The sequence below is a fragment of the Epinephelus moara genome, chromosome 8 (assembly GCF_006386435.1).
Source record: "Epinephelus moara isolate mb chromosome 8, YSFRI_EMoa_1.0, whole genome shotgun sequence".
NCBI lineage: Eukaryota > Metazoa > Chordata > Actinopteri > Perciformes > Serranidae > Epinephelus > Epinephelus moara.
The window spans coordinates 12,382,078-12,444,424 of NC_065513.1; the positions used below are offsets into that span (position 1 = coordinate 12,382,078).

Genomic DNA, 62,347 nt, shown 5'->3' on the forward strand with positions numbered 1-62,347 from the left:
CAGATGACAATGGGTAAGGGACTCTACAAAAATGATTGGCAGGGTATTATAATTTTCATTTTAGTTGGAGGTCGGGCAGTCTGACTTTTTTGTGAGAGCGGGGGTGACTTGTTATTTTTTTTTTTTTTTACCAGTTTTTTATTATGACTTTTCATGCTTTATTTCAATGTTCTTTGAAATATAGTTAATAGTTACATACATTTTTACATCAAAAAACAGCTTTCATTTCTGCAATGGTTTGTAAAGGTCTGCTAAATCCAGCCTGGTCATCAGAAGAAAATTTTGGCATTGTACATTTATGCAAACCATGAGTATGTTACATTTGTGTATGCGTATCATATCAACGTTTCTAAAGCAATGTAGCAAATGAGCTTACTTTATTATCAGGAGATGGAGGGAGTGGTGGATAGTGTATCACCCAGGCAGGACAACTGCCAAGCTGCAGACCTTCGCAAATCATTGTTCAAGACCAACAGACAACAAAACTGGTTGTCTGAGGCTGAGCAGGGATAGTGCCAAGAAAAGCGTCTGTTTTTTGCTGCCACATTGCTTCTTTTCCAGTGGGGACTGAGCCCCCAAAAACTGGGTATTTTAAAGGTCCACTGTGCAGGATTTAAGGGGATATATTGGCATAACTATGTTTCCATTAGTTTATTATCACCTGACAATAAGAATTGTTGTGTTTTTATCACTTTATAATAAACCTTTTATATCTACATACAGAGTAGACCCTCTTCCATGGTTTCCAAAAGTTTCTACAGTAGCCCAGAATGGACAAACCAATCACTGGCTCTAGATAGGGCAATCTGGGTTTTCACATCAGCCATTCTCCACACTTGGCACACAGAAGTTTTAGTTGGTTGCAATGTTGCAACCTTACTGCCAGATGCCACTAAATCCTATAGACCATCCAAAACATGATCTTCTCTAATCATAACCAATTGTTTTTGTGCCTAAACCTAACCACGTTAGCCACAGCATTGTTTAAATGTTACATTTCAATGAATCATAATGATGTGCAAGTACAAAGTATCCATGGTTTGCAGAAACGCCAATATTTTTTTCTGGCAATTGGGTTGCTTTGCCACAAAGGATAACAATTTTGTCTCTGTATCAGGGTTTTATTAATGTGTACGATGGTACTCCAAAATAAAAGTCTCATTAAGACCTTCAGGTTTAAATTGGGGTAGACGTTTACAAACTGCACTAATTTAAGTTCATTTTATTATTTTGTTATGTTGTGAGAGTGTGTTGCAGTTTTTTTCTGAATCAAGATTTATGGTTCAAAGAAAACATTAATCGCTTTTTTACAAAGTGAAACATAAAGTTCATCCCCCCTCATCACCCCAATCATATTGTACAGTCTGGAAACAATGAGACTGCTGGGTAGATTACTGTGTTATACAAGCATATGGTGTCTCTTCCCATGACTCTGCAAAATAATGGCCTTGTCGATTTTCTTATCTTGTAAAATGGAGGAGTAGGTAGTTGATGTGAATGTGGGAGTCCAAGAACTTTTCACTTCAAAAGCATCCCTGATTAAAGCGACTTTAAAACCAGACAAACAGAGTTATGAGTCATAGGGAGCGTTAAAAAGTGGTCACACCTTTGACTCTGAAATGCATCAGGAAAGCAGTCGATTGCCTTGTGATTCAAGAGACAGTTTAAAAATAAACTAGCAGCACCAGTGTCATAGTGAGCTTGTGAGATGGTAAAGGTAATCTCAAAGTGTGGGCATAGCAGCAGTGTAACTCCCCGGGGAAATCAAGAGCTTTCACAGCTGCCCTGCCCGCCAGCAGTTGCAACACAACTCTAAAATGACACGGCGAGCGGACGAAGACAGACAGAAACTTGAGCTCGACCTTAAATCGAAATACTTCAAATACACCCCAAACTCGTGGGTGAGACAAAGCTGCGTGTTTCCAGATAAATACACCTCTGCCTGAAGTGCAGCTGAACATGAAAGCGTGTATAGCTTTCGCCCTGCAAGTTTGATATGAACTGTGCATCTGTTAAGAGTTTTGAAAAGTAAATATTCCCACTTGTTTTGTGTTATGCCAACTGCTCTGCATTCATGAGAGGAATATAGGTTAGACTATGCTAAGAGCAAAAACATCTGGCCCAATTTTATTGGATTTTAGATAATTTAAGCAAACAAGAGTATACAGAGTTACTGTATTTGAATCACACGGTGAAAGAAGTGCAGAAAGTACATAAAATGAAGGAGCTATCGTGACTTTTTACACGTCTTCTACCCTTTGCTTTATTGTGCTTTTATGAGTCTTGTAAATGTAGAGAGCTCTCTCGATGACGTCCCGAATCCCAGAGAAATAACATCACTGGATGAAATCAATGGAACAGAATGAGGGATGAGAGGATTTTAAGCCCACATAATATAAAGTGTTACATTGTCTGGCTTACTTTGACAGCTCCGGAGAGGGAGAAAATAGCTTGTGTCTGCTTTCCAAAAAAGTGCCAACAGATTGTCAGAGAGTCCAATATGTTGTCCAAATAGATAAAATGTCAAGTGAATAACAAACCAAAAAAACATCTCTTGCCTTTACCTTGACACTTTTCATTTCTGGAAATTAAGCTTGCGATAGAGCTGGATATGAATAACAGTCAGTCAGCCTCCATAAGGAGCACAGAGCTTGTTGTTACTTCACTGCGCAGGCTCGGTCAAAAAAATTGGCTTTCCCTGGTGACCCTCTGGCATGAGTGTGCATGCACAAAAACATGATCAGTTAGGGATTGTTGTATTTCAGGCAATTTCAGTAGATTCTTTATTACAGTTTGAATCAAAAGGCTTCAGATGACAGCATGTCTTGATTAGAGCTTTTTTTTCCCACATCCCCAAATCAGCTTGCGACTGGTAAAATCATTGAGCAGCCCTCCTGGTTTAGGCAAACTCCAGAATGAAAATATCTTGTACTTCTCTTCTGCTTCTATGAGTCACACAGTTGATTTAAGACGTGCAGTGGGTGATAATTTTATTCCTAGTATGTGGGTAAAGTTGTAGAGACACAACTGCTCCAGAAGTGGTTATCGATTGAAGTATCATGAGTCATCAGCCTGTTAGTGTAAATGCATGTGAACACATAAGTCTGAATGCCACTCTGTAGCATCTGCCGCTCCTCCCTGTCCTGATTCTCTCACCCAACGCTCTTCTGAACACTTGAAGCGAGTGCAGTATATGCAATCTATCAGTGTCGTTAAACTGTTCTGTGAGTGTGACTACAGAGCAGTAAATCCTCCGGCAGCGTGACTCTGTCATGTGTCAGGACGTGTTGTCATAAGCAGATATATCTTCTGCACTGCCTGTTTTTTTTTTTGTTTTTTTTCTCTCTCTTTTTACAGAGGAACACCAGGCGGAGCATTTGCAAAATGTCTGTTATTGAGGAATCATTGAAAATCTGACATACAAGTGTGCAGTTGTACACAATCAATGCGTCATTCATTTGTGATTATGATGTTGGATGACTGATTTTATACAATCAGCTTTTAAAATATTCAGATTACAGCTTATGCATGACTGGAGATGGGCACACTTTCTATAATGATTTTGGAATATGACAGAATATTGTACATCCCTGGGCATATTATGTCCCATTGAACAAAAAACAAATCAAAACAAGGAAATACAAGGAAAATATCATTTTCTGTAAAAAATAAAAACCCATAATAAGCAAGTGTATAATAAATATGTCATTTTCTAAGAACAATTTAACTTATGTCACATGTTTAAAAGCCTTTTGTTTATCAAATCAATATTGTAAAAATCCACTCAGCGACATACAATTGACCGCTTGCTAAGCCCTGCCCCCTGTGGTTACCGTTGCTGCGCCTGTCAAGCTCTCTGTTCTCGCTCAGCACGATGAAACCAGGAACAATCTACCAGTGGAAACTCTTGGTAATTTTTGAATCAATGGGCTCTAGATTTCACACAGTGGTACACAAAAGAAGCTTCTCATTTCAAGCTGCTGACTATCAATTTTCCCAGCTGAAATGACAACTCTGGCTGGCAGATTATATCACCTGTAGCTAGCTAGCTAATTAAGCTTCAAAATAAAATGTTTGCTCCATTAATTGACTGACAATGCCATCTCCAGCTGACTTTTTGTGAAGCGAAATAACATATTAAATATTAATTTGATGGCTGCATGATATTAAAGACTGAGGCTAAAGCTGCATGTCCCAGGCAAAAATCCAGTGTCTTTACCACCTGAGAATCAATGTAAAAGAGATGGAAAAAATCAAACAGCATTGTTCTGGTATTGCAGAGTAGAGCTAGTTGGTTCAGGCCTATTCTTTGGTGCTGTTGGATTTGGGGACAACCCCTGCAAAACTACAAGAGATAGCAATATGTTCAGCTAACACACTCATCTGAAAGCAACATTCTCTTGCAACATTAAAAGTGAAACATATACAAATATACAGACAATAAAGCATAGGTCTAAATGTAGCATGACGACAGTCTGATCTTACTTTAGTCTTTTTTTATTTCTTATATAACCCTGTTTGGCTGCTTAGTTTACACACCTGGACAAATGTTAATTAATGTTGCAAGAGAATGTTGCTTTCAGATGAGTGTGTTAGCTGAACATATTGCTATCCCTTGTAGTTTTGCAGGGGTTGTCCCCAAATCCAACAGCACCAAAGAAGCAGGACAGACATGCTAACGTTACCCTACACTCCGATACTTCCGCATCCAGGACCAGCTGCCCTGCAGTGGTGATATACTATACGGTGAATGTGCTGGTCATGAAGGGAGCTTTTTTTGTCTAGAGTCCCAGACACACCAAACCGACATCAAAAGAACTAGCAGTGTTGAACGCTGACTGTCACGTTGCCTAATGTTCCCCGTGCGTGAGAGAAAATAACTCTCCATACCAGCAGGCGGCGGTAGTCTGTATTTGTCATTAAAAAGGGATCCTTTCAACAGGATGGATATGAGATGCTAGTTAGCCACTTAACACATTAATGACACAATCCGATGTGAAGAACAAAGGATATTTACCATGTGCTAGGGAACAAGAACACTTTCAGCTAAAGAGCTCATTGCCCAAAAAATAATCTTACCTCATATAACAAGTTGGTTTCAATCTTACCCCCTCTTGACCTCAACTTTACAGACTTCTTACTGAGCTGAACTACCAATCAGAGGTGATTTAATTCACCAATGAGCTCTGCCACCGATTAAGAGGTCTCTGTTTGGCATGTTGGAGAAGGGTCACTAGCCCAGCATCTGCTAATGTGTGCTCACCTATTTTTCTCTGATAACTTAAGATCCAGACATGAGCCGAATTATGAACAGATGTCTCTTCCTCTCCAAACAAACCCACCAGGTGATTTAAACTGGTAAAAACACTGCATAAAGCAGTTTCACATTAAAAAAAAACAAAACGATTTTTCCAAAGCTCTTGTTGCGGAGGGGCTGCTAACTACAGTGGCCAATGCAAAAATGGGAATGGCCCTATGTTGAGCAGGTGTTTGGTTTTTCCGTTCTGGGCTACTGTGGAAACATGGCGATGCAACATTGTGATCTTTGTGGACGAGGATCTGCTCCCTACGCAAATATAAACGGCTCTTTATAAGGTAACTTGAACAGTTCTTATTTTCAGGCTATTATGCACCAAATAACAGCCTACATTATTATATTCCATTTCTGCCAATATATCCCTCTAAATCCTACACACTGAACAGCTTGCTGTTTAAATACAAAGTACCACTGTTTTAGCACCACATACAACATTTCAACATGGAGAGATCTGAAGCTTGACAGGCCCTCTGCAACTTTTTTTTATGGTTGTTAAACTATGACTGGACAATTGCTGTTCGGGGGACTGGTTCAACTAACGGTCAATTCTTAGCTGACAAACTGTCCAATTATATTACATTTAGCTTTCACCATTTTCATGGCACATTACTTGTGTGTAAAGAACATGGAGCTGCTGTCTATACCCAGGAGGAATTTTCCTCCCTTGGAAGCAACATAAAAGTCCATGAGGCGAGTTCAGAGAGTGGAGTATACTGTATTACGTCAGATAACGGTCACACACAGTCACAGGAGGAGAGAAAAGCAAGTGAAAGTTACCATCGGGGTCTTGATCACTAAGGCAGAAACCATACACATAATTAATCAGTCTTGCCTTCAGCGCTGTGCTCTTCAGTCTTAACCACCTACGCAGCTGTTTACAGCAGACAGATGCCACTGACCTTGATGAATGACAATGTTACTGGTCATTTACCACAGTTTATTTACCATATATTATAATGTAACATCTTGTAAAGAGCACACACATGTAGATATATGAGTGCACAATTAGATAACTGTTTGAAGAACACATTTCAAAAACAAAAACCTTTAACTACAAGAGTGATTTAAATGGATGATGAAAAGTAAATATCCCAGTGCGCCAAGATCTGGTGTTTATTTTTCGCCTGTTTCAGCTCGATTAAATTAATTATAACGTGATCAACATCCCAAATCATTAAGGAAATCAAAAGTCACCATGAAAATTATACTTACTGCCAGCAAGATGTGTAGGCTGTACATTTTATATGACAATTACTGTCCGTTATTTTCTGACTTGTTTCTCTTGTCTCGGGTAATTTCATTTGGGTGGCTCATTTCTCGAGATGAAAAACGCCACAGGGACTGGAGTTAGAGAGAGACCTCTGACTGACAGCGTGATCAGAAAAAGCAGCAGAAAACCTTTTAGCTTGGCTGATCTTTCATTTGTTCTGCTACTCAATTGCTTATCATGCTGTTTCCCCCTGCTCTGTTAATAACATTTTGCATTTGATTACTTTACCTGACGCAGCAGAAAGGTGCCCAGATGAGGAGCAGTCGAGGAAATATGTTTAATAAGATTAACAAATGATTAAATTATTAGCCTTAATACTCCTCAAGAGGCAGAGCAGAACGTGGAAAGTCATGCTGCTGTTCAGCCTCCTTTGCTAATTGAGGACATTGAGGGTCAGGTAGGTCAGAAGCTCACTAATCAATACCGCTGCACCCCTTTATTTCCACTGAGAAATATTTTCATTTTCATTACCCTGGGTCCAGGATGCTCTGCAGTAGATTAATTGTCTCCTTTGCTTCTTTACCAGTCCCAGTTCCCTCCCACACAGCCTTGTGTTTCATCTGAGTGGTCCACTGATTCTGTGCAGCACTCATAGTTTAGACACAGAGCCTCACAGTGTGCACAGCTCACTGGTGGAGGGAGTGGGTCTGGGGGCAAGGCAGCACAGGCTCAGAGGGGAGGGGAACCATTAGGCCCGGGTGGTACTTGGCTGGCCTCGGACCTCCCAGTGCCTGAGTTGGGGGCTCCATACCCACGTTAAGGTGCAGCGACAGGTGGGCATGGCAGTAATCCAGAACCGACTGCTCACACCTGTACAACGTCAGAGCACTCAGCTGCCGCGGTATCTGGACAGAAGCAGAAAGCAGAAAAGGGGAAAAGAGAGAAAAAGAGAACCACACATAAGCCTTCTAAATCAGCCAAAAAAGCCCTCCGTTTCAACATTTTTATATGCTCTCAGAATATTTGGAATTGGTTTAATTTACTTCATGCAGTCGTGGCACATCGCTGTCATTAATGCAGCCTTGGCCGCTGATACAGTGCGCGCCCCAAGACCTGAAATCTGTGGTGCTCAAACACCCACTTTCAGCTGGAGTGATTTATATGCAAGATGAAAGCCTTAAGCAAGAGTGCACACATATTTTCTGCCCTCTTTTAAATGGAGTCAAGGCTCCATTTAGAAGAGAGTGCTTATTACATTACAAGCACTTTGCTGATTCAAAGACCCCTCTTAGTTTTTACTTGTTAGTGTGGTTTGAATTATGTCAATTAAATGGCATAAAGCTGCATCATGGCCTGTGCGATATTGATATTAATATCCAAATGTCTATTAATGCTTTCACACAAAGTATGAATGCACTCATGCTTCTTAAAATGCACAAAGCACAATAGAGGGTAAAGAAACATTCGAAAAAGTCAGGTAATGCAGAACACATGCAGCACTTGAATGCACCACAGTCAAGTTCAGCTCCACATGGAGATGTGCTGTATATTCTGCAAACTCAAGAGTGTTATTATAAGCAATTAATTATTCCCATTCTCAAACACTGCATACTCAACTTCACTTAAGTGCAGCATAATAAATGAACATGCTGTTACCATGGGTGCATTATGAGACAAAGGGTCCCTGAGCACAGATATGCAATGGGCCCCACCACCCGTGTACATAGGAGAAAGACACACAAACTTTGTGGTGGTTTTGTGTCTCTTATGCATTTATTTATTTATTTATTTGTGGTTTTGAGTCACTTAATTGTCATTTTGTGTCTTTTTGTAGTCAATAGGTCTCTTTGAGATCATTTTGTGTGTTATTATGGTAATGTTTTTGTCTCTTTAAAGATAATTAAATGTCTTTTTTGGTCATTTTGTGTGGCTTTGTCATCATTTTTGTCGTTGTAGGTTTTTGTAGTTATCTTGTGTCTTCCTGCAGTTCCTTTGACTCTCCTTGTGGTATTTTTGTGTTTCCTTGTGGTTGCTTTGTGTCTTTTTGAAGTCGTTTGGGTCTCTATGAGGCAATTATATGTCTTTTTTAGTCATTGCGTGTGTCCTTGTAGTTGTTTTGTGTCTTGTTGAGGTTATTATATGCCTTTTTTGGTCACTTCGTGTGGCTTTGTAGTTGTTTGTGTCTTTTTGTGGTTGTTTTGCCCATTTTTATTTTTTGTGTTTCTTCACAGCTCTTTTGCATCTCTTTGTGGTCTTTTTGTGCATCTCCGAGGTCATTTTGAGTCTCTTCCTGGTCGGTATGTGTTGATTTGAGTGACATTTTGCATGTGAAGGCCAGGGGTGCTCCTGACACTTTGGTCTCCGGGGCCTGTGCCCGGTAGGCCAGTTCAGAAATCCATCCCTCACTGTTACAACTAATGTTGTTAATTGTTTCTTAAACCATTTGTACTAATTATACTGTGAAACCCGTGACAAACAGCAGTAGTCAAAGTGCCTCCTTGAAAAATCACCATGATATGAGTTATTGGCAAAATATCTATCCTAAAACATGTTGGATTGGATTATTTATTGAACTACGGAAGGGATTACTTAAAGCTGATTTGAAGCAGAGATGGCTTATAGATTTCTGTCTTCTCTGTAACTGGTTAGGGTCAAGTTTCACAGCGCTGTCACCACTCAGACCCTTGAATTTAAAAATCACAGCTTTCAAAAGGTTATGTTTTCCTTTCTGGAAATGATCTGGCTCTGTTTGTTCTGCGCTTTAATGGGAAGATTAGTTGAAAACACTCTATTGTCTAATTCAACAGCTGAACTTTGCACACTACTTCAGAGGCCTTAATAAAAAATTCATGAAGACAACGCTCGGAATGCAAAATGAGCTAAGTAGGGGGGTGATGGGGTCTGAATCTGGGATTCTCTGTACAAATTGTCAAGGGGAAAGGCTATATTGTGGACTTGTTTTTTCCAATTATTGTAAAAGAAAGAGTCAAACATGTGAGTGCAGTTAGTATTAATCCTTATGGTTGGCTGGTTGAACCGACAGCCCTCTCTCTCTCTGTATACAGCAGTAGTTGGCATGAGCACTTGCAAACTCTGTCTTTTCGACATCTCTTGCCTCCTCTGTTTAACTTCCACATTTCCAGTTTATCCCGGCTGAAATCCAAAAGGTGCCATAAAATAAACTGAGCTGCAGTTACTGAGACAATAAAAGGCTCTTTTTTTTGCCTTCCCTCTACAGATCTGCCAATACACAAATAAATAAACCCTTTAGAAAGGTATAGTGCTATTATTATATAGGTCTCCTCACTGTAAACGGCATGAATAATCCTGACAGAATAAAAAGACTGAAAATAGAAAGCTTCTTATGACCTCTTGTGAGGAATCATATAGCCTTTGTTTGGGACTTAAATAGCATTTGGGTTTTTTGAAGGATTTGTGTCATTCATAATAGTCAAAAGAGAATGTGAAATAGTCAAAAATTGCAATGCAAAGCTTCAGGAGTGACTGCCTGTTTGTTTTGTCAGGTTATTTCTGCCGTGCTGCATATATCCTGCTTACCATCGCTGTGCAGATTGATTTAAAACCTTCTCAAAGAACCTGACACAAGTAGCTCCTCATTTTTTATCATTATGCTCAGTGCTGCGGCAAATACATCAACGTCAAGGTTTTTGTCTCTGTGTGCAATTTGCTGTTTGGAATTGGACCTTTTTAGACTCAAAGAAATAAAAAATACTTTATGTAGGTGATACACATTAACCATAACATTTACCAATGACACGGCAGAGGTTCCAAATTGTGCCAATGTCAAACTCATTTTCCTGCTCGCCTAGGAGGTATAGTGTGATGCAACACGTGTGGTAATGCCTCGGCCTGGACTTTGTGTTGTAACGTTGTGACATCTCGAAGCAAGAAGTGGATACACGGAAAACTCATTTTCAAAAAAGCATGTATGCATTTTTTGGGGGAGGTTTGTCTAACTTTGTATAGAAAACCAGCCAAAAAGCATGTTGAGATGTAGAGACACACACACATGCAAATAAACACATACTACACCCCCTCCCTCAGCAGGTTTGGTGGTTAAAAAACAACCACACTGGATCACAACCTTTTTCTGATTTCATTGCCTCCTCCTCAAACACTTTAGTTGGTTGCTGCTTTTTCCAGCACTTTGCTTGAACTGTGACCCACTGTAGCTTAGAGAAAGTGCACTCTCACTCTGCAGTTCGCCAAGTGGCAGTCACGTTTTTTATTAACATGGAGCTGCTTACCATGAAATAAACTATAATTTCTATTTCATGGGGTCTTTAATTTTTAATAAGGCCCTCCTCAGTATTTTTTCATTGACAGCCGAAGGTGGTGTATCTGAAACTTTTCTTTCTTAAATGTTGTAAAGCAGAACTGACACAGAAACATTTGAGCCCTTATGACTTGCTCCAGATCAACCCTCAAAAGCCACACTTCACAAATACTGTACAATCCATTCATTGTTCTACTGACACTGTGGAATTACAGAGAGATGGAAACATCACTGATTTTGTAACTCTTCAACACTTGTCACTGAGAAGGAGTTTCAGTGAGTGAAGTGGTGGGACGTGAAATAGCAAGAAGCAGAAACTGGGACTTCACACTTCCAGTATGAATCGTTCGAATGACATTTGTTGAATGTCCTCCGCTCTGCTGTAGGCCTATATTTTGGCAAGCTCTCCGATATTCTGTTTAACAAGACTAAGCGGATGTTCAGACCAAAAACTGCCCTGAGTTGAAACAACACAATGGGCTGCAAAGGTGGAGGTGTGTTGCTTCAGGCATCGGTGAGACAATGAAATATGATCCACGAAGTCCAGTTTGAGTAAGACTCAAGAATTTGAAGGCCAACACACTGCGGAGTGGTTTTGTAATACCCTGACACGGGATTTTACTTTTTTTTTTCATTGTGATCACTGCGACTGTGATGAAGGTCAACATCAGAAGTATGATCTTCATGTTACAAAGTAATCTGCCAAAATGCACACAGTTGGCCACTGCAGCATTTTGCCAGATAACAGCTCGCTGCATTATAGACGGATAACCCTGTAGTTTTTCTGGAGCCCTCGGCTCCCTGCTGCTTTGCCAGGCTGGCCTAGCAGAGGTGTGGACTTGAGTCACACGACTTGGAGTCAGTTTGAGTCACAAATTTGAAGTCCTTAGACTTGACTTAAACACAATCAAAAAAGACCTGTGACTCATGACTTCACTTGGACTTGAGCTTTCTGACTTGAAAATACTTGATACCTTCCCACAAGCCCAAAGATTAAAAAAGTATTTGATTTCAAAAGTGTACCACAAATCATCTCATTTCCCTTCATTTGCCGAATCAATGAATGTTAATGTTGTTCATTTCCAGCAAGTCGACACTTAATTCCCCAGAACTAATCCGACAGAATCCAAGCAAGTTGCAGAAGGACATACAAAAGAAGCATATATAGGACAGAAACATACAAGATCCATTCTGCTGTGATACTGGTTAGCAGTGCCATATACTTTATTAAAAATGGGGCATGTCAGCATTATTTTTTGATGATTAACTTTAGTGGCACTTGTTTTAACAAACTTGTTTTAACTAATAAATACACATTTTAAATAGCATTCATGATTTTTTGTTAATTTAATATATTATTATATTTGTAGTGAAAATGGTGTTGCATTTGGTGAAGAGTGCATTATGATTGCTTAGGACTCAAAACTCAAAGTTCAGGACTTGGGCCTTGAATCGGGACTTGCCTGTTTTGACTTGTGACTTGAGTGCAAAGACTTTAGACATACAGTACTTGTGGCATGCAAAACAATGTCTTGGTCCCACCTCTGCCTCAGCCATGCTAGCAGCTCTGTGAGTACGGAGCTACATTAGGGTCAAATGTTTTGTACTTGAAAAAATAAAATTTGAAACTGAAAATTCATGGGTTGATCTTGAATTTTGAAAAATACAACAATTTTGTTGTCAAAAAAACGACCCCTTAATATTTTTTATGATTTCCCAAAGCTTAATTAACATTTCTCACCTGTGTGCTGGATGTATGGGCTCCAGCAGGTTGACCCGACCGACTGGACGCCATCATCCCAAGCGGACACTACGCTGCGTTCACAGTGCTATGTGGAAATCGGACATATCAGCACTTAAAATGTGGCTGTTGAACTGCAAAATCTGGCATAATTTATCGCTCTTATACCGCAATTGGTGCTCAGTACTGTCTAAAACAGATTTCTAAATGGAAGTTTGTCACTGGCATCAATTTTTACACTGCCAGTCACATAAATATGGTGTATATAAGTGTTGAGTCAGAATTCTTTTAGTTCCTACGTTCCCTGAAGGCACTGTCACTCATGATTCCACGCCCCACTCAGTTGATGCCACGCCCCCCACGCCACATCAGGGTCAAAAGTCTGAAACTCAAAAAACAGATTTGAAACTGAAAAAAATAAGACCTCAAATGTTAAAATACATATGGAAGTGAAAAGTGAAAATAAATTATTCATTCAAAAGAGTTACTAAAGTGAATCAAAATTATATTTAACCTGAAAAAACGTTTCATACACTTATTTTTATTTTGAATACATTGTTGTATTTTTCAAAATTCAAGATCAACACATGAATTTTCAGTTTCAAATTTTATTTTTTCAAGTACAAAACATTTGACCCTAATGTAGCTCCATATGTGAGGCTGTATTTAAGCAAACTGTTGCTTTAGGTTCAGTGTTAATGCTAACATACTCACAGTGACAAAGCTAACATGCTGATGTTCAGCAGGCGTATTGTTTATTGTGTCAGCCATCTTAATGCACTGTACTGTAAGCATGCTAACATTTGCTAGTTAGCACCAAACACAAAGTACAGCTAAGGCTGATGGGAATGTCATTTGTTTTGCCGGTTTGACACATGACAGCGTCGGATTAAAGGTCAGGGATGGGCAAAGTTATTACGTTTCATCCTGGGGGGAACATGAATGTGTGTACCAAATTTCATGGTAATCCATCCAATGGTTGAGTCACTACAAATATAAACCCAGTGGTGGTGCTTGAGGAAAAGTCAAAGGACTGCTAAAGTAAAGTCAGCAGACTTCACCCATAAATATCACCAAAGTACCAAATGTCCTTTCAATCCATCCAACAGTTGTTGAGATATTTTATTTTGCACCAAACTAATGAACCAATTGACCTACTAAAATTGGCACCCATAGAGCCAGGGTACATGGCTACAAAAGCTACTCTAAGTCTAAAAATGATAAGGGCTGAAGCAGATATTTCTGATTAATGTGCCTGTTTGTGTATTTTGGAAATAAGTTGGTCTGGTTATTAGAAAAACAGATGCCTGGTAACCAAAAGGTCACATTTTTAATTTCAACAACATCCTAATGTCTTTCCATTAGCCGACCAATTATTACACACACTCCTGTGTTTTTGTGAAAGATTTCAAACAGCTTTCCTAACTCAGTGTCAGTCTCTCTGGATAAGACCATCCGCTAATTACTAAAATACAAACAGCAAAATGTCAAAACTAAGTCAATTAACTTTCAGCTCTCTTCATAAGTGTGATGCAGTCTCGTTGAAGTCAGAGTCATTAAATTGGAATTAATGTTGTTTTATATTTTGGCAGTGTATCCCATAGGTCAGCAAAACGTCATATTACAGTTTTAACATGTTGCTTTCACACAGAGCAGATGCAGCCGTTTCTCACTTCTTCATGAGCAAGATAAAGCATTTCTGAGGCAGTAAACTAAGACAGGCTCAGTTTCATGTCTTAGCATAGAAGAAAAGAATAAAAGCCTTTTTGGCCAACTGAGCTGAGTGAGCATTCAGGTTTAATCAGGAATATTGAGGAAACGTTGGCTGTTACGGTTGGAGCTCTTAGAGAGGTGAGTCATTGGCTAGCATAGCTTGGACAGCTGCCAACAGAGCTGCTTAGGGCTGAACGCTGCATACAGTCGGATTTTGCCCGAGGCATGATCACCATCTTTCCTCAACTTTAATGGCTCAGGAAGTCCTTTCCAATCTGGCTGTGCACAACACAAGCAGATAAATATAAAATGAATTCAAATCTCTTGATTACAATAGCTATCTAAGAATAGCCTTGTTTCCTCTTGACAAGTCCAAGTTGTTATTCAGTGAGTCACTGGCGACTGGCCAAGGTAATAAAGCGAGTATCTGGCATCAGCCCGATCTTGTCCTCACTTTGTGTTAACTGTTTAAACTATAGCTCCACCTGTTTACCCTGAAGTGAATTTAAAGGGAACAAAATACACTGAGTGGCTGCTACCTGTGGAAACGACATCTCTGTTTCAGCTTTTGTATGTTTACACTGTGTAATGCATTTATATCTGAGATTATTACATCTCATTTCAATTTCATGATACTCTTCCCTTTTCTTTTGCATCCTCCTCTGAGCTTGAAAGCCTCATTGTTTATCACAGGAAACTTAAGAGTTTAAAGTATTAAGAAATAATCTTCTCAATTGGTCTGGGAATTATTTTAGACTTCAAATGAAAACAGCTTTTATTATAAACAATAGGGCTCTTTTTTATTTCTTATTTTATTTTATTTCAGTTTAGCTCTTTGTCTGTTGATAACACAAACACACACACACACACACACACACACACACACACACACACAAAATGAAATAAAAAATGAGGAGGGATGTGACAGAAATGATAAAATATAAATGACAAAAACATAAAAACATCGGGGAAACTTGGGAAGTTGGGAAGAAATAAATTACAGTAGGCCTGATGCAGAGACAGAAATCACAGGAGACGTGAGCGTGTGGTTTTCATACAATTTTGAGCCTCAGCAAAACATAAGCACAGAAATCCTCACCCCAGGCAACATGACAAATTATTCACGACCAGCTCTAGTGGCCATTTCTGCCCAACACTGCTGTGTGTGATACAAACTATTCCATGTAGCACACACCAAGTCATTTTATAATGCTTACATTGTCTAGCTACTTCGATGTATTACTAAAAATGTGCAAAGGATCTGACTACACAGAGAGCAATGCAAACACATTTAGTAGAATGGCTGACATTATGGAAAAATGCTTATTTGCTTGCTTGCAGAGAGCTGGATGAGAAGATAGATACCACTCTCTCTGTATGGCAACTAAATATGAAGCGTTGCTGTCCAGCTGCTGTTGGCTAGATACATTTATGTTCAGCTTAGCAAAGAGACTGTGAATACCAACTATTTATGGTGACATCCTGGTTTGCCCAGGAATGCCCTGGTTTCAAGCTGGGTGGCCCCAGTCCCTACAAATACCTGTGACACACTAAAATGTCCCGGTTGTCATCATTCACTACCAAATTTTCCTAATATAAATAATAATAATAATAAAATTACACTTGTTTCAGCGCCTACATAGATTTTTATCATGTTCTGCCCACTCACTGTCCAAAATAACATATGTCTGAATTCAACACTGATTTTTCTGTATGTGTGTCAATCAATGTGTCGTTGTCAAGGCTGTTGCTATGACGCTTGCGGCTCTCTCTGACAAACCGTCAGTACACTAACTGTTAGTTGTCACGCCGAAAAGAAAGTTGGTCTTTTCTAAAGAGTTCCATGAGGGTTGCTTCTTTCTTCATAAAGTACCAGACCACAAAAATGTTGCATCACTGCAAGGGTTCATTTTTGGTTGGGTGCGGTGGAAATGCCAATATCAAAGATCATATTAAAGGTCTAGTGTGTAGAATTCAGGAGCATCTACTGGTGAGTTTGCAGACTATAACCAACTGAAACATCTGAGAGAAGAGAACAACAGTGGCTGAAGAGAGAATAAGAAAACACTGCAAAATCTAGGGCCAATGTTTGGTTTTTCCATTCTGGGCTACTGTACAAACATGGCGGACTCCACGGAAGAGGACCCACTCCGTATGTAGATATAAACAGCTCATTCTAAGGTAATTAAAAACACAATTATTCTTATTTTCAAGTGATTAAAAGCTAATGAAAATATAGTTATGACTATCATATTCCATTTCTGCCAATATATCCCCCTAAATCCTACACACTGGACCTTGAAGACGGCCAAATATAACTGATGGCTACATGAGGGGCAACCAACAGTGACAGCCATCTGAAACGGGCAGCTCAGGAGGGGACTGTTGCCCACCATCTGGTGAAACACAACCAGAGCTTTCCATCCATGGACTGTACAGCTGGTCTTGTGTGTTGTAGTGTTTTACACAGTTTTCAAATAAACTATGTTTTGATGGATTTGAGGAGAAAAAACATATTTTTTGTCTGATGAGCTGCTGTCGATGGTGTTGAAAGTCGTTCGCGGTGGGTGTGCAAAGCACTGAAGTAATGGTCCCCAATCCTGATGAAATTGGTGTGTGCATAACATGTGTGAATGTGCGGTACACTTAAGGGTCCCAATTTGGGGGTTTGATAATATGGCCATCTTACCCGTTTCAAATCTTCATCCCAGGCTAAGATAAGTGGCTGCTGGCTGCAGCTTCATATTTACTGTACACACTTGAAAGTGATTTCAATCTTCTAATGTAACTCTCAGCAAAACAAGTAGACAAGTGTATTTGTCAGAAATCTCAAATTGCTCCTTTAAAGTACAAAAATCAGAAGAGGAGTTCTGACTCCATGGGATGACCCAATATCAGAAACTTCCAATTTTACATCAAACTACCTCTCTGGCAAATTCAGTGTTTTATAACAAAAGGCACAGTTCTTCAACAAAGCACCACACCGACCCACTCTAAAGCACTTTACTGCACATGTAGAAGAGGACAATGATACAAACTCTTGTGACACAGCACATGGCAATTAATTCTAATTCCCAAGCTATTAGCTCTGGATTGCTAATAAAAACATTCACATAGGTGGTCCCCCTTTGCACTGCTCTGAATGTAGGTCAAGCTGCAGCTAAATGATTCCCAATTAGGTGATAGGCAGCTGCACCATGCCAGCATGCCTCAGACTGGCACGGGAGGCATGAGCTCTCATTGGCATATTAACAACATCCTCCGCTCGAGCTGTGCTGCTGCTCTCTGTCAGCTGGATAATTCACTCAGTGGTCAACGCCGCGGTGAGAGAGCACAGACAAGCCTCTATTATCATCGCTGTCTATTAGGCTACTCACACATGGATGCTGAATGGCATGCTAATGGCCACCAGACCTCCGTCCTTGATTGTTGCTTAGCATGGATAAATTAAAAAATGATTTCAGGGTGAGTGACACAGTCATGAAGCTGATCACAAATAAACTTAATTAAGCAGGGCATACTTTACTGTGGGCAAAATATATGACAAGATATTGTGTTTTGTCCATGTTCATAATCATGAATGTTACAAGTATGCAAAAAATAGCCAAGATGCATTTGCTCTTGCAGATTAAAACATAATATTGAATAAATCATACAACAAATATTACAGACAGCAGACCATGAGTGTCCTCCATGTAAGGTTTCAGCAATCAGTAAAGAAAAAACTGACACCCATCTGAACTCCAAGTTGTACATTGTAATACTGCATGTGTTGGAATTCCAGAAAGATCATCTTTTGCTGACTTTAATATTCACCATGTAATTACATTTCTATTTGAAAAGCGCTTCGCATTTGTCAAAATAACCATAATCCTTCAGATGTGGGGATTTATCTTCTCCTAATGCTGCTCATCCCATTTTCTGCTCATCAACGTTGGCAACGCATGCTGAGATTTACTGTTATTTACTGGATGGACAATCTATGAGTCACTACGGAGTCTTCTCTGATGTATGTAGATATAAGTAATCTGAATATGGATACCAAGAAATATAGATGCATAGATGAATCCCTTCAAGAAGAGGCGACGTGTGCTACAGCGTTTGCTCCGTCCTCCTTCGCTGACTTTTTCCTCTTTCTTTACACTCCCACACACATTCCTGAGTGTACACATGCACACACACGCACAAACACACACACACACACACACACACACACACAAACATACAGCATGTCCTGATGCTGCCTTTCAACATAGCCATTAAATGCCTCAAATCTCAAAGAGAAGAAGAAGAGGAAGGAAAAAAACGAAAAACATGTCGCCTCTAGTGTCACAGTTATTTACTGTGATGGTGTGATAGTGCATTATTCTTTCATATCTATTTTTAAGCTTCATAGTTAATTTATGGAACAAACATCGCACACATATGGTCGGGCTAAACGCTGCTTTCATTCTGTAACATGAATTGTGCTGAGGACTAAATATTGCTTGATGCAATTCCAGTAATATTTACAACAAGAAAAATAAATCTACAACATAGGCTTTTCATTCAGATGGAGACTGTAATCCAATTTGAAAGATGCCAGATGCCCGACTGACATGCCCACAGCCTAGCCTACAACATGTAACATAAATCTAAACTGGTTTTTTTTTTTTTTTTTTTTTTGCTGGTACTATTTCATTTAGGTTCTATAGTTGCATGGGTAGGCCAACTCTGCTTTACTGGGAAAAATGTAATGTGTGTTTTGCTGTCTTTGGAATGAGAAATAGTTAAAGAAGGGGCTCTCTGCAAAACTTATATCGTATCACTTGTCTGGACATAGTTGTCAACATGGAGGATGAGCCGGAGGCTAGCAGCAAACCACGACAACAGAGCTAATGGTGTTGACCCAGGGCAACCAAAGGGTGGGCACTACTTTTCCAAGATGTCACTGCCCCGATATCAGCAGTATCAGCTGTACGAGTGCAGTGCAATAATGCAGTGATGAGCAAACCAGTGGGATACACACATGCACTAACATGCAGGTGCAGCAAATAATGGTTTTCTGCTTAATGCTCTGAATGTCACATACTAAACCTTTCAAGCTGCTATAACCAACATTTGGACCACATGACTACTTGTATGTAAAAAGGCTAACTGTTAGTGATGTGCCCAAAAATAGACATCATCCACCTCTGCAGTTCCCTTCAGCTCTGCAGAGCTTTTCAGCATCTTTCAGTTAATTGTTTTAGTTTTCCGGCCTGCTATTTTCTGGTTAACTCCCACCACTATCATAGCATCATTTTCAGCTGCAACAGGCAGCTGTTTTCAACAACAACAAAAACACAACTGCACACTACCCTCCCATCACCAATGGCATACAAACAAAGTTTGAAGCTGGTGAACATAGTGCAGCAATGAGAGGCAAATATTTCCCTCTGGAGATGGTGAGACCAAAACAGAGCTAACAGGACAGTGAACGCTGGATTTACATTCATCAGGTAGCCAGAAGCATGACATCCAAATGAATGATAATGCTGCTTCATGCATAGGCGTCTGAGCAATAGAGCAAGTGGAGCAAATGCATCCTTATTATTTAATTAGGGGGAGCAAAGTAATGTTTTTTTTTACCCCACTTTCTCTTTAAAAATAAACATCATCATGCCAACTCCACAACCAGGTCGTTATATTTAAGCAGCCCATATCAGTCATACACATTTTTGGACCACCCTGATCGCTGATCACACAGCTGATCGATCGATTGGAGCAGACTGACAGCACAGTGCCTTGAGAGAGGCAGACAAACAGCACCAAAGTGTCTGATTTAACAGTCAAATGGTTTGTGGTGGAAAGTGACTTATTTACATTTCAGACTTTGTTTTAGTCTCAGTTTTAGTCAGACTTTGGATGGAAATATTTATAACTATGAGGACACATCGCTTGAGCATCGAGCCATGGGCACCTGATTAAAACATAATCAGACGCCCATGGCTCCATATCAGCTTGATGCATAAATAAGCAAGTCTTTGCAAACAAGTTAGCCATGCAAACTAAATAGATGATCATGTCAATGTTGTGTTTAGAACCAAGTGGCCAAAAGAAGAGTTATTGTAGGTTTAACATAAATTGTTATTCAGTGACTGTCTTTACCCCCCTTATTGCTTTTCAGAGTCACAGACAGATGGTGCCTCGTCCAGCATGCACTGCAAGGACAGCATTAAAAGTAATCCCTCGTAATAGAAATACAACCGACATTCAAATAGGAAAACAAATCACTGATAATTGACAACATATCATTCTTTGGGCTTATTTTTCACTTTCTCACCAAAAGAAAAGAGGTTTGTCGAGAGAGACATAGTTGGTTACACTTAAAGAAGGACTTGAAGGAATTCAGTGCACCAAGGCCAAGCTATTTCATTCTCTAATGGCTCTCCAGGGTTTATCAGCCTTGCTTTGTCCAGATGAGATACCAAGCTAATGTTGCAAATCGCAGATAATTTAGTACTGTAAGTTCAAAAGAGATACGAAAGACTAGACTGACGGACGTGTGTTTAATGGATATGGTAATAATACAATCACCTTGGTTGAGAATGAATGATCATTGATTGTGCGGATGAATGCTTTAGAAAAGTTGAACAATATTTTGTTTGATAGGAAGATTTTACAGATACAGTGTCTAGTGGGAGTCTGGCCTTCCCTTATTGGAAACATCTTAAATCTGTGTGGATATGCTGATATGCACATTCTCCACAGCATCAGAGATATGGTAATTTACCCACAGCTTGTTTGGGTAGTCCAATTAAGTGCTTGTATTTGTCTGCAGAGTTCAGCTATAACTAAACATTAGGTGAAAAGGATAAGTGAAAGTTTGGAGTACGGGTTAATTTGGGGATTACAGTAAATTTAAATAGGGAGAGGATAGGGGTTGGGGTTTAGGATTAAAAAAAAAAGGTTTGGGATAAACCTAAACTGAGCTTTGGGGAACACATCAGTCTGACTCAAAAGAGACCTCAGCTATAATCCTCCCGTCGGCTTGTTCACTGTTACATCCTGTTTTCCCTCCACTCTACCTCCCAGTCTCTGTTGCCATTGTCGGTGAGACACAACAACATGAAGCACTCGAGCTAACAAGCTATCTGCTAATTAAGGAAAACTCTGACAAATGTCTGAATTGTGCACAAGGCAGGTAATTAGTCATGTGCAAACTGTTCCTCAGTTACATTTCCCCTCTGGTGCTATATTTAGAGAGTGAGCACTGCGCAAAAAGTTTCTGCGTTTGAAGATTCTGAAACTCAACTCATGACATTTGTTTCACATATGGCACAAACCAGTCTGTGATTGAGAGATCCTTCCCGAGCCTGGTTTTGGGTATACCACTTTGTCAGTAATGAAGAATCCAGATTTTGGTAAACAAAAACAGAGTTGAGGAGGGACGTGATGAGGCGGCAGCAGCCTTAGTTGAGTGAAATAGGCTTAGATTCCTATCAGTTAACAAACAGTAGGGCTGGGCAATATATGTATTATACCAATATCATACCAATATTGGATATCGTAAGTTTTTTTTTTTTTCCTGATCATAGAGGCTGCATTACAGTTAAGTTTTCTGGATTTACCAGACTGTTCAAGCCATTCTATTATTTATCTTTTAACGTAGTCATTATATCCATTACTGATGATCATTTATCAAATATGTCAGTGTGTATTTTGTGAAAGCACCAATAGTCCACCCCACAGTATTGTCTTGATATTGATATCAAAGTATTTGGTCAATTGTGATATTTGATTTTCTCCATGATTGATTTTCTGTCCACTTTGCTTCACCTAGTGTGATCTTTTCTTTTAGTTCTGTTTTGGTTGTCACCAACTGCTGAGGGAAATATCTTTTTAGCAGCTACATGCGTCATTATGTTCACCAGCTAGTTGCAAACTTTATTATTATTATCATGCCAGAGGGAGCCACTTATGTGACCTCTCACATGATCTAATAGGGAAACAGATGTACCCTAAGCAAACAGAGACTGTCACAACTTGATGTAATGTTAACAACGCTTTGCAGTAAGAAAAACAAAACAGAAGGCTAAATAAGTCTGAATGAGAAAATGGGGAGACAAGGTGAACCAAGTTGTCTATTCTTCACCACAAACTGGAGGTGTGATTTGAACTGTCAGTTTTGTTATCGGTCAACAGTGGTATGCTGGCTAACGTTAGCACCAAGGGCTAGAATGTTTAGCCAGCTGCTCTGTACTTATGTAATCAGAACCCTAATCATTCAGATTTGAAATCCTAAATATCAACCATGTTTGAAGATCTGGATCTGTAAACCTTTTGCATTAACATTTGGTGTGAACATCGGCATCGACCAAAGTCCCACACTGGATTTCTCTTGTCTCTTGTCAGGAGGGGTGAATTGGGGATAAATTGGCCCAAAAGTCCTGTAATCTGAGCCCAACTAAGGGCACTGAAAAAAAAAGAGGGGACACATCAGAAACAAATTCAAATCAGAGAATTTTTATACGTCCCAAAACATGTCTGGAGGGGAAGCTGACTTTCTAAAGCATGAAAGAATTTAGGTAATACCTTTAATCCAGCCATGCAACCATCTGAGAACTCAGAAGTGAAGCAACATGAGAACCTGTCTGGCTACTGATGTATAACTGAATAGTATTGCTGAGGGATTTTCACAAATTTTCATTACTGTTATCACTGTCACTTGTTTTTGATACATCACTGACCCTCTCTAACAACTCAGAGTCACATTAATTCAGTGGTACTACAGCGGGCAAAGCAAAAGATGTAACAATAGGAAAAACAATCTGTACATTTCTGTATCATTTCAGAGGAGTTTACACGCAGTGCTAAACCATTTCATATAAATGTCACAGTGTAGGACCCAGGATGCTGTCGTGCCATTGCTCCATCCACAGTAGTACAGGCTTTTCACTCCTGTCCAGTTTCCATGGTGATAACTCTAAAGAATGGGCTGTATGTCTAACTCTTAATGCTGTGGAAGATTGCGTGTGTGTGCATCTGTGTATGCCACGATATTTTATGTGCTCTGTCATTATGTGAATATCCCCTTTAGTTTCTGCTCTGATATTAAATCTGTAAAGATACTAACCAGAAATCTCATAGAAACAGGGACAAGTACACACATACACAGACACACACATCATTTGACTGCCCTAGATTTGATCTTTCTCCTCATGATTGGTTGAAGAAGCAATATAGTAGGAAACAACTGATTGCACAAAATATTCAAGACAATGAACTGCGGGGGGAAAAAATCAGATTTGGTTTATCCCTGTTCTGTTTGCCTGCTTCCTTCAAACGAGGCCTAGAGGACGGCCATCTGTTTAAGTGCTACAGTCTCAAACAGCCTCTGAACTTGAACAGACTTGTCCAATATTGATGTGGCTGAAAATGTGAGGCGACAAGAGATGAACTGCAGCCAGCTGTTGGCCTCCCGTGATATTTCCACAGAGGAACGATCTTCACTGGGAGGATCGGGTTGTTATGAAGGGCCAAAGCCTGGCAAAGATTCATCTGTGGTGATGAGATGTGAATATTGCAGAAGGATAATATACAACTCAAGTGAAATGGCGTGAGGCCAGTGCTGAGACACAATGCCCGCTGCATGGAACCACACATTATCTTGTCATTCTGCCCCCTGTCAAACAAAGGGATGATGAAACTGTGTTGCCCCACTGGAAGTCGTCTCAAACTGTCGCCTCCATGGAACTGATCTGCAAGATTAATGATTTGTGTTTTAATTTGGTGTCATTTGTGGTGCTCATGCCTCTTCCCCACAGGCCTGGTATATAGAAGGACACTTTAATCACCATCACATGACGTAACCACGCTCTACCAAACTGTCTTCACCTGCTCAACATGCAATGGACTGGAGAGAAAACACCATTTTTAAAAAGCTCACTATATGAGGAGCTCTGAGTAGCTTGTAGCACCTCTGACACATGGTTTCTGTAGTTTTGTTCAATTCCTGCATTTCTGTTCCTCCATCTCAAAGGGGGCCCATTACACTCGTTTTCAGATTCATGCTTGTATTATAGGTTTCTACTAGAACATTTTTACATGCTGTAGTGTGACAAAAAAACCCACCTTCTCCCTTCATTCTGTCACTGCTGGAAAACCTGTGTTCACCCTCTGTCTAAAATGCTCTGTTTTTACACCTGTCTCTTAAAGCACCCTCCAGAAAAAAGCCCAGTCTGCTCTGATTGGTCAGCATATTTGGGTCTTCTGTATCTTGGCGTCTCTGCACTGTCACTGCAACTGAGGGAGAAAAATCTCCAATAAAAGCTTCTAAACATATCCGGAAATTATCAGCAATCAAGATTAAATGTTTCCCTGATGTTAGCATGTAGCTACATGTAGCAGTGTAGGCTGTGTAATGTAAACAATTGCAGTAGTGTGCCGAGAGCAGATTACCATATAAAGAAATCCGTCGTGATCTAATGTCATCTTGTAGCAAAAATAACAGAAAAACATTGGAAATGGAGTATTCAGAACGGTCTGAAGTCTGAGGTTATTACTCACAGGGTCTACTTTTACATATGTTTGGCCACATTTAATGAGCATCTGACATTTTAACATTATATATCCATCCACCCATCCATCCCTCCATTCATTTTTATCCGCTTATCCAGGGCCGAGCCGCAGGGGCAGCAGGCCAAGCAAAGCACCCCAGACATCCCTCTCTCCAGCAACGCTTTCCAGCTCCTCCTGGGGTAACACTATATAAATGGCACAAAATAAGTAGAAGCATAAAAGGTCCCCTTGAAAGCTAGTGTCCCTACTGCTCACCTGCATCTGTGCAATATTAAATATAATAAAATAATGTATGGACACACATAACAATGTTAAAACTGATGAGATATTATATGTAGAATTATATGGAATAATTTTACACTTAGCATTATAAGCCTCTGCAGGACAAGGGGACCACATTACTAACAAGAGCACTATGAAATAAATGTTATTATTTCCAGTGAATGAGGTGGGTGTACTGCTAGGTAGATGGGTAGGTTACAGAGGAGGAAGTGGGTGTACTCTCATATACAATGATGTAGTGGAGCATATACACATAAGTTTATGGGATATACCCACTTTTTTATCCGTCCATTTACAGTGTACCCACCTATCAGCTAAGATGCCATTGGAATATATAGGAGAGTATACCCACTTCCTCCTTGGTCACCTACCCATCTACCTAGTAGTACATCCACATCATCAAAAACCACTACATCACTGCTCCTGTGTGTTCCAAAGGCTTCTCTGCTGACAGGAGGGTATACTTTGAACAGCCAGAAAAAGAGGTGGGTAAACCCTATCTATTCTGGTACATCACTGTTAAAAGTAACATATTTCATATTAAAAAATATGAGTTCGTCAAGAACCAACCTGAGTCACGAAACAAAGAAATTTCAAGTGTTATCGCAAACTGACATGCTGTGCTGCTGCTCTCCATGCCTTCAAAGCTTTCTACTTGGCACTCTTGGCAAGCACCTGAGAGGCTTTTGCTGTGAAGTAGCTAGTCACCAAGGTTAGCGACTAACTGCTAACTCGAAAATCATTCAAGAGTGTTTGGCATATTTTTGTCGGAGTTTTAAATATTAGAGAGAAAGAAGCAGCTGGTTGGATAAGGAGGTAAGAGGCATTGCAGAACACCTTTTTTCCACGTCATCACTCTTGGGAAAACCACTTGTGCAGGTCCACCAGCCATACTGGCATTTGGCATGAGCTGTTAGTGCTATGGTGTTTTTGCATGAGATCACTTGTCAGTCATCTCTTTCCTTGTATTTTCTGTTCAATTTGAGCTTCTCTTGGTGGCGTTTTTCTTGTTTGTTTATTGCTGTTGCTAACCACCCAGTGTTTATTACAGAATAACTGCTGCCAGCATAAAATGCATTGTTCCCTAGTTGGCAGAAGATAGCTAATGGGAAAGCCCTTACAGACACTGGGTGTTTAGAACAGTAATGTAACATCCTTCGTGAAGTGACTTTACTTTGTATCACTGTTGTGCTGCAGTATGTCAGCCAGTGATGTGGAGAAGCAAAACACATTTATTCATAGGAAAGTGTGACAGATATTTCTTCACTTAAAAGAATAATTGTGCTGCTGAGCATTTGGGAGTCAAATTAAAATGTGCTTTGCAGCAGTTTAACAAAATGAGCTTTACTGCCAGGTTGTTGCCAACAGGTAGACAGGTGCTGTTCTGTTCAGAGGACTGATGGTGGGAAAAGAACATTGTGTTTACAGCTGAGAAGCCTCTCCTATATAGCCCTGTCTGCTTCTCTCCTCCCCTCTCTCTATCTCCCTGCATTTCCCCCTCTGTCTAACTAGCACCTCTGCAGACACATCAGTTTGATGGTCAACTTTATTAAGATGAATGAATCTCATCCGTGTGACGCCTTCCTTCATTTTACTGCGGAACATTCCCCCGTGCGCGCGGCGTACTTTAGGTGCTCAGCTGTCACCTTGGATAGCCTGACAGGATCTCCCTGGGGGTCACCTTGAGGATTGTAAGTTCACAGTCCCCGTGCAAACGTTTTGTTACCCTTACAAAACTGCTGCAGCATGACTCAGTTACGCTGTCTGTCTGCTGAACAGGGTGAAATGTACCCAGCAGAATGCACAGTAATAAATCACATACGAAATACAAGCAGAGAGAATGAAGGGAACAGGGGAGTGGAGGTCAGCAACCTCAATGTTTTTTGAACAACATGCATTTAAATTCAGTGATATGATGAAGGATAGGGAGGCGTAAAAGATTCCAGTGAGGTCTGCCTGTATCCTGCAGTGATATACGACAACTCTCTGTTTTGGGGGCAAAAGCACAACCCTGCATCTGTTCTTTAAGCTCTCCAGGATTGTAGACGGTAAATGTAATTGATTACAAGATTTAGAGATTCATTTTGATTATTTAGCGCTGCTCAAAATGGGGAATTAACAACAAGCAGATTAAGGGTTGACTATTAATCTACTATGTTTGGCAATCACATTAACTCAGAAACTTCTAACACTGCTCTGGTTTAAAACCCTTATTTTTAGCCACGCTAATGGCCTGGAAGCAACGACCAAAAAAAAAATCGTTTAATGCACCTTTAAAGACACGGTGAAATGACAAATACATTAACCAAGCTCTGATCCTGTGTCCCTGTTTTTGTTTATGTGTCTCTTGTTGCTGAATATATGTCAAAAACTTTTAAAATATTTTTGCTATAAAATTTCCTCTCTTTTGTCTTCCTGTAAAATGAAACAATTTTTCTGATGACTCATCTTGAACTCAGGACACACACATAAATTTATCCAATTAAATGTGATTTGGGGCAACTAGCTAACCCCACCCATCGTATAAAACCACACTTGACTTCTAGTTCATAGCAAGCAGTGGATATCTTAGTGTCTGAATCTCAGTTGGCAAAAAAAATTGTTTATATTTACAAAGACTGTGCCTGAAGCCTAATTTATTCATTTCTCCCTCATCCTCCCCCTCCTGATCTAATAAGACGGGTGAGGGAGGTGTGGGTGGAGGCCAACAGTCTTCTACAGCTCTGTATCTCACCACAGCTCCACATCAAGTCACTGTCAAGCAATCGGTGCCCGTTTAGTCCATTTCACTTAGTCATATGTGTCGCTTAAAAACAACTGGCTTTGAGTGTTGTTGTTTGTTGGTCTTGAACACCAGTTTCCTGGATCAAAATCTGGTGTTTGTTGAACCCTTCCGCCTTCCCTCGAGCCCACGCTGAGCGGAGTTTCACACTCTTTAAATTACGTTCATTGATTAGAGCATCTAGAAACAACTCGAATGGGTTTACATTGGAGCTGGTGGAAAGCCCGCTGCGTCTCACACAGACGCCCCCCGCGTCATTATAGTGAAGCCCAGGACACTGCCCAAGCTGGAAGTGAAACCAAGCTGTCTGTTTTCTGGTGACTTTAAGTCTGAGCTGAGCTGAGCCTGACAAGCTGAGTCTGAGATGTCCTAAGTGGATAAAGCCCATTGATTTAGGTAAGAACATGGTGTCGGAGTCTTGCACCCACAAAAAAGTTGTATAACTGGTATATGTATGTATGTATGTATGTATGTATAGATAGATAGATAGATAGATAGATAGATAGATAGATAGATAGATAGATAGATAGATAGAATATTTTCCCCACAACATTTGGAAGTGCTGATGTGAAGGTGAAGTGAATGGATGAAAGCGGACTCAAAACAATACAACACTATTACAATACACATTTAATGTTTGCTACAAATTTTGCAACACGTTTTCATCTGCTGTCTGATATCAACCCAGTGCAAGATCTAATCAGTTGTTGCCAGATCTTGTGGGCGTGTGTTGTTGAGACAGGTCTACAACTAAATTAATTTTCTCCTGATTTGTCTTGTCTAAGAAATAGTGTCAGAATGTTTGGAAGATATGTAGCTTGTGAAAAATAGGTACAATATATAATTCAGTGACTATGGGGTGAGCCCCGCCCCTTTGTGAGGCTCCAAAAAGCTGTCAGAGTAAGCATGGAGCCCACAGTGTAACTAACTGCACTCCCTAAAGAAATATTGTCATATTTTTGGGAAAATTAACTAGTGATTTCAGAGAGAAGCAGACAGACGGGTCTACAAAATGCACTTGAAGGATATATCCAGGATGTCAAACTGACTCAGCAGCAACAACAGGTTAAAACGACAAAGATAGTTAGAAGCTAAAGCCGAACTATAGGCTACAGATCACAGTGTAAAAGTGAACCACCACATCACTGGTGATCGCCACAGAAGACAATGAATATAAAGGGAAACTCAGCCGATATTGAACCAGCTATGTGGCATCACAGCGTGTGTAGATGAATGGTGTTTGGCTTCACCCCCGTGCCGCTACCAGCACCCAGACCTCTGCCGCCGGACGGGCAGGGATCTCCCTGGGATTCAAACACAACTGGTTGAATATCAGCAAAGTTTCCCTGCTTCCTTTCACTGGTTCCTGTGCAGCAGGGTCAGTCTTTTTTTGATTCAAAAATTGAAAGCAGCATGTGTATACATTCAGTAGGCTATACCTTCAGTAGCTAGCTAGCTAACCCTACACTTTTCAGGGTTTGATTCTGGTTTTGGAACAGGGAAGAAACGGATATCTTTTTCCAACCTCTCCAGGTAAGGAGTATCATTAATACACGAAGTTTAGCTCGAAATCCACAAAACCAGCCTGAAATGAAGGAAATCTGAAACGATTGCATTAAAGTCAATGGAGTACAGCAAGACTTAAATAAAGCACTTTAAAGTGAGTGATTGTGTAGCCTGTGTGTTAATCCCGGGTTGGGTCATGGGACTCATATTAACAGGTTGGGGCAGGTCTGGATTTGACTTAGAGATAAAGTCGGTTCTAATACTTACAGTAGCAGGTGCGGGTGTAGGCTTGCAAAACTGGACCCATGCAGGACTCAGCATGTTTCCTGTGGCGCCACCATCAGGCTAAAATTTACACATCTTTCCCCACCATTGGTAATGATCTGACAGAAGCAAAGCCTCCATTCTTCATCTAATGATTTTGTTTTCTGGTGTGTAACGAGCATTAAAGCCTCACAGGGCCGCTCGTGTGGCTATAGACTTTTAGCTCTTTAATGTGATGAAAACTGGCACAACAGAGCACTTTCATTAGCCAGTGTCTAAATTCTGAGTGCATACTCCACTAATTACAGGATTACAACGCCTGTTCCAGTCTGTTGTAGCAAAGATCATGGACTGCTGAAAAGAATATAACAAGACAGAAGCCTTAACCTAAATGAACATTACTGAACAATGCACACAGCTGTTTATGGCACCTATAAATAACGAGAAGGTGTTCTTTTAAATAGCAATTAAAACATCATTGCGCTATCTTTCAAGCAACTAAGGAACCAACAGGCATAATTATTCTGAATCCAGGTCAAGGAGTAGAGAATATATCCTGCTGGGAAAAAAAAGTTGTCTGTTTTTCCTTTGCCAAACTTGGGGCTTTTTTTCTTTCTGTCTCTCTCCTTACCCACTGTCAGACACAGCTGACATTAGTATTCTGATACAGCCTCCTTCAAGCAGTGTTCGGTGCCAGCCACTTAATTTGTCATTTATTGCTCCATGACAACTGAAGTAATTGAACCTCTTGCCCATGGACGAGATCTGCCAGCCTTGTGGCCGTTTTCTCTCATTGTGGGAGAGATGGAGCTACAGGACCTTGGTGCAAATAAGGGCACAGATCTCATTTTATGGGGCAATGGGATGGTTAGTATGTACCCAGGCCACAAGGGCCTCTGGGATGTTTATTACATGCCTCCGAACCCCAGTAAAGGGGTTAAAAAGAGGATAAAAAGAGGAAATTGGAAAATATAAATAGCTATGAAAAATGAAGGAGCAGTGACAGAGGGGATGAAAACAGACCATGAGATTCCTTTTTATCAAATGCTTTGTTGAAATCACTGACTTTAGGAAATCATATAACAGACAGGATGCCAACTAAATGTGTAGCTACAGATCAGATCATCAGCTGCATGCTTATCTCAAACATCATGCCATTGCGCATCAGACAAAGATACAATGAATTAAAGAGTATTGAAGTATGAACTGCTGATCAATGTATGAACAATGTTTGTCGTTTCTGCAAAGAAGTGACCACCTTGTTCCATCTATTTGTCTTTGTGTTATCATCTCAAACACCTCAAAAAAGTAATAGCTGGATTGAGATGAGATGTTATGAATATTCACACAGCAAACAGAAAGAAATCTATTTATTTTGATGACCCATGACCTTTCCTTTCCTGCAGCACTATCACTGAGAGCAAACAGTGCATACCCTTAATTATTCTGTCATCTCCTCTACAGAGAGATGACAGAAGTAACATATCGACTATACAGTACTGCCATCTACCCAGTTCAGCGTTGACTCCATTTCTGTTGTCATGCATCTTGAGCAATCAAATTATATCGAGATAGGGATTTACACTGAAGAAAGCAGACATAAAAACACTCAAGACGCATTAACAACAGATTCAAATCCAATTACTGCAGGAGGTGGTCTGAGACATTCTAGCCGGATGTTAAACTGCTCAAGTGTTGGAATATTCATGTCTTAAAGCCACGTTCCCTCCAGGACCCACAGCCCAATAATCAACATAAATAAGTTGTCTGAAACATAAGTGTACAGTATGGTGTAAAACTGACAGAATTGCCACAACTTAGTGACAAGCGTCCATTTAAGATGGTTGCTAACTTTGTCTGTTGTTTGGTGCTGGACAACTAGCATGCAGTAGCTTTTTTTTAACTGAACACAGCTAACTGCAGCAACTGGAAAGTAGGTTGATGAGAGTGGTTACAGTGAACTACGACATTAAAGCTGAGGGCCATCAAACCAAAAGAGTCAGGCAATAATTATCATGAGTTTTTCACAAGCAACACCTTTTACATTACACATCGATCTCATTTTCGTGGCATGGTTCGGCTCACTTGACTTTACTCGACTCACTTTTGGTACTTTTACCACTGCAAATAGTACTCAATGTAGATGTGGGATTTTTAGCTGATCATTAAAGCAACACTGTGTTTAACTGCTGTGACATCACCTTTAACGTGACACAAACACTTGTTTGGTATTGCTCCATCCAGTTCTCGCTTGATTCTTTCATCAGAAACCAAACAGAAGAACGTCTGCACATTGGCAGTTGACCAAGCCTGGTTTTGTTGACCGCTATTTTGTAAAATCTGGGTCAAGCGAATTAAAAAAATTGTGGTTGTTATCGATGGTATCTTGGTTATTTTTTAAAATAGGTGGGTTTTGACAGGATGTCCCATCTGTCTTTAAGGTCCCGTGTGTAGGATTTAGGCACATCTATTGGCAGAAATGGTATATAATATTCATAACTATGTGTTCAGTAGTGTATAGTCACCTGAAATTAAGAATTGTGTTTTTGTTACCTTAGAATGAGCCGTATATATCTGGATACGGTCCTCTTCCACAGAGTCTACCATGTTGTTCTATGGTAGCCCAGAGCGGACAAATCAAAAACTGGCCATAGATATAGCCATTTACGTTTTTGCATCAGCCACCATAGTTCTCCTCCATGTTCAGCACGCGAGCACAGAATTTTTGTTTTGCAACCTCACCACTAGATGCCAGTAAATCCTACACACTGGACCTTTAAGTGAAGATTCTCTCAGACCAATCCGTGGTCCACCTTATAGTATCTGCTCAGCCTGGAATCTCACCTGAGCGGGTCGAGCCGTGTTGTGCCATGCAGGGAAATGACGCGACAGTCCTTTCATCCAGTATAAATCTAAAAATATTAATTAGCTAATCTTTAAAAATGCTTCCATTTGAAAGAAACATGAAAAACATTGAGCCCCATACACACCTTATCAGAACAGCAGGAAGTGGAGAGGGGACGAAGCTGAGCATTATGTTAAACTACTTAAGCTTTTCACACAGAGGTGGGAAAAGAAATGTAACCCTGTAATGGGCTCCTTTCAGAGCCAGTGCTGGAGTACCTAAATATAGCACTGAAACAATGACAAGTGAAGGAGACACATTTGCCTTCAGAGGATTCCCAATACAATCACAACAAACCTTACCCAGTAGCTTGGCCTGATGTAGCCTCTGCTCACATATAGATTTAGATAAGAAGGGCTCCTAGGTGTCTGGTGAGATCAAACTGCCATGCTCTCTAACAGGGCAATGTGTAAAAATACACATCCCAACTTCTCCATCTGCTAAGCTAAAGCAGCCATGTACTGTAGTTGATCAATGCTTTATGGAAAATGTAATATTTCCTGCAGCCACTGTATGTGTTATATGACATGTTTTTCCGTTATCTAAATTACTGTGTTATGATTCACATGTTTTTCACCCGTGTTATTTTAAATGCTGAAATGCAATAAAGAGAGGTGTTATTTTCCAGGATTTGCATCAGTGAAGCGATTCACACATACATAAGAGAACAGGGTATTTGCATCGCTTTAGGATGTATCATCAGTGATGAGATGCCAACAAGTAATCAGACACCATCAAGTACTCGAGAAAGCAGTCCTCTGACAAGGTCCAACAATTAAAACAGTTGCTTTCATAGTCCAAATGTGACTTTTTTAAGCCAACGGTTGACTTGATGGTTGCACTAAGGGGAGGGTCACTGAGTCACCAAAATCGCATGATATCCTGCTGTTGATAGTGTGTGTGGCTGGGAATAAGACATGTTGTGTTTGTGTTGGCTTTTTGATTACAGTACACTAGCAAATGTTGTAGCTCCCCAGTCACATTAACCAGTCAGTGTGAATGTGAAAATTCCAGCATCCCTGTAGTGTTAGAGTCCAATTCTGAACATTGAACACTGAAATACATGCCAGTATTCTCACTGTGTGTCATCATAGTAAAGTAAGCCCTGTCCGTCATCAAGGTCTCTGAGAAATCAAACGTTTTTCTGCCAGAGAATCCGACATCTCTGCACATCATAAAACAATTCTAAAAACTTCAAGGCTCAATCGTGGCTCATGAGTCACTACAGGCTTTACTCATTCGGCATGTCTCTACATCCTTGATATCAATCACTTCAGAAAGACTAATTAGCCCTGTGGTCCTGGCACTCACTGAGCTACAGTGTAATCAGCAGAGGTGAAAAGTACAAAAGATGTGAACTGACTCATCTTTTCTCAAGTCACAGTTTATGAGATCCAAGTCTAAGTTTTGTCTCATCCAGAGAAAGCCACTTATTCAGTCAAGTCACAACAGGATCAAACCGACAGAGTCTTGCAGAGATGCAGCTAATTGTATTTGTAGCGGCATTTGTCAATCCAAGCTAATTATCTGTGTTTGGGGTCAATGATGAAACGTTTTGGTGTATATTTTTCCCACAGCGGTGCAGACACTAAGACACAAATTGAGGCACCTTGTCACACAAACAAAAAAGTGGTGTAGATGCTAATTTGATTTATTTTTTTATTTATTTTTTTGCCTTGCTACTGGTGAGGGTCCAGGAATGCAAATGTTGGTTAGTTGGTTAACCTCTTTGGTTTAGACTGAAATATCTTAAAACCCATTAGATGGATTGCCAAGAAATTGTGTGCAGACATTAATGGTCTCCAGAGGATTGAGCCTAATCACTGTGGTGAACCCCTGACTGTTTTTTATCTAGCACCATCATCAGGTCAAAATGTAACGTGTCCAATACTTTGATTAACACCAAATATGTGCAAAACTCCTTCATTCTCATCATCCTCAGCTAAAGCTAAAGTTAACATGCTAAAATGTTAAACCAAGATGGTGATCAAGGCAAATATTATCTTGCATATTTGCATTGTTATGGTGAGCATGTTAGCATGCTGATATTAGCATGTAACTCAAAGCACCGGAGTGCCAGTGGAGAAAAGATCTATGTTCCCAAGCCCCTGGCTAGCCTTTGTTTTGAGCCTTGATTTTTGAGCATGTGTCTCTTGATATAAACAAACATTGTAAGAGATTGTTAAGGGTTATCTTCACAGTTTGAATAGTAAAAAACAAACAAAACAACTCAGATGGACATTTCAAAAGCAGGCTGAATGGTTGAAATCCATTCAATCTGTATGTGGGTGATGTAAACATAATTGACCCTGGGAAACAAACAGTGAACATTTAACTTAGGGCAAAAACATTGTTGAGAACATGAAACCCTTTGAAATATCTCCTAAATGTGGAGGATTCTGAACTTGGGGACAGGGGTTAAAAGGACCCTGGGAGTATAAGTGTAACCGGTGGACTCTAGAGTTGTCTGCGTTGTGTTGATATAGAGGCCCAGACTGTGGATATCTTTGGAGGCGATCTCCGTTTATCCCTGACAGCAAGTGGCAAAAACAAAATCCTCCATCAAACACAACCATATGAACTCGAGCCCCATGACAGCAAAAGGGGAGAGGCAAGGCGGGAGACACCCTTTTATAGGTGGGGTACCCCCAAAGGTGAACGTAGGGGTACAGAAACTGAGTATCAAATGTTCCACATTTCGACTCCAGAGGCCTTAGCTTGTCAGGTAATAATCACATCAGAACCATTATTTTTTGCATTTCCATTGTCAAAAGTTGATGATGGTACCACTGGAACCACTCAATTCAATCCCAATTTTTTGCTTACCCCTCTATTAAGGTACCTAGCACACTGATCCGATACTAAAAAGTGGAGCTAGAAGCACTGCAGTCCGTTGACTGGCCAAGAGAGAATTGTTATTCTTGCTCTACCAGGGCTCGCTACACAGTTTTTGTTTATTCATTTTTTTTTATTTCTCAAAATGTCAGTGTGCATCCCATTCCGTGGATGATTGATGATGTGCAAACATTCCTCTGCATTGCTAATGAGGAGGACATAGAGCAAAAGCTGGACGGAGCAGTGAGTAACAACAACCCCACCTATCTTTGGTGGAAACGCTAAACAGATCTAGGATTTAGTCACATGTCCGTACAGGTTATGTAGTGGTTCTAAGGGTACTATACCTAAAGTGTTTGGTGGCCACAGATATCCTCCTGTTCCTTGGTAAGGACCACTTGCGTGGCTGTATACTGTCTTGTTTTTCAGTGCTTGTACTTGCAGTCAATCTATTTCAGTAAAGACCCAGTTAAAACTTAAGTCAAACATGTTTTCAATTCAAAATAACCTATATTTTATGAAAGGTAGCTCAGTGTGTGTAAGGTGTCTTTCACAAATATACAAAAAGACACTTAATGATCACAAAGAGAAAGTAAGTGTAAGCAGCCACATGTCTCGTTCATACACAAGACTGTTACCTTTTTTCTTTATTCACTCTCAGCAGGAGAACAGAGGTTGGGGAGTTTCAGACTATATCCTTAGATCCTACAACCTTCTGCGCGAACCAACCAGTACGAGTCACTATGACGACAAGGACATGAGCTCCCACTTGCTCACAATGAGCAAACACCAGCAACAGTGTGTGACGGCCACCCTGTTAAGTAAGACCCACTGTGTTTTTTTCAGCCTTATTTTCTTTCTTTCTCTCTCTTTTTTTTTTAAGAATACCACCCTCTGCATGTGTGTTACTTCACGGTCATGACAGGGCTGTGTGACGAAAGTGTGGGGACAACAGGAGGTGACAGACACAGTTAGTAGAGGGCTGCTTTCATCTTAGCCTTGTTAGATGCTGCAAACATTTGGCTTCCATTTTACTGCCCGCTTCATATTCTGACGATGCTCACAAAGTAATTTATTCCATCTGTGTATGAACCCATTTTTACCTGGATTTCATTCAAGGTTGTATTTAGATGCAGATTGTCCACATTACATTTATATGGGTTAAAAACAGATTAAAAAATATAAAAAATCATATTGCTCCCACTTTTTCGTTCTTTACCTGTCAACATGCAAATGGACTTGCTTGGACAGCACCACCTCTCCACAATGACAGTAAACATCTGTTTCCATTGTATTGCATTGTAGGTCTCATCCATGTCCAATGGCTGGAGCCAATCCCAGTGTGCATGGGTGGAAGGCAGGAGAACACTGTGGACAGGGCTTCAGTCTATTGCACACACAAACACCTAGAGTAGAAGCGGTTTGGAGTCATCAATGCACCTGGCTTGGTTTCAGTGATTGTGTGGGTGTGTGTAGTGTAGGCTACAGTATGTAGTGTATGACATCACTTTGGCATTTACATGTGTGTTTGTAGGCACAGATGTGTTTTAAAAAGCACATCATTGAAAACAAGAAGTACTCTGCTATTGCACACTATCCAGTGTGACAGCTTTTTACATAATGAGGTACAGCTCTTATAATTTTACCACTATAGTTGTATACAGCACTATATAGGAAGTGAGTTGCGGATAGCCTTATATTGTGCCTAAATAATGTCAACATTTGAACAACAATCAACAATCAAATGTTCTCCATGACGCATTTATCTCTAAATACATACAGCCTAGGTATGATTGCATTCGATTGACTTCAACAAGTGGTGGGAAGGGGGACTCTAATGGGAATACTCATGCAGCTCTGTTTCTGCTTTTGTAGATGAGTGAGTAGGCAGCCGTTTGCTAACACGGTAGACATAACAACCTGTTCAGGAGAGCAACAGTGGAACAAGGACTGTGTCCAAAATCACTCCCTAACTACTATGTAGTGCGCTAAATTTAGTGTTTGAATTTTGAATGTGAAATGTAATCATGATTGCGGCCTCCAAAATTCTTACAATAGTCCGTGGCTTGTACATTTATTACTGCAAAGAGTTCCACAGTGCAGTGTGTTGCATTTTAAAGATGCAAAAATAGTTTTGTAACAGTACATCTGTCAGTGAGAACACAAAGTGATGATGATTCATAAGTGTCCAAAATCTCAATTTACTGCCCACTACAGAGTAAACCACTGAGTGTCTATTAGAGGGAATAATAAATGAGAGAGTGTCCAAACACTGGATTATAGCTCCCTTAAAAGTTTTATTACACTGAAAAAGGCAAAGCCAACATGACAAAGAGTGAGTTTTACACAGACACATGTAATAACATGATGCTGATGTCATATATGTAAATATAGGGCTTGATTCATAATCAAGGTAAATTATCTGTTTTTTGCAATGCCCGAAAGACACAACAAAACAGTAGAAATCCCACAAAAATATATCCATAAGTATTAAATAAGTAAACAAGTTATTTTCGGACACTGTTTTCTGTTTCCCAGTGGTCAAAAATTGCATAATGCAGCTTTAAAGGGACACTTTGCCGATTTTCAACCAGCTTTGAATCATAATAATGTGGGTAGTATGTGCAAATGAACTTAAACTTCCCTCCATGTCCCAGTGCCTAGATCTCCCTACTTATTTCCCAAGTTAATGCAGAACATGAGCAGAAGTCATCCGGCGGATTTTTGGTGGCTCCAGGGCTGTTGCTCAAACTATAGATTGTACTTCTGCACCATGGACACAAAGAGTTTAAAAGCGGATTGAGAGAGAGACCCTGCCCCTCTCTCTCTCTCTCTCTCTCTCTCTCTCTCTCTCTCTCTCTCTCTCTCTCTCTCTCTCTCTCAAAAAACAAAAAAACAAAAAAAGAAAACAGTCCAAACTCAGATCAAATGGTAAATCAAAGCAGTGGTGATCGAATGCATCTGTTACTGCATTGCCTTTTTTTTTTTTTTTTTTTGCCTAAAATGCTTCCAGAAACATGTTTAGCTTACTGTTCAACTGTGAATTTGATCAACAGCCCAGTTTTATAAAAAGACCATCTTTCCAGCAGTGAGATACCTCTGTAAGGCCGGTGTCAGAGTATAAAAATACAAAATACAGTCTCAGCAAAATCATGTGTTTCACTTTCTTTCTGTCCTACTTGAAAATCCTCATTTGTTGCACACTGAATGAGGTAGCATCAACACCCAAAGTGAGTGTCGGCCTACAATAAAAAATCTTAGAATCCACAAATTCATTTTGCATCCTTGTTCTCCTCGTAATAATGACAAGTGCTATTGCTGAGAAGAGAAAGGTATGGCTTGAGGCAACTTAAAAGGACACTGACTTTAAGAAATAGCTGAGCTGCAGAACAAAGCTCCAGATTCACTGGTGGTGCCTTCAGCTATGAGAGCCTAAATCGTCGCCATTACTAACACAAGGAGCCAAATGAGATTCCTTCGCAGAGTGGCTGGGCTCACTTTGCATAACAGGGTGAGAAGTTCAATGATCTGAGCAGAGCCCGGCGTCCTGCCGCTGCTCCACCATGTTGAGAGGGTTGCCTTTTTCAGGAACCTGATAACCTGCATCATTGATTCCTGTAAATAGAGCCCATGGTTGTTGGCTTCCACATCAGCTATGATTAATGGAGGTAATTTTGAGATGTCAGGAAGTTCAACTTTAGGATTTTCTGTTCTCCAATTTTCGCAGTCATACCACTGCAGTCAGAGTTTTTCTTGTCCTTATAGTTACTCAAAAATTCAGGATGTAATTAAGTCCCGTACATTATGCAAAATCGCAATTATTACCACAAAAATGAATTCCACCGTGAAGTGGCCCTTGCTGCACTTATTGTAATCTTACTGGAGCTTTCATAATCGACTGGGAGAAGCCGTTCTGTGAGTGTAACCAGTAGTAATATAAATACACAGTTAACCAAGAGAGAAATTCATGAGTCTGAAAAACCTCTCCATTCAGCATCTTTCAAGTACATTAACAGGAACATGATGGGGTGTCAGCCAGCACACACAAAGCTTTAGGGGCTGCTTTAGGGCCCTTGTCAAGGGTTTCCAGTATCTGTTGCGGTAATTGTCACTGAATCGGAAAAAGCCATCCTGTCTGGTAAATTGCTGACAAACAGATGATGATTTATTCATAATTTCCACAATGGAACTTGTTTTCCTCACTTTGCTGTCGGACGTAACTGCCACCATGTTCGCTTCCCACAACTCTTTGGTAATGAATGTTACTGTGTTAGTGTGGGTGTGTGTTGGTGTGTGTGTGTGTGTGTGTGTGTGGGTGTGGGTGTGTGTGTATGTGAGTAAGCTGTAAGAGAGACGTCAAGCCATGCATGACTCCAGCAGTATGTGTGAATGTGCATCTCTCTGACTTGTGGGTTAACGTGACACATTTTGGATTAAACGCTGCTGCTCATAACGATTCATATCAGCAACCCTGTTTTCTGCTCACTTGATACATCTGAATGCATGAAGTCCCCTTCTCGACTATTTCAAGTGTGCCGTGGCACCGATACGTTAAGTAAGAGCAAAAAGAGATATGTCATGGTACAAAGTGTGCTGCAGTGTCACTGTAACAGGCTGAATGTGGTTGGAAAAACATTACCACAAAAAATGCATTGTGGGCAATAAAATGCTCTGCAGTGCAAAGTAGCTTCCATCATTGATTCTATAATATCTTTAGCAAGACATTAAATTCTGAATTAAGCTGCTTTAATATTGAGGATTACATTTGCATTTGAAAGTGGTACATTTTGTTTGATTTGCTTTGAGAGCAAAATCAAGGTTGGGCCAAAAGAAGACCAAAAAAAAGGCAGAAAATCGTCTGCATATGAGGACAGTGTCTGTGCCATACGGTTAAACCATTACAAAAAAGAAACAGCTTGACAGGTTGGTGGGAAGAAAGGAGAAAAGAAAAGTAGCTCTGGAGCAACAGAAGCACATGACCTCTCAGTTCTGCCACTGCACCGAGCTCACACCTTTCTGTGCTCTATGGAAATGGGGATTGACTGAGATCCAAGAGTCACCAAAAACAGGGAGAGGTTTCAGTAATGTCAAACATGCATGGGCTGCGAGATCAATACAAAGTCCTGATCTCCAATTGATGAAATGCCTCTCCTCCCAGCTCCAGGGATAATCTCACCCACTGATTTATCTGTGGTAGCAAAGCTCTGCAGAACATACAGCATCCCTGCATGCTGGTCTCCTGTGTTTTGGATCTATGTGTTACATCAGAATTACATCCCATACAGTATATGTGGGAGACTGTTCACCCAGGAGAACCAGCTGCATCATGTCTGACTTCTGACTGTTTTTATTAAACCACGACCATGATCATTCCTTAACCTTGTCAGAGTAGATTTTATTTTAACATGAAGGTATCCTAGCCTTAAAAATACAGTTATTATAACCCAAACCACGACTTTCTCTAACTGAAGGACATTTACAAAGCTGGATATGAGCCATGCCTACCAGCAACTGTTACTGGATCAGGACTCAAAAGAATATGTTACCTAATCACATTCAAGGGTTTGGTCAGGTTCAACCACCTTGTTTTTTCAGAGCAGCTTCCAGCTCCACCATTTTTAGAGAACAATGACTGGTGACACCACCAGGGCAGAGAGCCTAGTAAAAAACTGGAATGTGTTCTGTACAGACACCATTATAATATTATAACAGTTACTGTGATTTGTGAAAATTTCGGGAGGCCCTGCCAACTGATGTCATGCATGTGGGGGCATCAGATTAGAAAAGCCTTATGTATTTACCCTGTTGATAGATGCAGGCATGTATGCATAGTGTATGTTAACACTGGGTACATCTAAGTGTGACCTCATTCTTATTTTGTATTTTTTCTTTCTGCTCCTCCAGGTGAGTGTACTCCATACCAAAATAGTCCCTCCCAATCATCACTTATGACCACTAGAAGTGTGTGGCAGTGTCTGCAGACACAATTGACTGTATAAAAAAAATGTACGTAACTACTGTGATGTCACCCACTGGTTTGTTACGTCCGTTTTGAAGCCTAAAGTTTGGCATTTTAGTGTCGCCATATTGGATTTTCAGAACCTGAAGTGACCATATTTGGACGACAGGCTGTGGCTGTTAAGGAACAAGGGGTGGATCTGACTCAGACTGTGGTGACACCTTGCAGACAGCCTGTCACTCAACGTGGCCATGCTCTTAATCATGCATAAATTTAAGCCTTAATAAAATGTAAATGGGTGGGTTAATTGTCACGAATGTTGAAATTACCAACAGAGACCAAAACCGTGTTTTGTAACAGGCTTTAAACATGTTTTTTTTTTTCTTCTGGTGTTTAAGTCCAGCATTTTAACATGGGGTTCCAGGGGGATTGAGGGTTGGAGCAAGCCTCAAGTGGACATTGAAGGAACTGCAGATTTTGCCAATTCCGTGCTGGCTTCATTTTTCAGCCTCTGAGGTTCCTGTATTTTCTTGTTATTTTGCTGTGCTCAGGATGTTTCTGGGCATCGATATTTGGCCAGTGGTGTGGGGGTGGGACTCTATAAAAGCATAGTGACCAGGTGCCAGATGATAATCACACACCCAAGAGGAGCCATTATGCCAGGAGAGAGGCCAAGTTTGAATGTTTGTGTTTACAAACTGCAACTAATCATACTCTTTCTGCCTATAAGTTTGGAAAACAAACTGTGTGCATTACTGCAGCACACAGGGCGCTTTCACACCTGTAGTTCTATTAATTTGGTCTGACTCTGGACCAAGGGAAAAACTGATTCACTGTTGCATTTTGATTCTGGTCTGGTTTATGTTCCCACTGGCTTTTTACTAATGAGCCCAAAGCTTTAAATATGAAGTTATACAGAGTGACAGGTAACCCATTGACTGGACAGTTTTGGAGTGATTGACAGCAGGTCATGCAGCACTTTAAAGCTTCTAATGTATATTTATGTTCTCTGGTGTCACAAAGAGCTCATAAAGAACTGATTCTGAACACTATTAGTGCCAGGCTCCAAACCGACCACTTATTATGAATTATGACAAACAGGTCAAGACAGGGCGGAAAACATAAAGAAGAAAAAGAGCAGTATTAACAGGGGGTATTTCTGTGAGGTCACTACATTGTGCACTTTTTAATGGACTTGATGAACTGCCAAAGAACACATTCAGCATATTACAGTTTTAACTGCTCTCGACTATCTGATTGATCAGGGAAAAGCTATACACTTTCACGCTGACACATGTGTTACCATGGTTACCAAATGATTTGTAGAAATATATGTATATATTATACAGACTGATCACTTCAAAGAGCTCAATATTCAGAGCACTTCTATGATTTAGAGGTTGTCTGCGCATGGCTCTCAACATGGTGGTGTTTGAACCAGTCTTTAACAGCTCACAGTGTTCACAGCAGCAACAGTGCTGACAGGAGGGGATCAGAGGGTGGGCACTACGCTTCTTTGACAACCCTGTGACAATACTAGTGGTAATCGCCATTATGAGCACAGGGCATAGTTATGGCGATTAGCTAGCCAGTGGGACAAACACACACGGGGGCTCACATGCACTAACATGCACAACACACAGAGGGAGTGTGACTTCATTGTCTGCTCTTGATGCCATAATCCACCATATCTTTACATAGCAAATAGTGTGCTGCTATATTGATGCTCTGAATGTCACATACAGGGACTTTAAGATTGCTCCCCAAATAGTTCACAACCAGCAGATGGATTTATTAGTAGCTTAGCTTTTGAATTCATGCTGAAGTCACACATCTTGTATCACAAAATCCTTTGGATGCATTTGCTAGCCCCAATGGAAGAAGACTAAGACCCTCCTTTTAAAGAGGTCTCAGTCCAGTTGTTTTGTCTGTACCAGACTTTAATTGACTGCTTTCACACCAGCCCAAACAAACCCAACTAAGCAGGCAAATGCACTAGAGCTACTGAACCAAACAGGTTAGTGCCTGGTGGTGTAGCAGGAGCTCACTAGGTTTACTTTAGGAAATATGACCTTTTCAAAATATATGCAAGTAATAAGAATTTTCCAGCATCTCTGTTTGAAGTGTGACTCATTTCACAAAAACTAATATTCTTCTATCTATTGTATCATTTCAATGGGAGGGAAATGATAGATGACTTGCATAAATGATAATTTCATCTCAGAACCAAGTTCCCTTAACAATGGCTCTCAATATATTCTCTTTATATTAAAATTAAAATATAATTTCTATCTCAATATGTCATTCTCAAGTTAATTTGATTGCAGGGTATAATGGCAGGAGAAAAATGAGCTAATTTCCAAAAAACTGGCTAATTAATCAATAGTCTCTTGTTATGATTTCTTGTAAAATGTCCTACAGATTTCTTTTGCTGACCAAAACAAGACCAATGTAATATAAAGTACTGTCAAGAAAAGCGTCACATTTCAAATTCTGCTGTAAGCAGCTTTCTCTCTTTTCGTCTCTGTCTGTTTGTATACCTACTGCACGTTACCTGGTTTGTTGGCCTGTTTATTTTTTCACTGACTGAGGAAACATGGCAAGAAGAGGATGTTGGTGAGAAAAGACACGCCACTATAACATGGAGTATGGTACCTGGGGAATGGAGAAATGAAATGATAGAAAGCCTGAAATCAGCTGAGGTCTGTTTAAATTCTGCTCAGTCAGAGCACATATAATCCTGACAGGATGATCTGCCCCACATACTGTATTGTGCAGATAGTGTTGTTTTTCTTCTCTCTGAATGACCACATTTACTATCATTTTGCCCAGCATGGAGTGACATTTTCGGTTAATATTTGCCTGATGTCTACTCACTCAAATCCGGAAAGCATTTTAGATTTTGATTGCTGAAACACCCTGCTGATCAGAGTGTATTACATGCCTTTCAGATAGGGCAAGTAAAAATGTTCTGCCGGAACAAAGGGCTGACCCATTTGTTTGATTTGAAAAGGAGACATTGGCACGCGGAGGGGAAAACGGAGAGACGAATCCCTCCTCTGCCTCCACCTGTGCACAATGCATGTCACAACAAATTATACGCCAGCAAATATTCAATTATATACAGATGGTTCACAGAGGAGGAATTCTTCTGACTTTGGTGATTCTCTGCCTTTCATCTAATGCCACAGTAGGCCAAAGTTTTCAGTCATCCAATGAAATTCCTCAACATCTACTGAATGGATTGGCTCACAGACACATCAACTTTTCATTCATCAGGTCAAAATTTTAATGTCCAATTTTGTGGTTTAAAGGTCCAGTGTGTAGGATTTAATGGCATCTACTGTAGCAGTGAGGTTACAGAACTCAAACTTCTCCCGTGTGCCAAACGTGTAGGAGAACCATGGTAGCTGACAACATTTGGTTTGTCTGTTCTGGGCTACTGTAGAAACACAATGATTCTTAGCTTCAGGTGATTATAAACCAATGAAAACATAGTTATTAATATTACATACCATGTCTGCTGATAGATGCCTCTGAGTCCTACACACTGGACCTTTAAGACCAAATACTTCAAGAATGGCATTTCCATCAGCTTCAGCTGTTGTTATTAGTCACATTTCCATCCAAATGTAGCATAGATGAGCGGCAGTCAAAGTTCAAATGATGGAAAACCATGTAAAACTGTGATGGGAAAAAGACATTTATGTTTGATTAATGTTTCTTCATTTGAGGAAGGTTACAGTATTCTTGTCGCTCCACACAGATCTGATGTTTTTGTCTCTTCAGCAGAGGCAGAAGCATGACTGATGTTCGATGGCTCATTTGCGCTCTCTTTACACACAAAAATAGATATGTCCATTTCACATGTTGTAACTGTCACTGCCCACATACTTCCACATGTCCTTTGTGTTGGCATAGGCACAGCCAATCAATGGCACCAGAGAAAAGAGTCAAAAGTTCCTGACAACAGCAAATATGGTGACCGTGGAGGAGGTCGTAACAATGTACTTTTTAGTGGAAGCAGCGCTGTAGACAGTGGTGGTCTGTGAGGCCATTACATACATCGCAACTTCTGGGCGTAGAATTCTTTTCACTATATGGCCATGATTTGTTCCGTTCTGCCATTTTTAAAATGTCTTCATTGTCTCCTATGGTCGCATCTCACTTGAACTATGCTACACTGCCTCTCCGGCGCTCCGTTTAGTCTATATCTGTAAGCTTTCCAAAAACGTGCACAGAGCATGAACAGAAGGCTCTGTCCGTATCAGTATACGTATCTAACAGGGAAAATAAATGAGCCATAGGCAACATACTTCATGTCAGCATGAAGGGTCCCTTGGCACAGATGTGCAAAGAACCCTATCATCTTTCCTGTATAAAAGGAAGACACACAGTGTTTGAGGTAGTTTTGTGTCTCTGTAGTCGTTATGTATCTTTTTGTGGTTTTGTGTTGCATTGTGGTCATTTTGTGTCTTTTCCTGGTTAGTACGTGTAAAAGTGCCCCCTGACACTTGGAGCCCCTGGACCTGTGCCCCAGTAGGCCTGTTAGTAATCCATCCATACATGTAAGTCATGATCTATTCGCTAAGTTTGTTTCCATTGCAACTGTACTGTATTTTGTTATTATTGATATATGAATCTTTCCACCTCAGCCAAGAATTAAAATATATATTTTTGCAAATTATTTTTTTCCTGAAATTCCAGCAAATTTTTATATTCGCTGGAATATGTGCTTTATGTGCTAATTCAAAATGACCACACAAAAAAGGTGGTTCAAAATGCACTAATTGTTAGGAAGTTCACATTCTGATACTAGTATTTAGCTCAAAGCAATACTGTGGCCAAGTGCAGCCTCCAGAGCTGCTGGCATGGCTGTGGACTTGTATAACTTTTTCTTTCTCTGGTAAGTATCTGTCTTTGTGTCAGCACTGCCTTTATAAAGTAGACCACACAAAAGTAAGAACACTGCCAAACAGTAGGTAACAGAAATGTGCCAGGCTATGCTTATTTTGGGGAAATCTCCCCCAACACATGTGGCTGCCTGACAGGCGTTTCACAATAAGGAGGAGGAGAAGTTGGCAAAGATGCTGCATCATTCTCAGATTGCGCTCACTGATTCACCATTTGTCCCATCAGACAGACTGAGACGTTGTAGCTACGTGATGAAGGGGTTTTAGTTTCCGGGGAAATCACAATACTATTCTCGAGGTAGACTTCAACATTACATCAAAATCCTTCCCGACGGAAAAAAAGATAAAAGAAACTGTCCTGTCTTTGTGCGGAGGAGGAGGGTGGAGATACAAATTGCAGTCCACCAACTTACTGGGACACGCTGTAATGTGCCAAGTCAACACTTCATTCTCTTTTAAGGATCACTTTCAAGTTCTTTTGCAGTGAATGAAAGTGACACAGTCGGCAGAACTACAGCATCTCAGTCAAATTAACTTAATAACCCTAATTAAATGAATCATAATAAAATGAAGGGCTAAATAGGCAGTAACTGCTTCAAGCTGAGATGAAAAATTAACGTGGCTGCTGTGACCATAAAACAGCATAAAATGTTATGTCTAATATTTTCGTGTTATATTATTCATTCTGTCCGCGGTGGCCCGACTTTTCATACACTGCTAGATAAGCTGTCAAATCCCATTAAAGCAAAAGTATCACTGATTGAGTGAGCAGAAGCTTAAACTGAGGGAATCCAGGGCATGTGATTACTGATGGATAGATATGGCATAATAATAGGACACTCAATATGGGATTCAGATTTTTGAGAAGTTATTAGAAATTTAGAGATTTCTGCACATACTTTTTTTCAGGGGAAACACTGGTCCAGACTCCACGAGAATTGAAATAGTTCTTTTGTTCCTCGGCTGTAACTCAGACTGAAGACTTAATGGAAAAATCCTCTCTTGGATACACTTACACTCTTATGTATTATCAATCTGTGGTGCTCACTGCATGCCAGAAGTGATTTAGCATTGAGGTGACATAAATTATTTTTTGGGTACCCAACTTCCTTCAACTTGCCACACCTGCTTCGGCTTCAGTTAGCGATTTCCTGCATTTCCCTAAATGCCATTCGACAACTGCCAGAGAAGTGAGGGAAAGCTTGTTGCATTGGGCCATATGTGTCTGCACAAAGTGTGTAGCAAACAGAGGTAGCATATAGCGAGGGTCAAAAGAGTCCCACCCCTGACTCAAACCACAGCATATCACGAGGCTGCATTGCATTGTGGTCTGTTGAGGCTGCTGTCAGCAGAGAAATTGGTTTCTGTGCCTCTTCTATAATACATTTCTCTTTTATGATGGGGTGTTGAATGCCAGTGTAAAATTGTGAGCCAATCCTTCAGTGTGTGTGACACCAAAACTAGATGTTCAACCCTGAAGTTATAGCCAACTGGAAATGCTGCAGTGGATGAGACATTATGCGCTGAAACAATAAACTCAGTCCAGGAAACAAGGTACATCCCCAAATTGCACATTCAAATTGCTTGATAAGGTAGTTCCTTTAAGGCATTTGTATTAATTGCTCAGATAAGACTGGAAATTGACGATTTAAGACTTTAGACTTCTTTTTTTTTTTTTTAGACTACCTTCCCGAGGAAAAAAAAAACAATGATTGTCCTCCCAAGAAAAACAGCAGCATCACTTGTTTCAACAAATGCCCCAAAACAACACTCGGCTGTAGGAATTATGACTTGTCTGTTGGGAGCAACGATGAAAATAGTGTTACGTTGTTATAGTGCCACAAACTCAGGCAGGAGGTTGAAGAGGTTGTCTGTGTCTGTAGAAATTCAGATTTTAGCACATCACTGTTCCTGTTTCCTACCGACAGTCAGTGTTAGTTTCTTGAAAACCATGATCCTTATGATTCCCCAACCATGAAGTCGTTATTATTGTAACCATGAGAATTAATGGAATTAGAATTTTTAGAGTAATTTGTGGCAGTTTTGGAAGGCACTGATGTTGCCCTGACAAGGACATCAGGAAATGATCACAGCCTATGTGTCGTTCAGGGGAGCAATTACAAACAACACATTTTTGTCATTTGATTTAGAAGACTTGTTTCATTTAGCCATGCCAGTGGCATGACTCAGTGGATAGCTTTGTCTGTCGATTGATCAGTTTGGACTTAAGTATCTCAACACCTATGGATTGCCATGAAATTGTGTGCAGACATTCATAGTCCCCAGATGATGAATCCTACTAATGCTGGTGATCTCCTGACTTTTCCTTCCATTCTACGGTTTACAACTTAATATTCGCAAAATGAATGACATTCACACCAGCCTCAGCCATACTTGCCAACTTTGAGACCTCAAAAATAGGCAGGATTTCTAAACCAAAGTGACAGTCGAGGGGGTCCTGGGAGCATTTTCCTACATTCTGGTGACTTTTAAGAAATGAAAATAACAAAATAATATGTACACTGCATCAGCATTTTTATATTAAATACATTTAAATTGGTTTTGATTTTGATTAATTCCTCTTGTACTCTTGCAGACTACCACAAAGAAGGAGGGAGGCCAGGCTGTAGGCTTGGCCTGTGTCAGGGACTCACAGCCGGCTGTCCTCCCTGGCCCACACACCCCGGGGTCATGGATGCCTAAGCGAGGCAGACGTTCACGGTCTCTGGAAGACAGCTGGGTACCCTGTTGTGGTGGGGTTGGTCCCCCCCGACCCCTGAGTGTTCCGTTGGACTTAGGCACGTGTAACATGGTCAGCATGTAAATGAGGTGTCCACCAGCAGCCACGCCCAACTCATGCAGGCCCGACGGGGGCCCCTCTCCGGAACGGGAGGATCGGAGAAGGAGGAAGGAGGGAGAGAGGGGAAAGCCCCAACTGGGAGGAAATAGTAGACTTAAAGCTTTGGCATATACACGCTGTAAAACAGGTTGTGATAATGAGAAGGAAAAAAAGGTGTGAAAATATGCTAATTGGGAGATTATGGGAGAATTGTGACCCTGGGAGGAAACCAGGAGAGGGCAATGAAAAACTGGAGGCTCCCGGAAAAATCTGGAGGGTTGGCAAGTATGGCTCCAGCTGTATTTTGTGTCCAGTGCTAATTAGCAAACGTTAGCATGCTAACACGCTAAACTAAGATGGTGAACATAGTAAACAGCTGTGTGTCAGTACAGATTCACAGGGCTGCTTGCATGGCTGTGTTGTAGTTGCTTAGCACTTGTTTTCGGTAACGCATCCAGTTAATTACTGACATCAAGCGTCTTCACTAACTGGAATTTGAGATTTTTACCACCAGACAGGGTTTCCACCAAACATACTTCTATTAAACTCAAAATTGGTTTTAGCTGATTCACCATTGCCTGAACAAAATGGCCTTGAACACGAAAAAGAAGAGAAGTTTAATATTCCATTAAATATTCATCATGGTTTATGTGTGGCTGCAGGAGGGGAGGACCACTGGAGATTGTGTGATGGGAGAGGATGTATTAGTTTGATTTATCTCAGTGGTCTTTTTCATTTTTACTCAAATTAGTTTGGGAAAAATGAGTCCTCTACTTCCATTTTAAAATTCCCAGAGGTCCTTGTTACATTATTTTGTAAACTAAAGTCCCGGCATGCATGGACCCTGTTTTGTTTGTGGCAAACAAGTTCATTTGATCTTGGGCTTAAGTGAAAGACCAGGTTATTGTGTTATATCAAGTGCATTATTGGAGTTAATGATGTTGTCAATCAATGCTGACCTCAATTTAAAATGGAGGTTTGGAGGTCACCAAAGCGATGACTTTCATTTCTGTTTTTTTCTCCGCAGCAAAATGTTCTCTCAGTGATCTACCTGCGACTATGATTTGTCTGGCTTTAGGCTTCCTGCAAGAGCCTGTAATGATCAGTCAGAGACACAAACAGCGGTTCGTTGTATATGTTCTGTAAATAAGTCTAACCCAGAGTGAAATTCAATATTGCCTGTGTTGAAGCGTGGAGGAAGAACATCATATTTTCTGCCTGTGCCAGATTAAGCTATTAGCAGGCTGGGCCATGTTCTATTAGTACATCATAATGAGAATAATAAAATCGTGAAAACATCTATTGAATGAAAGAGGAGATGCTAAGATTAATTATTATGAAACAACAGAATTGCCATATTCATTTAAACAAGCCATGTTGGATTAGAGGCTATAATTGCACAGATCTTGTGTTGCCTCTCTCTGCTGCTAGGCTTGTTAAATGTATTCCACCTCCTCACCAGAGCAGACATCACACCTCCAAGAGGAACATCTGCCAAAAGTCAGAATCATACATATCGCAGAGTATGTTTGTTTGGGGGAGATCTCACCCCACGCACAGAGCAACCTGAGAGGCGCTTAACACCACAGATAGGTCTGAGGTCTGACTATGTGCATTTGTGCTAATGAATCCCACTGCAGCGTTTTAACTCAGCATGAAGTCACAGCCTTGGCTGGAACTAAAAGGGATGCTGTCTGAATTCAGTTATGTGTGTTTTAGATAGATTTTATACTAAAAGTCTGCCATTGGCACGTCTAGAGGCTGGTATATAGTTAGTATAGAGTCTTTATTAAGTCATTAAACGCTGTATGAGCTGACCTTTCGTTCAAGAAGTAGTTAGCCATTTTGGGAAACAAGCATTTTTGCTTTTTTGCCGAGGATTAGAAGAAACGACTGGTACAGCTTTTGTCTGTATGCTAAATATGAAGCTACTGCCGCTTAGCTTAGCATAAAGACTGGAAACATGCCTCCTTCCTGGTGTCCCATTTTGATATTTAAGGTTGCCATGCAAGAAATAGTCCGACCAAGAAATAGTCTGGCACATAGCGCCCTACATCACAGGCATGTTGCTCTTAAGGTTCATTTATTCTCATATAGCTACGCTAATTTCAAATGTGACCGTCATGGCCCTCCTATTTCCATGCTTCCTTAACGTTGCCATAGATACATCACCAGATGGCACTAAAGGGCAGGGTCAAAAGTCTTGACAACAGTAAACATGGTGATGGTGGAGGAGGTCATAATAGTGTACCTTTTAATGGAGGCAGCTTTGTAGATGGTGGTGATCTGGGAGCAGATTAAATATACTGCGACATGTGGACAGAGAATTCTTCTCACCATATAACCAATATGTTATATTTGGTCATTTTTAAAATATATTCATTGTGTCCTCAAATTGTATCTCACTTGAAATTCCCCCATGATCTCCACTCTTTTTGTGCTTATCTGTAAGCTTTCAGAAATCATGCACAAATACAGATGAAAGGAATTTACTGTAGAGGATTTTGTTTCCTTCGGACAGAGCTAGGCTAGCTCTTTATCCCTGTTTCCAGTCTTTTTGCTAAGCTAAGCTAACTGGCTGCTCATTGTAGCTTCACATTTACTGCATAGACATGAGCATGGTATCAAACTTCTGTCAGTCGCACCCTTGGCAAAAATGCGAATAAGTGTGTTTCACAAATTGTCGAACTATTCATTTCAACATCTACAATATGAATTATATTTTTGTCTTATATATTTATATATTATTATTATATTTGCTGCCCTGAGCAATTCATTTGGCTTGTTTGTAGAAAAAACTGAATAATAAACATACACTGGAGAAAAAAAAAAAAGCAATGCCACTGCTACGGGCACGTACATCACATGCTCTGTGCGACGTTTTTTGCGCAGCAAAGCTATCGTGCTTAGGGTACTCAAATGGCCAGCAGTGGCCCCGAAAAAAGTCACATTTCGTTATGTGACCAACAGGTCCCAATGTAAAAAACACTGCCAAGCAGTGATAGTGCACTAAAATCTATTACAATGACTTACTTACATCACCACTGCTGACAAGTGATACATGACACTAAAAAATGATGTTTTGTAAGAGCCATTACAGCCAATTCACTTAAAAGGCTGTTTCTCCCTGCATTTTGCTGCAGTTGAGTTTGAATCGAGTCAAGTTGACCAAAGCCCATTTCTCACAAAATCATCAGGTATGATAAAAGCTAAGTAGTCTACTTCTGTGGACCCATAGATCATTGCCATCCAGTCTTGCAGTTACAGTAATTTCCCATTCCACCAAACAAGAAGAGGACCAAGAAAAATGAGGATTAATGGCAAAAGATTTGCTTTTTTATGGAATAACCAAAAACGCAAATGATGTGTCATTTATCATACAGTATGTGTGTTACCTTTCATCACAGCATGTGTTGTATTATCATAAATAACAACAGTACATGTTGTCCCACAGCATACGTACAGACTGATGTGTCCGAAAATGACGCATCCTTTTTTAGAGGCTGTTCTACTCCTGTGGCTAACCTTTATTTGGCAAGTGAGCCACAAATATTGAAAGCTGTCAAAGTCCCTTCATATGAAGGAAGCCTGCCTTCTGTGCATTTACGCACAGATGAAGTGCAAGCTGCCATCTTGGCAAGAAGAGACAGTGTATTTTCATCGCTCATCATCTTTGTTTCTTATTCGTGACATTTTAAAGACAGGGCTCATATTCTGGAGCCTAAAAATTAAACAAATGTTTGTTGAATAAAATGTACCCACAGCTGCAGGATCTGTAATAAGCAAACACCAGATAGATCCATAGGAGCCATTAGTTTTGAATATAACCAGGAGGTGGATGCGGGGTGCCACTTTACTGAGTGCAAATGCGGGGAAAAATGAGAACAACTTGATGCATGATTACAGCCTGTGCTGGCCTAAATTGTTACTTTAAATGCTAGTTTGAGCATCAGAGTGTTAACACTACAATGCGCCTGACCCTGTCAGCTCGAAAAAATTAGTGAAGTTGAAAATTGTAATTATTTTTAGTCTAGTCGTTCAGACAACATTTGTATCAGTCAGATAGATGCACCAGCAGTGGCCCACCCACCTTTCTCTTCACTTCCTCTGCTCTCTCACAGCCCACTTTAATTATCTGTGAGCAGGAGGATCCCCTCACCTTATTAATGCTTGCAAATTCTGCCCAAGTACAAGAATCGCCTTTGGCTGAGATGGTGGGAATTTTCACCTTAATATTTTCTCAACTAACTTTGCAGGGGGATGATCCGTGGGTGGACGTCAACCACTGCAGCTGCTCTGTGAGCACAGAAGTGGATGGCATTCAAGGGAGAGAGGGCTTTTTTTAATAATGTGCCACAGGAAGACCATGGAACCGCACAGTTCAAAGTGTTCATCGAAATTCACACTCGCAGAGTTCAGTTTGCAGTGTCGAAGCCAACCTGCTGAGCTGTGCTGGAGGAAATCTATAGAAACAAATTTACTTCAAGTCTGTTGGTCTGGGCATGTGCAGAAGATAACAGGCTTCAATTACAAAGCTCTTTCTTCTAATTGAAAATGCAGCTAATAGCTTAAGTGCTTGCTATCTGGGATAGCTAAAATAATGTGCAGGGGGCTCACTGGGTTGGGGCATTTAGAGTATGCTTCTGACATTTAGACTCTGGAGCAGCCTTTTTTCCAGATATACAGTATCTTCATCACTTTCATCTTTCCTGACACTCTCTGCTGTGTGCCATTCAATAAAACTGAAAAAGCCTCCTCATATATCAGGAGAGATTGTGCTGCATTGCCTGTATTGTGATGCTAATAGCCCTAGACACTATCGCTGCACATCATGGGCTTCTTGTACTGCGACCTCCGCTGAATTCTGATGCAAGTTATGTGGCCAATAAACATGATACTGTATTGGATCAAGTAATGTAGCCGTTTGAAACAGATTGAAAGTGTAAATGCACCACTGCAACTTAGGGCCCTGACACACCAAACTGACATCAAAGAACTAGCAGCAACAAAGGCCAACTGTTGCATTGCCTCATGTCAACTGTGTGCCAAAAAGTTGCACTTGAACTAACTGCAAAGACTACAGCCAACGGCCAACAAGCATACAGTATATGCTCTGCACCTGCATGAAGAAGAAATAACTCTCCATGCCAGCAGGCGATGGAAGTCTGTCATCATCATTCAAAATGGGAAACCAGAAGACTGACAGGACGGATCATAGATTTATGATAATACCTAGATACCTGATGCCAAAATTCGGAATTGCTCATCTGGCGCATATACCAAAAAAAAGTTTTTAGCTTCCGGGTTTACTTCTGTTGTATGTGGCCCACTGAATATGTGCAGTAGTGTTTCTCCCGCTGGCCCCGCCCATGAGTTCCCGCTCGGCTCATAGACTTTACATTGTGATGATGTCACAGATCTTTAAATTACTTTTGTCAGCATGGAACTTCCATGGATCAAAAATTCACAATAGAAAATGTCATAATTGACCTTGTTTGCAGTTCATGGTGTCCTGTCAACATCTCTTTCATAATAATGGCCTATGGATATAATGCTTTTTGGGCTGCAGGACATTTTTTTGCTGCAATATTGTGAGAAAAATTTGCCTTGTGCTAGCAAACAATAACACAAACCATTAAGAATTGTTCTTGCTAAAGAGCTCAGTAGCTAAAACAATGTTCTTACCCCATATAACAAGTTAGTTTCCATCTCTTGGCTTTAACCATTTGTTTGCTTTCCTGACTTTAGTTTCTCTTCTTGCACTGATCTGAACTGCCAGTCAGAGTGATGCCATTCACCGACGGGCTCAGTCATCTCTGGCACCAATTCAACATGCTGAATAGGCTAGAAAATAAAGCCAACAAGGGCTGACAAGGGCCACCTAGTGCCAACGGCGTGGGACACGCTGCAAAAACTGGGGTGACAGACGCTCACTGACGGCCCGACAATGACCAATGGCAGACCGTTGGCTAGGTGTGTCAGTGTGCTTGAACAGCGGCAGATCTTCCAATAGGTTACACAGATAGCTGCCTAGGGCACTACCCTGTGCCCCCCATCAACCAGTCACCCACCATTTTTTTTTTGTTTTGTTCTACGTGTGCCACTGCACTTAAACATACATACAAATCTGGTTGTGTTTTGGAAAGTCCCCTGCTCTACTCTGTGTCCTTACTTTGCATTGCAGTGTTTGGCACAAAAGTAACAGACACACACACATACAGGGGGAAAAAAAATTCCATTACATTTTTAACAACTAAGGCTGCTCCCTTGAGCTGCAGAGGGCAAGGAATAACAAAGCTGAGGGAAGTCTCGGCTCCTTACCTCTGATGGGCTATTAGTTATTCTAGCTAGCAGAAGCCCCATTAGGTCTGCCATTTAATGCTCCCATGCCACATTCTCACATGAAAGCTACAAGATTGATGAGCCGACCATCTCACCTCAAGCTTCTTTTGCGTTTGAGAAATGCTCGCCCGCTGATAATCTGACAAAGAGCTGATTTAGCTACCTGTGTACCCCGTCGTATGTGACATTACTGAAAACAATGAAAGATATTTGAGTCGGCCTCTCCGGTGACTTCGGCAAAGGACACAACAAGAGTGTAAGTGGTGCTACAGTGCAATCCACTGACTTAAAACATATTATGAAATGATTTATAGGGTCCACGTGGCATATAGGAAATGAGCTGTGTGCAAGTGTGAGATAAAACTTTGTCCCTGAGCAGCGCTGACAGATACAACAGAGAAGAAAGATGTCTCCTGGACTTAACAGCATGTCTGGTGAATCCGACAAAAGGTGCCGCTAAGATTCCAGTGACATGACGTCTTTCCCAATACAACACGTCTTGTTAATCACACTTAGCCATACTGCCAAATAAAAAAAAAGATGCTGGACAAAGGAAGAGTGATGCATAGCATTAGGGAAAAAAGGACTACACGGGCAAAAAAGTGCCTCATTAAGCATGAGCAAATTGATTAGTCTTTCTGTCAAGGCTTTCTGTCTCAATCCCTCTGTGCCGTACACTGGTTCAGAGTCAGCCATGTGAAGAAGTCTGGCTTTAGGATGAGAATTTCAATTTAAACTTTTTGGACAAAACTTTGTAGCCGAATAGATTCTTTATCTTTCCAAGATTAAACAAAAGTAGCATAATGAAGTTTGTTACTGCAGCAGTACACTAAAGCCAGACAGAAATCGAGCCCAAATGCATAATTTATCTTTTTATTTGGCTGCAGGCCTTTATAGTGTTCTCCAGCCTGCGGTGACTGTTTGAACTTTGCAAATTAAACTCCTGAGTAAAATCTTAAGTACATGATTGCTGGAGGCAGAAAAAGGAAAATGAGATATATGATCAGCTGGTATGATAGTAAATATTTACATATTTAATACAGCAGAAAACAAATATCAAAACTCACACCGCTTGTGTATTTGCTACCACAGCTGTAGTAGCAAACGCACAGGATAGGAGAGGACCACCTGCACAGTGACTTGATCTAATCATTTTTTGTCATTCCTTTCTGGACAGCAAGCCATTTGTGAATAAATAATAGGCTCTCTGATAATACATAGATTCATCAATGAGCTCTTTTATGTCAAGAATGAAAGATGAACCTACTTTGTGCATAATGCATCTTACTGCATGCAAGTTCTCCGGGGAGAGGAGCTGCCACTGCAGTTTCTGCTAATGGGAATCATATTTTAGCAATGAAACTGTATGATTCAGAACAACAGCTGGGTAATCATATGGAACTGAACAAACCCAGCATATTGTACGACAAGTCACCATGCACCGACCTTTGCTTCCTTATCCCAAAACAGACAAAAGCAGAGGAGAAAAAAAGGTACTTTTCTCCGCGGATTGTTAGAAAATTTACCTCTCATGCCTCGCAGTGGAAATGGATTTTTGGAGGGCAACGGTCATACCTCGCATTCCCTGGAGCCTGAGATGGTGTATGTGTAAGGTCCTGTCCCATTAACCAGCACATCCATAGTCTCTGAGTGTGAAGGCTTGTAGTCCACATAGTACTCTTGCAGTGGTGAATTAAGGGAGCGCTCTGTCTCCCGTGACTTTTTCTGGCGCTTTTTAACCGCCGAGCGCTGCTGAAGCTGTTTGATGCTGCTGGGATAGCGCTTCCATGAGACGTAGATTACCAGTAGAATTATAGCCACAGATAAGAGGAGGGCCACGCTACCTGCTATGATCTTGTGGAAGGACACATACTCAGTGTCTGGCAAGGGGATGGTGGGGGAGGCCTCGGAGGGAGTAGGGGAGGCTGTTCTGTTCCAGATCAGCTTCTTATCCACCACAGATTGTGTAGGGAGAGGCAGAAGCTCGGGTTGAAAAGCAGAAGTGAGGGGCGATGTCGTTGAGGGCACGGGGGCCGGTGTCGCTGTGCAGATGTTGTAAGTCTCCACCACGTCAGTCACTTTCTCTCCTTGTGCCTCTTTGGGTCCTGCACAGATCATCGTGGACTCCTTGTTACCTTTAAAGGCTTTGAGCCAGGCCACCAGGGGACATATGTTGGGATTACAGTACCACAAATTACCAGCCAAACTGATGGTGGTGAGTGAGATCCAAGCCTCCACTGCCTGCTGAGACACATTGCTGAGCTTGTTGGAGTCCAGGTTAAGAGTCTGCAGATTAGGGAGGCATTGAAATGTGCTCGGATCCAACACTTGGAGCTCATTTCCCGAGAGGTCCAGCTTTTGCAAGGAGGTCCACATCCACGGCAGGCCCTGGGTCAGCAGTTTGATACGGTTCCACTGCAAATAGAGTGCCCGCAGGTTAGTCAGGCGGGGGAAATGGGCAAAGTTTATCTTTGAGAACTGGTTGTGCTCCAGATGAAGCTCGATGAGCTTGAGGAGTCCTGCAAAAGCATTACGCGTGAGGCTCCGTAGCCTGTTGTAGCCAATATCAAGAAACTCCAGGTTGCGACAGTCAAGGAAAACTCGCATCGGGACCGTTTTAAGGGAGTTTGACCTCAAGTGCAAACTGAGTAGTTTCCGCAGACCCACAAACTGATTAGGCTGGAGAACCTGCAGTTTATTGTAGGAAAGGTCTAGATTACGTAAATTCGGAACGTCATGAAAAGTGTTGTTTTTCAGCAGTGTGATCTTATTCGAGCTCAGAATTAGTTCTTTGAGCCTCCGTATCCCATGGAAAGCCTGGCCGTCCACAGCATTAATGTAATTGTGGTCGAGGTAGAGCCAAACCAGTTGACTCAGGCCTGCAAATTGGTGGGCTCTGAGGTTCACAAGGCTGTTGTAACGCAGGGAGAGGCCCTGTGTGCCCACAGAAACGTTGCTTGGAACATCACGGAAGGCGTTGGATTCGCAGTATATTATTTTCCCATCACATCTACAGCTCTGGGGGCAGGGACGCTCACGGACACCACTCGGAGCAGCAAGCAGCCAGGCGGGCACCACCACTGTGAATACAAGCCATCGGAAAAGCACTAGAAGTCCTGCAGACACACAGAAAAGTGATAGACTTAAAAGCATAAAACATACAAATGAGAAGCAATATACAGCTGAGAAGAGAACAAAACAGAATTATAATTAAATGAAATTGAATCAGGGCACATTATAACCCACACTGTGTTCTGAAGCATTTGTTAACAGAGGGGGTTATTTGCAGCCTGCTTCATTTGCATCCCTGTGTTCATGGCAGATCTAGACACACACTTCCATTCATTATCACAGTCAAAGTCATGTTCTTGAGACACTGAAAGGAGACTGATAACCACATGCATCAGGCATAATCCGTCAAATAGTTGTTGATAGAAAAACCTCCTTCAGATCCCCCAGCCTGCAGTCATCACTCACAAACCGCGGGGGGCAAAGACACCAGCAACATGAGCTTTAAGTGAATTGTAATTAGGAAAATGACTAAAGACTTTGCGCAGAAATGCAGACCATAAGTACCTTGCGGAACAGTGTACATACCCATATTTGCGCGGTGTCGGCTCCTCCTCATGGTTAGGGCTCTCTGTTGCATGCGTCCCAGGTCCACATGTTAGACGCACTTGGCGTTTTGTCCAAATAGTTGGACACGCACCCAGGACGCCTGTCTGCACGGGAAATATACGCACTTTGCGCCGCAGCCGGATCCGCTTTGCGCACAGCCGCACACCTGTCGGAGATGTGAGTAGCTCCAAAAGGTGCGCATCAACCTCTGTCTGTAGTTTCCTACGTTACCGCACAACATCAGCTTGATAATGCATATTTCGGACCGCCACCTTACAAAGCCCTTGGATGGACGCACTCAAGCTTGTAGCCTCATGAGAATGACACTGTTGAGCGCGTGCTTTAGGGAGGCGAGAAAATACATTTTAAACACCGAGTCGCCAATTGTTAAATCTAGGTTAAGTGACAGAAAAGACACCGGAAACCAGGCAATGAGAAATTTGACAGGATTAAACTGAAGTCCGAACCCGACAAGTTGGATGTATCCAGAATCAGATGTGGACAGCGGAGGGAAAAGGCGCAGTCTGCTGTGGATTAGACCCGTTGACCGTGGCATCAAGAATAAATCAGTTGTATAGCAACAGGAATGATGTTGGTGTAGGATTATACTGAGCTCACTGGTGCTCGTTTCAGGACTTGAGATGCCCTCTTCTGGTCACTGAGTGACTCTCCGCAGCCCACACCAAAGTAGACTTCATTGTCCTCGTGAACAGAGCCTGCATACTAATTACAGCAGAGGAATGGGATGTCTGTTTGCTCTGCATTTAGATATTTTTGAAGATGTACAGCCGGTCAAACGCCTCTGAGCAGCCTATAAATGAGCATTTTTGCAACACGCTTATTGCAAGCTTCAATACAAAATAAAAAAAAAAAATATATATATATATAAAATTACTGAGAAATGGTTGTAACTTTTATGACCTAAATTTTGATTACAGGCACACATGACAGCTGAAGCATCAAAAATAGAAGTACTCATTATGCAGAATGGCCCAATTTAATGTTATATATTATACATATTTAGTAAATATATGATGTAATATTACTGACGCATTAACATTTAAGAAGCTTTTGGATGCTGAAGCTGGTTGTTGTACTGCTGATATATCTTTAATGTCTGCCTTTATTGGGTTGTGTCATCTGTAAGAATACATATTTTAGAAGTTCATGTAAAATCTAAAACTGCAACTGTGTTAAATACATGTACATGACTTAAAAAATACAATCTTTTTCTTCAAAATGCACGTAAAATGTAAATATTCAAGTAAAGTACAAGCACCTCAAACAGGATGAGTTTAATTACTTTACATTTAGTTATTCCCTTCACTGTAATTAAGTCAAATTAGGCATCCGTATGCTGTTGTGGTGCCACCTGCCTATAGTTCAATGCATTTTATATCATATAGCCTGCAGGCTGCCTGACACTGTATCAGCAGTAAAGCCTGTGTTAATTATGATTACAATGCCTGTCTCCAAAGGTGCAGTGCTGGCAAGAGTTGTAGCTACTAATGCCCCCCACTAACTTCAGAACCCCCAGAGAGGTTTTACTCTGGATGTGAGGAACTATTGGCCAACTCTCAGATGTTAATATGACCCTTAATTAGTGTTTCATTGGCAGGTGGGCCTATAATGAAAAGGTCAGCTATGCCTGGTTTGTGTTGCCATAGAACACAGTAGCAAGCAAGAGGAATAATGTACATTGTCCTCTACAGGACCATATGGATCCACATGTTGGCCACTTCCAATAAAACATTTATTAATCTAGGATAAATATTGTTTTCTTAGATTTTCTGACTTTGGGTATTTACAATGAGCACATTGTTTGAGATCTAACCAGAGAGACTAAAACAGTAGCCCTATTAGAGAAACTTTTGAGTGGCAGTGTAGGTTCAGCACGCAGAGGAAAACAACAGATGGGTTGCAAAGACATTTATTTGGTTTTAAATGTCATTTCTTAACCCATGCCAAAAAAGAAAACAAAGTTAAGAAAGCTCAGCGGGTGCTTTTCACAACTCATTTCTGCGTATTGACACTGAAATGCGTCACAAGTAAACAGAGGGTGCTCTCAAGGCCTCATAATGGGACTTTGAGTCAGGGTCAAAGTCATCACTTCTAATGGGTCCCTCTGCCCTCGTACTTAATGAGTAGCGTAATTACCGGTGATGGACATTAATGAACTCAAATAGCAGATAGTTTGTGACAAAGAAATCGGTGGAAACAAAAATAAAACTGATGCATCCAGCACTTCAGCAGCAGTCACTGATTTAATTTCCATTTTTAGATCAATTAGCTAACTGGAGTTGAAGGACAGGGCATGAACCCCCACACACACACACACACACACTCTCTCACATACATACACACATATACCAAAGTGGCTTGATGAATGGCAAATGCATTACCCAATACGCTGTGCACAGGTTTGAATGTAGCATGTCCCTCAGTGCACCTGCATGAATGTGGTCTGATGATGCTTGTGAACTGAGCATGATTAGCAAGATTAAGATAAAAGAGAAATACAAAATACATTGATTAGACTTAAACTAAAACATGTCACAGAGCATAGTGGCATGTTTGGTGCAACTTTTTAGTGAGTCTTAGTAGCTCTTCCATAAAGACTTCCATCAGTCAACCTTCTCAATTTTAAGTTCATAATTATATAATTGCATCATTAACTCACATTGTCCTTTAAGGGACATAAATTATTATTTTCCAACAGTATCTTTATTGATTTTAACAACAATAAACAAGGACATACACATACACACATCCAGTATGTACATATACATCCACAGACACGTAAAATAAAAAGACAGAATAAAATGTCGGTACAACCGCTGAATGTTAAACACACATATAGTCCACCTCATCCCCTCCGCCAAAAGTCTGAAATGAAAATAAATAAATGATGAAATGGGAAGAAAACATATATATATATATATATAGAGAGAGAGAGAGAGAGAGAGAGATATACATATATAATTTTTGGTTAATTTATTTTTTATTATATTGTATTATACATACATACATATATATATATATATATATATATATAAATGAATGGAGGAAGAAAATGGGTAAATGAAAAAAATGTAAATAAGAGGGAAGGGAAAATCACAAATTACAGGTTGAGGATCATGTTATAATACAATACACGTTATATTCATGTACAAATTTAAGAAACTCTGACAGATTTTGACAATTTTTTTTTTTTTTAAATAAAACATTAAGTGTGAACTCATTCATTTTAAAACATTCAGCATATTTCCCCAAACCATAATT

At 40.6% G+C, this 62,347-nt stretch overlaps 1 protein-coding gene across 2 annotated transcripts; it reads right to left on the reverse strand.

Moving 5' to 3' along the window:
• Positions 1-6,791: 6,791 nt before the first annotated feature.
• On the reverse strand, positions 6,792-59,102 carry LOC126394510 (leucine-rich repeat transmembrane neuronal protein 4). 2 transcript variants are annotated; one of them, XM_050051350.1, is made up of 3 exons: positions 59,045-59,102; positions 57,023-58,563; positions 6,792-7,432 (listed from the first exon to the last, which is right to left on the reverse strand). In XM_050051350.1, the coding sequence occupies exons 1-3, from the start codon at positions 59,094-59,096 to the stop codon at positions 7,214-7,216; spliced, it is 1,812 nt and encodes a 603-aa protein (XP_049907307.1). In that variant the 5' UTR covers positions 59,097-59,102; the 3' UTR covers positions 6,792-7,213. The 2 variants fall into 2 exon arrangements, with proteins under 2 accessions (XP_049907307.1, XP_049907308.1); XM_050051351.1 differs by having other exon boundaries at positions 7,333-7,432; positions 56,974-58,563.
• Positions 59,103-62,347: the final 3,245 nt, after the last annotated feature.

Bases quoted from the DNA above. Each gene is read 5' to 3' on its own strand.
- LOC126394510 (XM_050051350.1), bottom strand. From the start codon at position 59,096: ATGCAACAGAGAGCCCTAACCATGAGGAGGAGCCGACACCGCGCAAAT. The intron at 58,564-59,044 runs GTATGTACACTG...GTGTGTCTGCAG, and splicing joins CCGACACCGCGCAAATATGG to GACTTCTAGTGCTTTTCCGA. The intron at 7,433-57,022 runs GTATGACCGTTG...GCTTCTGTCCAG, and splicing joins CAGGCTCCAGGGAATGCGAG to ATACCGCGGCAGCTGAGTGC.